At 42.7% G+C, this 70968-nt stretch overlaps 6 protein-coding genes across 8 annotated transcripts in view; 4 read left to right on the forward strand and 2 right to left on the reverse strand.

The window, feature by feature from the left end:
- Window positions 1–6120, reverse strand: part of LOC133446162 (microtubule-associated tumor suppressor 1 homolog) — a 64315-nt gene extending 58195 nt beyond the window's left edge. For 2 of the 3 annotated variants that reach the window (XM_061724082.1, XM_061724043.1), the window contains exon 1: window positions 5963–6106. The gene's annotated coding sequence lies outside the window, so the exon portion shown is untranslated. Of the gene's footprint in view, window positions 1–5962 lie in introns of all 3 variants that reach the window. The other variant, XM_061724065.1, reaches the window with a different exon arrangement.
- Window positions 5983–10954, forward strand: LOC133440673 (E3 ubiquitin-protein ligase SHPRH-like). The gene is made up of 4 exons (XM_061718025.1): window positions 5983–6056; window positions 10320–10423; window positions 10659–10729; window positions 10831–10954. Exons 1-4 carry the CDS (start codon window positions 5983–5985, stop codon window positions 10918–10920), a joined length of 339 nt encoding a protein of 112 aa, XP_061574009.1. The 3' UTR covers window positions 10921–10954.
- A 4654-nt stretch (window positions 10955–15608) lies between these two features.
- mtmr7b (myotubularin related protein 7b) lies at window positions 15609–32383 on the forward strand. Its single transcript, XM_061724027.1, has 14 exons — window positions 15609–15929; window positions 18782–18907; window positions 19801–19963; window positions 21598–21755; window positions 24157–24285; window positions 24368–24502; window positions 24584–24716; window positions 24823–24932; window positions 26082–26207; window positions 26335–26384; window positions 27842–28042; window positions 28115–28249; window positions 29546–29672; window positions 31457–32383. The coding sequence occupies exons 1-14, from the start codon at window positions 15906–15908 to the stop codon at window positions 31790–31792; spliced, it is 1953 nt and encodes a 650-aa protein (XP_061580011.1). The 5' UTR covers window positions 15609–15905; the 3' UTR covers window positions 31793–32383.
- Window positions 32384–40417: 8034 nt separating this feature from the next.
- On the reverse strand, window positions 40418–47281 carry pmm2 (phosphomannomutase 2). The gene is made up of 8 exons (XM_061724095.1): window positions 47138–47281; window positions 45098–45209; window positions 44939–45015; window positions 44774–44865; window positions 44582–44681; window positions 44400–44475; window positions 41195–41310; window positions 40418–40761 (listed from the first exon to the last, which is right to left on the reverse strand). The coding sequence occupies exons 1-8, from the start codon at window positions 47210–47212 to the stop codon at window positions 40657–40659; spliced, it is 753 nt and encodes a 250-aa protein (XP_061580079.1). The 5' UTR covers window positions 47213–47281; the 3' UTR covers window positions 40418–40656.
- A 10831-nt stretch (window positions 47282–58112) lies between these two features.
- On the forward strand, window positions 58113–60678 carry LOC133446182 (high mobility group protein B2-like). Its single transcript, XM_061724104.1, has 5 exons — window positions 58113–58195; window positions 59307–59477; window positions 59578–59726; window positions 59816–59990; window positions 60070–60678. Exons 2-5 carry the CDS (start codon window positions 59331–59333, stop codon window positions 60241–60243), a joined length of 645 nt encoding a protein of 214 aa, XP_061580088.1. The 5' UTR covers window positions 58113–58195; window positions 59307–59330; the 3' UTR covers window positions 60244–60678.
- A 9221-nt stretch (window positions 60679–69899) lies between these two features.
- wdr17 (WD repeat domain 17) overlaps window positions 69900–70968 on the forward strand; it is a 39804-nt gene continuing 38735 nt past the window's right edge. Inside the window, exon 1 of the mRNA XM_061733084.1 lies at window positions 69900–69962. The gene's annotated coding sequence lies outside the window, so the exon portion shown is untranslated. The remainder of the gene's footprint in view (window positions 69963–70968) is intronic.

Consider the following 70968-nt stretch of genomic DNA (forward strand, 5'->3'; position numbering starts at 1 on the left):
AACTCTGATTGGAGCAGATATAATTCACTCCAGCTGCTCGGAAACAGGAAAATGTGTGTTTTTCTGAACAAACGACCAAGACAAGCGCAGCCCTCCAACCACGCCACGGTCCTGGACCTGGATCCAGCATAGGCCTGCCTCAGACCGACCTCCGAAAACAGCTCGTGTTCAGGACGGCTTATGGGGTGTTGCTATGAGAATAAGGCCACAGAGAATAACTTTTGGCTTTTGATAAACTCGGCTGATGGAACTGCGGGCCTGCGGAGGACGCTACTGAGCACGCTCGGAGGAAGCGTTCGGGACATGTGGCTTTCTAACGCAGGAAGCTCCAGAACCTTCCTGGTGTCAACGGTCCAGTTGGGTCAAAGCAGAACGACAACCTCCCCAGTTAGTTCTCAGAGAACCATCAGATCCACCCCCACCCTTCCTGTTGGAGCAACAGGAGGTTGTCTGGCTGAAATGATGACTCCAGCTCCACCTGCAGTAGACTTCACCTGCATAACCTCCACCTGCAGTAGACTTCACCTGCACTTAACTCCACCTGCAGTAGACTTCACGTCCAGTAACATCCACCTGCAGTTATGGAAAAAACCCAAACATTTCCCACATGTCCTTTCTGTATCATCAATTCTTCACCAAATGTTCTGCGAATCAAAACCTGAAATCTGAAAAGTGGAACTGCAGGTCCAGATCTATGCTTCAGATCCAGGATCTGTAGAATCTTAATTAAAATCTCTAACCAGGTCGAACCATCTTTCTCACAGTCCGTTTCAAATCCTCTCCACGTCCAGAACGTCTTTATCGGTTTGCGGTTGCAAATCACAAACCAGCAACAGATCAGTCTGCAGCGGGGAGGCGGGACATAGCTGAGATCCAGCGCTGCGGTGGCTACTGGATGACTTGGTGCATAACGTCGACGTCAGCGCGCCAACACTGAGATCAGGAGTTCATGTCTTAACTTTTGACGGGTCATTTGGGGAAGCACATCTGTAAACCAGGGGACAATGTTTACGGGGCAGAAGGTTTCCCACGAGTCGGAGCTGTTCCAACCTGCCGGGAAACAACTATCATGTCACAATGACTTTCATAAATAATGTTAACGATTCAAACCGCCACCGAGGTTCAGGGTTGGATTGAAGCAGGTGGTTCTGATGAAAAGACCCCAACAAGTCTGGGCGGAGGATCAGCCTCCGTAACTCGTGTCACACAAAAATGCCAATTATGCCGAGTACGAGCGAACGCAGCTGGATTAGACCTGCAGAAACCTGGCACCAGACCGCCTCACCCAAGGAGAGGAAAACCTGCCGTCACGCTGAGTAACACTGGGGGGGGGGGTCTGAACAGGATCTGAACAGAATCTGAAAGCAAAATAGAATAAAAATAGAATATACAGTCATTTTAAACATGTAAAACAAGAAAAAAAAGTCATTTTTTGGGAAAAAAGATGGAGTTGAGTGACATCACTGACTTAAGGAGCTTGAGGCCGGATTGTGGCAAGATTTATGAAAAAAAAAAAATCCGTAAAAAAATCCGTATACGTTTTAAGTTTTCTAGTAATAATGTCAGATGAAACGTTCCAAACCCAAAAGAATGAGCCCTCTAGTGTATCTCTCCTTTGCCTTGAACAGGCTGTGTGCTGCAAAATGTGCTGCAATTCGGGCCCAAATTTCCCGCGCTGTCCTGCGGATGTGACGTCACATGACGCTGCATGTGCGTTCTCCCCGTTCTCCCGTGCCGGCTTCACTGTTGGCTGCAGTACCCCCAACGGCCGTCGTGGTGAAGGGTGGCGCTAGAGAGTCTCATTTCTTAAAAGGAGCCTCATGCTCCTTTAAGAGTTATCCCGCCTACTTGTATTAGGCTCCACCCACTGGATAGAACTGAACCTGTACATTCCTAGTTAACGCATACAACTGTCTGGGACACGGCCACCGTTACCTTACCCTGACCGCCGCTGGAGCTGAAACAAGGACCACGGACTCCAGCTGAAGGCTAAGAGCTGCTAGCTGTTGATCAACTACATCCATGGACTCCAGCTTCAATGAGTAATTGTGCTGTCTTAGCATTTTATCCACTGCTCAAACGTAAAATTCACCAAAAACACCAACACTGTTAACACCATAAAACTATGTCTGGAAGCCATGCCCATAATGATGACATTTTTGGATCAGGAGACAAGTATTTTTGTACCAGACTTTAAATATGTTGTTGATCAAAATACGCATATCTGTTAACACAGAGGTCAAATGAAATTTACTCACTTTTGGATCCGGACTCTAGTGGTCAGAAGAGGAACTGCAGGTCCGGATCCAGACCCTAGTGGTCAGTAAAGGAACTACAGGTCCGGATCTGGGCCCTAGTGGTCAGAAGAGGAACCGCGGGTCGGGATCCAGACCCTAGTGGTCAGTAGAGGAACTGCAGGTCCGGACCCAGACCCTAGTGGTCAGTAGAGGAACTGCAGGTCCGGACCCAGACCCTAGTGGTCAGTAGAGGAACTGCAGGTCCGGATCCAGACCCTAGTGGTCAGTAGAGGAACTGCAGGTCCGGATCCAGACCCTAGTGGTCAGTAGAGGAACTGCAGGTCCGGACCCAGACCCTAGTGGTCAGAATAGGAACTGCAGGTCTGGATCTGGGCCCTAGTGGTCAGTAGAGGAACTGCAGGTCTGGATCTGGGCCCTAGTGGTCAGTAGAGGAACTGCAGGTCCGGATCCAGACCCTAGTGGTCAGTAGAGGAACTGCAGGTCCGGACCCAGACCCTAGTGGTCAGAATAGGAACTGCAGGTCTGGATCTGGGCCCTAGTGGTCAGTAGAGGAACTGCAGGTCTGGATCTGGGCCCTAGTGGTCAGTAGAGGAACTGCAGGTCCGGATCCAGACCCTAGTGGTCAGTAAAGGAACTGCAGGTCCGGATCTGGGCCCTAGTGGTCAGTAGAGGAACTGCAGGTCTGGATCCAGACCCTAGTGGTCAGTAGAGGAACTGCAGGTCTGGATCCAGGCCCTAGTGGTCAGTAGAGGAACTGCAGGTCTGGATCTGGGCCCTAGTGGTCAGTAGAGGAACTGCAGGTCCGGATCCAGACCCTAGTGGTCAGTAGAGGAACTGCAGGTCCGGACCCAGACCCTAGTGGTCAGAATAGGAACTGCAGGTCTGGATCTGGGCCCTAGTGGTCAGTAGAGGAACTGCAGGTCCGGATCCAGACCCTAGTGGTCAGTAAAGGAACTGCAGGTCCGGATCTGGGCCCTAGTGGTCAGTAGAGGAACTGCAGGTCTGGATCCAGACCCTAGTGGTCAGTAGAGGAACTGCAGGTCTGGATCCAGGCCCTAGTGGTCAGTAGAGGAACTGCAGGTCTGGATCTGGGCCCTAGTGGTCAGTAGAGGAACTGCAGGTCTGGATCCAGGCCCTAGTGGTCAGTAGAGGAACTGCAGGTCTGGATCTGGGCCCTAGTGGTCAGTAGAGGAACTGCACATTTTGGCAGTTCCTGGATTCAGTCAGTTTAGCAAACTGGACGTTGGCCCTTCATGTTTGCAGGTGAGGAGGGGGGTGGAGTTGAGTCAACTGTGTGGCTCCACCCCTTTAACCTGTGTCCATATTTTAGACCCAAACATGTCACATACCATTAAGATTTTTCATACAGTAGTACATCTGATAGTGTCTCATGTTCTTAAACACCTGAACACGAAAAATCCATAACGCAGATTCATCCTCAGGTTTCATCCATAGATGTGTTTCTGGAGTACCTCACCAGGTCACATGACCCAGTTTCATGTCAATAAACCTTAAACGCTTCAGGTGAACTAAGTACATATTAATTAACTTTCTGCTGACCTGTGAAAATAGCTAACTCTATTTGTACTTTCTACGGTACAAAATACTCCACATGAGGAGAAACAGAAAAGTCCCAGCATGCAACAGTAAGTAACTTTCTGCAGTGCAGCAGAACAAAGTTCTGCTCCCGTCGCAGAAGCAAGCAGCTGTTTTCCTTCTTCAGCTCGGAGACACAGGTATGTTATCATGATTCGACCGCGGGCAGCAACACAGAGGAGGCGTTAAGTGAAGGTGCATCCTCAGCTCTGTGCGCCGCCCTGACGCAGGAGTCTTTATTTAATCCTGAGCAGCCCTGCAGGATGATGCAGAGGACAACCTGTTATGTAACACTCAGAGTGCTGCAGCAGCACAAATGCCCGTTACACACTGCTACACCCCCCTGCTGCACGGACACACGCTCGTGAACGCTGCAGCAGAACGCTGGACCTCAAAAAGACCGTGCAGCCTCACGTGTTGGGACAGCGCCCACGCGTTCATGCAGCCAGCGTGTTTGCCAAAGAATCAACACACACACACACCTGTAGGCCACCTGTCTGCACGTACAGAGGCGTGCACGGACACGGGACGCTATAAATCATTTCATAGCCCTCCGTTGTGGAGATGTGCAACCAAACGTATGCATTCTGCTTCTGAATGTTTCCTGCACCCCCACCGCCACTAGGGGGCCCTCAAGCCACAAGGTCAACACGGCTGAGGGGTATTTGGGGGAAATACGACCATCTGCAAGCTTCTGGGCTTGTCTTATGGGTTGCACCACCTTGAAGACGGAGGCAGCTGTGTAAGGTGTTTCCAGGACTGTTGAACTCGAGGTTGGTGGAGCTGGACTCACTTTTACAGCCTCTAGCAGCCGGTCGAGGAACTGCAACCTTAAGTTCCCCATGAACCTCAACCTGGAGGTTAGATGGTTGGAGCTTGGTCCTCCGTATTCATGAGGCACCCCAACCCTTCACTGACACTGTCCAGGCAATCGACCAATCAGAAAACCCTTAGCAGCGCCTCGTTTTCAGGAGGTACCATTACTCATGATAGCTTTTCCTTGGTCGTGGAGTAAATACTAACGGCTTGGAGGCATGATGGGTGTAAAAATAAAGTAAAAAATGACTGGTAATGACTATCATATTACTTTAGGCAGGCAGCATGGTGGCTTAGTGGTTAGCACTGTTGCCTCACAGCAAGAAGGTCCGACAGAAGGTTCAACTCCCAGGCCCAGCAGGGTCTTTCTGTGTGGAGTTTGCATCTTCTCCCCGTGCTTGGGTTTTCTCCGGGTACTCCGGTTTCCTCCCACAGTCCAAACACATGCATATTAGGTTAATTGGTGATTCTAAATTGGAGGCAGTTTCAAATCACGATGCTTATTTGAGTACCAACCAGGACAGGAAACGTTATTAATGGTAAAAAGAAGGACATTAGAAACCCCCCACTGCGCATTGCCCCTAAATATGAACCATCTCTGTCTCCACTGTCATGGTTGTCTCTATCAAATTACATAAATAAAGTCAGAAATACTGTGTAATTGTGAGACTGTAAAAATGTTTTACTTTATTTTACTTCACCAGGTTTACATTGCTGTCTGAATTTGAGTTTAAACATACTACATCTAGCCGGTTTTGATTCTTAAAAGTGACAGATTAATTTTTTTAATGATCCTCTTGAAAGGGCTTGAACTGAGTTTTACTGACTAAAGACCCCCCAACAAAATCCCCCAAAGAGGGACTAAAAAACCTTGGAGCCGCCCTGGCGTTAAGGTGAAAACACCTGAGAGGAATAAATATCCACTTATACAGTTTTAAAACACAAACACTGACACATGTACAGTTGGTCCTTGACAAACGTTGATGTTACCGTTTTAACGGACTGCAACCGATATGAGGCTACGTCAAACAGGGTTAGGGCTATAAAATGACATTTTTCTTAAATTCTGTTCGGCTTTTTTGGATCATATCCGATACGAATTTTTTTCCGAGAGCCTCTTACCTTTAAAAGGTGCTAAATCATCTAAAACCGGGTTCCTTTCATCCGCCGTGAACGAGCAAACGTTTAAACCGCAATATTTCTTATGGACTCTGGCGTCTGGATAACACTGCCTGTTCCTGGCTCCGTACGCGCCGTGACAGCAATGATAAAGGAGGTAAACCTGAACTTACCGGCGGTAAGCTTTGCGTAGATGTCTGCAGACCAACCTGTGGACAACAGCATGTACCTGTTCCTGCACGAGCACCAGGCTCCTCAGGGCTTTACGTCAGTTGTTGAAATCCCAGCAGAACCCCGGTCCCGTAGTGAGTGAGTGCTCGGTGTGTGAGATCACTGCAGTCCTCCGGTCTGACCGGCCGACACACGCACACACCTGTGGTAACGCTCCCGCTGACACCAGCGGAATACCCTCTCCTGATAACCGACACCTGGGGAGAAAGTGAAAATACATGTCGTGTTATATGTGTTATTATAATTCAATTCAACTAATATTACTAAATAATTCATATTTATTATTTGAATTGCATTTTACAACTCTATGCCACCTAAAAGTGCCTTAATATAGTTCATTTCAGTGTATAAAATTATGTTGAATCCAAAATTGTGATTTTTAATGAGCAGTGTTGTAGCACCCTATAATGTAATAATTTCCTGAAAATGTAATAACGCTTGAAAAGGTAATAAAATTTGCACTTAACTCAATCGAAAATGTAATAAAACCCAATAATGTAATAACTTCACCAATAATGTAATAAAATATCCTGACTGATATTGTAATAACATTCTTACCAATAATGTAATACTCGAGTTGTAAAAAAAAAATCAGGGGGGATGGTGGATTTTATCATATGGGGACAGATAATTTGTGCTGATTACAAATAATATAATATAATATATTACAAATAATAGCAGTGACCAAAACACCTGCTGAAATACTGCAGGAATGACATAGCAGCAGTTAAATGCAGCCTTCTGTAAGCTTTAAATATCCACTGGGCTTACATCAAATACATCAAAACACAACAATAAAAAACACTTTTCTGAACTTATCAATATGACTCTGTCCTTCACAGGATAAGTAAAATGGATCACTGCAAAAAACTCAAAATCTTAACAAGAATATTTGTCTGATTTCTAGTTAAAATCTCTCATTTTAGTAAAAAAAAATCTCAGTACACTTAAAACAAGACTCATCACTGGAAAAAACAACAATTTTCACCTGTTTCAAGTAGATTTTCACTTGAAATAAGTAGAAAAATCTGCCAGTGGAACAAGATTTTTTTGCTTGTAATGAGAATATAAATCTTGACCCACTGGCAGATTTTCCTACTTATTTCGAGTGAAAACTTACTTGAAACAGGTGAAAATTGTCAAATAAGGTATTTTTCTGGTGATGACTCTAAATGTTGAAATAGCAGTAAAACCACATTCATTGATGAAATGACATAAGGGATGGAAAGGGGGGATGGCAGTTTTACAGGGGGGATGATTTTGACCGTTTTTATTTCAGGGGGGGATGCCATCCCCCCTCATCCCCCCTCAACTCGAGCAATGGTAATACCTTATTACGTTATTGGGGATTTATTACATGGTACTCAAAGTCTGCAATTTAACCCAATAGTCATTCTGGTGTTTCAAATCCAGTGTATATAACATTCTTGGATACTTAAAACACAAAATGTAGAACTCTGGACTGAAAATGAACATATATATTACATTATTTGTCAAGTATTACATTATCAGTTTTGGAGAAAAAAAAAAGACCCACCTGAAAACGTAATAAAGTCGCAACGCCGCCATCTAGAGGCCAACAGAGGAACAACAAGTCAAAGTTCAGTGGAGTAGTGTTGAAAGGAAAGTTACAGCGTTGCTGTTGTGGATAAACCTATAAAACGCTCTTTAATATGTTCTTTCCCGTGATGTAAATATCCGGTCTGAGTGTCCAAGTTACCAGAATAAGACTTCGGCAGATTTAACGAAGCAGTTGCGTGCACGACGCACGTGGGTCAGAACACACATTGGGCATCTAAATGCAGAATAACAATGAAACAAAGAGAAGTATAACTATTTTTATTTTTTTTCACCAAGTCTTTTTTATTGGCATTTTTAATTTATAAAAGAAAGAAGTACAAGGTTACAAACACAAGCTACAGAACATAAACAACAGTAAACACTAGACCAGTGGAGGCAATGCACCACCTTAACCTGAATAACCATGTCGTAAACTGATTGATGAAGACCATGGTCCGGGGATTAAAGTATAATTCGTTTTTCCATTAAAACCAAAAACGAAAAAAGAGAAACAGCGCCCCCATTTTCGTTTTTTCCTTTTAAATTCAAAACGGGAAAACCAGTTCTGAAAAAACCAAACAACCAAACAACCAAATGAAATAACGGCCGAAATTTGGTTTTTGTAAATTCTTTTTTTAATTTTTGTATGAATATGACGGCGGACAGACCGGAAGCGGAAGTACAGTGTAATGCCGTCAAAATAATACAAACTTATTTTCGTACATATTATATTTATAATATCTTAGTATACAGTCTTATGTGGCTTTATAGACTTAACCTGTGAGAATGATACTGTTGCTTAGTTGTTTTATGATGTTTGTATAGTTTTAAATTGTTTAATGGTCGCTGCCACAGTTTGCTCCGTTGCCATGGCGACCACAGCGACCGCCGCCGCCGGTGTTCTGTCAAATTATGCTACCCGGTGAATGCATGGATCTATTAATAAAATCTGATGAATGTCCTACTTTGCGTCAATGCGCATGCGCACCAGTCAACAGCGTCGACTTGACTAAAACAACACGGAATCGTCCTACAGCTGTTTAAGAAGAAAACTGGGAAAACGGTAAGAATTTAGTGTTTCCTGCAACCAAATTGTAGTTTTCCATGTTTGCGTGCTAATTTAATGTTTCCTACAACCAAATTCCAACTTTCTTGTAGTTTTTCATGTTTGCGTGCGTGTCGACCAGCCTTTGCATGACTTTTGTTAGTTGAATATAAACTACCGTGTTGCAACGCCCTATAAGCAGTACTCGAGTTGTAAAAGAAAATCAGGGGGGATGGTGGATTTTTTTATCATATGGGGACAGATAATTTGTGCTGATTACAAATAATATAATATATTACAAATAATAGCACTGACCAAAACACCTGCAGAAATACTGCAGGAATGACATAGCAGCAGTTAAATGCAGCCTTCTGTAAGCTTTAAATATCCACTGGGCTTACATCAAATACATCAAAACACAACAATAAAAAACAGTTTTCTGAACTTATCAATATGACTCTGTCCTTCACAGGATGGATCACTGCAAAAACTAAAAATCTTAACAAGAATATTTGTCTTATTTCTAGTTAAAATGTCTCATTTTAGTAAAAAAATCTCATTACACTTAAAACAAGACTCATCACTGGAAAAAACAACAATTTTCACCTGTTTCAAGTAGATTTTCACTTGAAATAAGTAGAAAAATCTGCCAGTGGAACAAGATTTTTTTGCTTGTAATAAGAAGATAAATCTTGTCCCACTGGCAGATTTTTCTACTTATTTCAAGTGAAAATTTACTTGAAACAGGTGAAAATTGTCAAATAAGTTATTTTTCTGGTGATGACTCTAAATGTTGAAATAGCAGTAAAACCACATTCATTGATGAAATGACAAGGGATGGAAAGGGGGGGGAGATGGCAGTTTTACAGGGGGGATGATTTGGACCGTTTTTATTTCAGGGGGGATGATTTTCACCGTTTTTATTTCAGGGGGGGATGATTTGGACCGTTTTTATTTCGGGGGGGGATGCCATCCCCCCTCATCCCCCCTCAACTCGAGTACTGCCTATAAGAGATGTAAATATGCGTAAATAGTAGGGTGGGGTGTAGTGCAAAAATAATAATAGTAATAACACTGGTAATGATAATAATGATGATAATAATAATGCATGTATTGCTGTCATATGTTATATATAATATGTGCATGATATACAATATGCTATTTTTGGCTGCTTATAGCAGTCTTTCTATTGTATTATATATTTTATGACATTCTTTGTTCACATTTTAGGTAATAGATGCCTATTTGCACATCTTCATTGAAAAGCACAAGGCAAGTAAGAATAACATGTTCCAGGTTAGCTTATAGGGTCCATTATTAGTCCTGTTAGATGGAGACCTAAGGACTCACGCGCAGAGAAATGAGCTCTGATATGCAGGATTTAATGTTATACTATACTATACTACTTTTCTGTGCATTGGATTCTTATGGTATGTCGGTACCTATACAGTTTTTTTGCTAACCTGACTTCAGAAAGTACTGTTTTGCTTACAGAAATTTTAATTGAATTTTTTTAAAGATTGTCAACATCCCCAAGAAGGCCCTCATCCTTATTGATCCCTTTGGGAAAGAGGACTATTATTCAAGAAAAGTTCTCCACAACTGGAGGTAATCTGCACTACTCAAAATTAATGATTTACAATGAGAACTTGTATGGCTAAATGCTTAACTGTTTCTTATTCTGTGTTTCCCAGGAACTACCTTAAAAGGATGGAGGAATCCACAGAGGTCGTCACCACAGTGGAGGCTTTGCATGAATACAGGAAGCAGATTGCCTGTAGCCGGCTACAAAATCCGGGTCAGTGTAAAAATGCTTGGATAATCAGTTGCCACAATGTGGTAATTACAATGACTACTACAACTACTGTTTTTTTCTGTACACATAATAAAGTGTACTTTTAAATACACATTTCATAATGGATGCTTGATATCTGTAGGTGCACATGCTACAAAATGTAGAAATGTAAGAACAACAGAGATGCCTACACTGCTGTCAATACACGCATAAAAAAGGGTTCTTTATTCTTTTCAAGGCGATGCAAAAGATTACTGCATAGTGTGCGCCCTGCTGGAGTGCGATCCACAGCACAGCATGATAGGAATGGTAAATATTTTATAAAAGAATTATAATTGTTTTATGTGAAATGACTTTATGAATGTTACATGTTTTTAAATTGTATTGTTTCTGTTATGTTGTCTCACTAGGTGCAGTGTGGGACATGTCATCAGTGGGCCCATTTGGAATGCGCCAAGTACACCGACGAAGAAAATTACACCTGTCCAAAATGCTTGTGATTGAATAAATGCAGAATAAAAAAGGAATGTTTAACTGCCAGCAGTGTCTTTGTGGGTCTGCCCCAATCACAATTCCAGCTTCCTTTACCAAGGTTGCTGATCTTCTACTGCATCTTCATTTTACCCCCAACTACTACCCCACCCCTCATATCCACTGATATCCACTTTTTATGTACAGGTTGATTTGTCACATGGAGACTACTGCTGCATTCAGATGAATCTGAAAATCTGATGAATATGAAACTTTGTATAAACCTTTTCTTTATGATACTTCCTGGAAATGTGCATTTACTTATTTTCAAAAAGAAATTAGTGATAAAAAATAGATATATGTAGCTTGAAAATGTATTGAAACACAACAAGGTGAGATACAGGCAGTTCTATCCGCATGCGTGTATGTGACAGCATGATTTGACGGGGTATTTTCATCTGCCAAATCGTGCTACATGATATCTATGTGCTTCTACATAGATAAATGCATGTAGGACTATTTGACAGATGAAAATACCCCGTGAGATCACGCTTCCACATAGATAAATGCATGTAGGAGAATTTGACAGATGAAAATACCCTGTGAGATCACGCTTCCACATAGATAAATGCATGTAGGATGATTTGACAGATGAAAATACCCTGTGAGATCACGCTTCCACATAGATAAATGCAGGTAGGATGATTTGACGGATGAAAATACCCTGTGAGATCACGCTTCCACATAGATAAATACATGTAGGATGATTTGACAGATGAAAATACCCTGTGAGATCACGCTTCCACATAGATAAATGCAGGTAGGATGATTTGACAGATGAAAATACCCTGTGAGATCACGCTTCCACATAGATAAATGTTGATGTCTATGTAGAAGCGTGATCTGACGGGGTATTTTCATCTGTCAAATCATCCTACCTGCCAATATCTATGTGGAAGCGTGATTTGACAGGTTTTTTAAAATAGACGATTTTTAAATCGTCTATTTGCATGAAAAATGTTTTTTAAAAAAAGAAACTGAGATATAAGAAACGGGGATCGTATGGTAGTATTTTCTGCCGAGGTAGGACATCTCGGCAGAGAATGTCATTTCATCCTACGGGTAGGACGATTCGCGGAGGTAGGACAACTCGGCAGATCACCGCCGCTGTGGTTGCCAGGACAACGGAGCAAACTGTGGCAGCGACCATTAAACAATTTAAAACTATACAAACATCATAAAACAACTAAGCAACAGTATCATGCTCACAGGTTAAGACTATAAAGCCATATAAGACTGTATACTAAGATATTATAAATATAATATGTACGAAAATAAGTTTGTATTATTTTGACGGTATTACACTGTACTTCCGCTTCCGGTCGGTCCGCCGTCATATTCATACAAAAATTTAAAAAAGGAATTTACAAAAACCAAATTTCGGCCGTTATTTGATTTGGTTGTTTGGTTTTTTGTTTTTTTCAGAAACGGTTTTCCCGTTTTGAATTTAAAAGGAAAAAACGAAAATGGGGGCGCTGTTTCCGTTTTTTCGTTTTTGGTTTTAATGGAAAAACGAATTATACTTTAATCCCCGGACCGACCATATCCTATCCAGAGTGTTCTTCCAAGTCACCTCAAAGACCTCCAAACCTCGATCCTGCTCCCATTGTTTTAGTGGTATTAGGGGTTTATTAGGGGAGAATAGAGTTTCCCAATTGTAAATTTAGGACTTATCTTAAGTTTCAAGATGGAGTCCAGGAGCGATTCAGGCGGGCAGGATGGAAAATGGGTAAATGATGTTGAAATGAAACTTGGGAGCTGTAGGAATCTGAAGAACTGGGAGCGAAGGATGTTGAATTTAAACACAAGCTAGTCAAAAGATGCAACAAGGGTGAATATAAATTCACATCGTAAATAATGTCTGCTTTTATGTGTAGATCAATACAGGGACTCAGGGTAAATAGTGTTTACCACTATGTAACGCCATGTAACTTCCTTTCCAAACAGGTCAAGACTGCTGCTACAAATAAAATAAAACATGTCTCTTGTATTCATGCATACTGCCCATCCATCCGCTTTCTATACCCCGTTTATCCTTTGCAAGGTCATGGGGGGTCTGCTGGAGCCTATCCCAACTCATCACAGGCGAGAGGCCAGTCTATCACAGGGCCACATATAAACAAACAACCAGACATACTCACACTCACACCTAAAGGCAATTTTGAAACATCAATTAACCTACTACGCATGTTTTTGGACTGTGGGAGGAAACCGGAGTACCCGGAGGGAACCCACACAAGCACGGGGAGAACATACAAACTCCACACAGAAAGACCCTGCCGGGCCTGGGAGTCAAACCGGGAACCTTCTTGCTGTGAGACAACAGTGCCAACCACTAAGCCACCATGCTGCCCTGATACCATCATATTAAACGGAAGTATATAACATCCTCCCTGCGATGGACTGGTGACCTGTCCAGGGTGAGCCTCTGCCTCTCACCTGAAAATAGCTGGGATAGGCTCCAGCAGACCCCCGTGACCCTGCAAAGGATAAAGCGGGTATAGATAATGGATGGATGGATGGATGGATGGATGGATGGATGGATGGATGGATGGATGGATGGATTTAACATCCTGATGTTATCAGCTACCCAAATCCTGGAAAATTAAAATAGTAAATAATAATAATAATAATACATTTTATTTATAGGGCGTCTTTCATGGCACTCAAGGTCGCCGTACAACATCAAATAAAATCTCATAAACTCATAAAATTCATAGTCAGTGTGAGAACAGGAGTCAGTGTTCCTGAGGTCAGGGGGGAGGGAGTTCCAGAGATGAGGGGCAGAGTGGTTGAAAGCTCTAGACCCCATGGGGGACAGACGGACTGGGGGGACGGTGAGGGTGATGGAAGAGGCAGACCTGAGAGACCGGGTGGGGACATTGATATGAAGGAGGTCAGAGAGGTTTGGGGGAGCGAGGTTGTGGATGGCCTTAAATGTCTGGAGGAGGATTTTGAAGTTGATCCGGTGTTTGATGGTAAGCCAGTGGAGTTGGTGTAGAACGGGAGTGATGTGGCTGGTGGAAGGTGTTCTGGTGATGTATTATTAATGTATTATTAAATGTATTATATTAGAATCAGAATCAGAATCAGAAAAGGGTTTATTGCCAAGTTTGTTAACACACAAGGAATTTGTTGTGGTGATTGGTGCAATACAATAAAAATATAAAAACAAACAAATATATAAGAGATAAAATAAAATGTATAAACAGAAATGTACAATTTGAGGTTTAAAGCAGCACAATGTAACTTTCAGCTTTTGTTGAGTTTGGCGGCTCCTTTGGACAAAAGCGGTAGTGCTTTACCAGTAGTGTGGCAGGGTTCCTACCATGCTCCTCAAAGTTACATAGTGCCAGTGAAGGCGATACAGACCCCTCAGACCAGGACAGAGGTTCATTAAACCTGTTGTAAGTTGATGTACCATCACAATGACTCTGGAAATATTATATTAAGGTGGAAAAGTTACATTGTGCTGCTTTAAAGTGCCGGATATGAGTCTTTACAAAAAGTGACGTAGGATGACTTAGGACAGATAAAATGTATAAACAGAAATGTACAATATGTGGTTTTTAAAGTGCCGGATATGAGTCTGTACAAAAGTTACAGGATTGGAATATTTACGTTAATGTAACGTAGTGTGGGATGGGGGGGCAGTTTACCGTGGCAGCAGCGTGCCAGACGGTGATGGAGGAGGTGAGGATGGACTCAATGATGGCCGTGTAGAACTGCACCATCATTGTCTTTGGCAGGTGGAAATTTGATATTTGAAATTTGATGGTTGATATTATTAAAGGAGCTTGAGGCCGGATTGTGGCAAGATTTATGAAAAAAATCCGTATACATTTTAAGTTTTCTAGTAATAATGTCAGATGAAGCGTTCCAAACCCAAAAGAATGTTTCCTCTAGTGTATCTCTCCTTTGCCTTGAACAGGCTGTGTGCTGCAAAATGTGCTGCAATTCGGTCCCGAATTTCCCGCGCTGTCCTGCGGATGTGACGTCACATGACGCTGCATGCACGTTCTCCCCGTTCTCCCGTGCCGGCTTCACTGTTGGCTGCAGTACCCCCGACGGCCGTCGTGGTGAAGGGTGGCGCTAGAGAGTCTCATTTCTTAAAAGGAGCCTCAAGCTCCTTTAAAGGAGCCGTCTGTAAGAAATGTCCAAAACTGGTACTGCAGTCACTTTCAAAATATTGTTGAGCGGCGTGTACCCTCCCCCTCCTCCCCCCGACCAGAGGTTGCCAGGTAGGCTGCAGAATGCAGCAGGAACGTAGGCTGCAATGGCTGCGATAATTAGAGCCGAGCTGGCTCTAATGACATAAGTATTTGAAATGAACATGATTTTTAAATGTCTGTTGACATATCGGGGTCATTTTATGATTCGTTTTATTATTGCTCTTACATACAGCTCCATTAATTATTATTATTATTATCATTAAATATACATGAAAATTAAAATACAGCATACAGAACAAACGTGCCTCTCTTGTATTCATGTTTAAGTGCCGATATGTTCAAGTATGTTATAATGCTATTATGTCGAAATAAAGAATTTTGAGTTTAAATTTGAAAAACCGGATGTTGTAATGTTGGCACTTTGATGTTATTACGTGAAAAGTTTTATTTTGAAAGGCTGAAGCGGATGTGTCCTGGTGTCCGTGTGTCGGTGACGTCAGCCGGACCGTGACGGAGGGTGGTTCCGTCTGTCGGAGCGGAGTGACAGACCTGGACCAGCGGGCCGGGACCGGGGACCGCTCTCAGCCAGACCTTTAACCTGAGCGCAGCGAGGCGGGGCTTGGAGCCGAGGAGCATGGGCGGTCCCCCGGGCCAGCGCCGGGGCAGCAGCAGCAGCAGCAGCGGCAGCAGCAGCAGCGCGGCCGGCGGAGAGAATCCCGGAGTCTGACAGCGTCGCTTCTCCATCTCCTCCTCCGTCTCCTCCTCCATCTTGGTCGGCAGTGATGGAGCACATCCGGACGCCCAAGGTGAGGACAAACAAGAAGCCCCCTCGTCCTGCTTCAAACCCGCCTCTGTCTGCAGCCGAGGGCTTGCCAGTGACCGCCGTGTCCGGTAATGGACCCCTCAGGTCCACACCTGGCCGCGGCCTCGGGGATGCTCAGTGCCCGGATGACCGTGACCGTCTGAAGGATGATTTATGGTTCCGCGCTAAGTCGACGCAGAGCCTACGGCGTAGGGTACGGTGCGCGTCGCCGCGTACCCTACGCCGTAGGCTGTGCGTTGGTGAAACGCGGAACCATAAATCAACATTGACCCACCATGATGACGCAGCGCTGTGACAGTATAGAATAGATTAACCAGTACTCGAGATGAGGGGGGATGAGGGGGTATGGCATCCCCCCTCATCCCCCCCTGAAATAAAAACGGTCCAAATCATCCCCCCTGTAAAACTGCCATCCCTCCTTTCCATCCCTTATGTCATTTCATCAATGAATGTGGTTTTACTGCTATTTCAACATTTAGAGTCATCACCAGAAAAATAACACCAGAAAAATAACTTATTTGACAATTTCACCTGTTTCAAGTAAATTTTCACTTGAAATAAGTGGCAGATTTTTCTACTTATTTCAAGTGAAAATCTACTTGAAACAGGTGAAAATTGTTGTTTTTTCCAGTGATGAGTCTTGTTTTAAGTGTAATGAGATTTTTTTTTACTAAAATGAGACATTTTAACTAGAAATAAGACAAATATTCTTGTTAAGATTTTGAGTTTTTGCAGTGATCCATTTTACTTATCCTGTGAAGGACAGAGTCATATTGATAAGTTCAGAAAACTGTTTTTTATTGTTGTGTTTTGATGTATTTGATGTATACCAGTGGATATTTAAAGCTTACAGAAGGCTGCATTTAACTGCTGCTATGTCATTCCTGCAGTATTTCTGCAGGTGTTTTGGTCAGTGCTATTATTTGTAATATATTATATTATTTGTAATCAGCACAAATGATCTTTTCCCATATGATAAAATCTCACCATCCCCCCTGATTTTTTTTTACAACTCGAGTACTGAGAATAATACTTTATTAATCCCACAGAGAATAAATTTGGTTGTGCTGCAGTAAACACACACACTCTCAACAATTTTAGCAAAATACACGTCAAGTATGGAAAGGTATATAAAAAAAGTATATCCTAAAAAGAAAAAAGAAAAATAACCAATAAATAGCTAAATAATTAACAAAAGAGCAATATAAAAAATTAGCAATGTACAAAAGAAATACTAAACAGAAATAATAAACCCGAAAAACGAATAATATATACATGTGCAAAAATACCAGTGAGGTATTTAGAGGGAGAAGATTTTTCCCAGATCCAATATGTAAATATACAAAACATGTTTTAACAAATATGAACTTTTCAATTATTTTAACAATACATGAACAACACAGGGTAACACAGTTACAGGGCAACACACACAGAAATATCAGAAAAATAGGTTATTGCACTCGAGTGGCTAGAGTTAGTTGTTGTTGATGGCTGTGGGGATGAAGGACCTGCGGTAGCGTTCCTTCTTGCAGCGGGTGGAGCAGTCTTTGGTGGAGGATTTCCTAAAGGTTTCCCCCTCTCAGATCCTCTCTGAACCAAAACCACCCCCATCCAGGTCCGCATAGAGCTGCACAGGAACCCTCAGGGGTACCAGATCCCCGAGACCCGTAGTCATGGTTACCTGGTTACATCCGGAGCCGTCCTTGGACTTCAGGGAGGTTTCAAGGTTAAGGGGTCACAGGCTGAGTTTCCCTGCAAAATTTACAAATTGTGGAACTTGACGTGAATTTTTCTGACCAAAACTCTTGAGTTCATAAAGATAAAATCATTAGTTTTCTTGCCGTTTTGCTGTTTTATATAAAATTCGGAAATTAAGGTTTTTCATGCAAATCTGTTAGGTTATAACTTAGTTATACATTCTTTTTTGTGCATCTGTGAGCTTATAAAATCACAAATTCAGAGGTTTTACACACAAATAAACGGGAATAAAAAGTCATAAACTGTGAGGTTTTCTTTCATGTTTTTTTAATTGTTTATCAATTCTTTTTTTGATCTTTTGGGTTTTTTTGCAATGTATTGGTGGACACAAAAACCTGGAATTAGGCAAGTTTGTGGGTTTATAATTTAACTTCTTTTGTCTTACAAATATGTAAGTTTCGGTAAAAGTTTACGTAAAATTCCTGTTTTCTCCCTAATTTTCAAATACATAGTCAGAAAATGAGACTTTTCTCATAAAATTTGAAGCTTATAATAGTTTGAATTTTTTTCATGCAAATTCTTGAGTTTATAAAGTTACCTTTTGCAAACCTGCAAGTTTTTAGAAATGTGGAACCCCGCCCACTTCCCAAGGAACCGTAGTTATTTATCTTCATTAAGTCACAGTAATACAGTTAGTTATGTTGGCCTGAATCAACCTGGACTCACAAATCTAACTATTTTGTAACTCTGCTTTTTATCACAATTTTTAAATCAGAACTTTCCACACTTTCTTAGTTTTATCTCGTTTCTCATGTGAATTTATGACCTTTTAAAAAAGTTGGAAGTCATTTCTATATTTTGTTACGCTGCTAGTTTTTTTTATGAATTTAACCTCACTTGCTTCCTTTTGTGTTTTTCCTCTCAGCGCTAGTACCCTAACGCGCTAGCTAGTGTCGCTTCAGTAAAGTCACGTAAGCTTGGAGGTTTATTTTTGAATTTTATTCTTCAGTTTCAGTGTTAGATCCACAAATGCAGCGTGTTTTTAGTTGACTGATGCGTCGCCAGCGGCCATCTTTAAGCCCTGACTCTGCCTGTTGTTGAATTTGCTGCTTGTTGTGACACGTGTGTGTTTGCCAGGTGGAAAACGTGCGTCTGCTGGATCGGTCGTCGGGCCAGAGGAAGGCCAGCGTCGGGACGCTCTACCTGTCCGCCACACACACCATCTTTGTGGAAAACAACCCAGAGACTCGCAAGGAGACATGGGTAAGCTGGCAGTGCATGTTGTCCCAGAGGAGTGGCGTCCAAATCAGAATCAGAATCATGTTTATTTGGCCAAGTCAGATCAAACAAGACAGGGAATTGGACTCTGTTATTTTCGCTCACTGTACAGTAAATAGGCAATAGATAAGATTCCCTGTGGCTGACGGGGCAGCTCACGCCGGACCCTCAGATTTCCAGGGGCGGTTCCAGCAGAAGAGCCGGCCTCGTCCTCAGTGTGGTCTCATCAGACCGGAGGACAGGATGACCAGCTGACAGACCTGCAGAGGAAGTGGCGCTCTCGCGCCTGTCCTCACATGAGTGACAGATGGGGTTCCTCCTGACGTGATGTCAGGACGCTGTGTCTCGATCACGGGAGGGAAACGGAGAGATTCAGGGAGATCACCTGACATTTTACCGTCGTTGGAGAAGAAATGTCTGTGGAAGGTTAAAGAAGCAGGAAACGTCAGCAAGGAGTTTTGATGTGAGGACACAGTTAGAGCTGGACATTTCTTCCTTCGCCTCTCCTCGCCTCTTCGTCTCCTCGTCTCCTCCACTCGCATCCAAAGCTCCTAAACCTCCGGCAGGATGACTCATCCTCCTCCTCCCTCTGGGCTCCACCGGACTCTGAACCCGTCCAGAGGCATCAGATTTCTGTCAATTCATCATGACGGTTTCATCTACTTCTTCTTTTTCCCTCCTCCAACGTGAGAAGAAAGGAATAGTTGTCTTCTTGTGACACAAAGCTGACTTCCTGTCAGGACGCATGACGCAGAGGGGATAGGAGGAACTTGCGGTGGTTTTGTTTTTGTCTCTGGGGACATGTCTCTGTGAGGGGGGTGGAGAAACGGAGGCGTGTGCACGTGAATAAGAGTCTGCTTCATGTGTGTGTGTCACAGGTGCTGCACAGCATGGTGAGCGGCGTGGAGCGGCCGCCCGCCACGCCCTCAGGAAGTCAGCTGATCCTGCGGTGTAAGGACTTCAGGGTCCTCCACATCCTCGTCCCTCAGGAGAGAGACTGTGTGGACGTCCACACCTCGCTGGTCCGGCTGTCCCGACCAGGTGCGTGTAGGGCTGGGTGATATGGACCAAAAGTCACATCTCGATATTTTCTAGCTGAATGGCGACACTCGATATATATTGATATTTTTACTGTGCCATACTTTGGGTTTCCCCCAAAGCATTATAGCATAGCATCTCTGTTAGCTTCATTTTTTTCTGAGGCAAACCCTTAAAAAAACAGTCAGTTTTAACACAAAGCCTCGTGCCAAATGTCACACAGGTTCATTTATTAACAGAGGTCTGCACAATATCAAAATGTATAAAACAAATGAAATAAAAATAACTGCCTGCATATATAGAATAAAAATGCTTCTTGAATAAAATAAAACAAATATCCCTTTCCTGCATAACAATTAAATTAAAATACACTGCAATTAATACAATGTAGACAGTAACAGGCAGACTTTTCCACTGAGGTTGACAGTTACAGTAACAAAACATTTGTGCAAATCTCAAATAAAACATTCAAGCCAATTTGTCACAAAATAAGCTATATCAAAATCATAAAAAAATTAAAAAAATGTCTCGATATAAACGATATTGTCTCGTACCATATCGCGTTTGAAAATATATCGATATATATTAAAATCTCGATATATCGCCCAGCCCTAGGTGCGTGCGTGTGTATGTCGCTGTTTTATGAACGTAAAATGACACATCATTTGTGAATGTTTGAGAATCACGACCCACAAAAATCATCGTTTTCTGGCTATGTAAGAAGAACTGGACAAACGCCTGTGATGTCCCCCAGAGATTTTACCAGGAGTCAGCTTGAAGCTGGGGGGTGTCATGGTGGCGAGGAGGCAGGCTGGAACACGCCCACTTAGCTCGGTTAGCCTGGTTAGCAGCCGGCAGAGGAAGCTGCTACTGAACTGACTTCCCCCTCGGACCGGTCCGGGCCAGCGGGCAGCGGGTCTGTTAGTACAATACGCTACTGACACGTTAATGATCCCGCTCCGTTAGATCAAAGCTGCTAAAGCGAAGACGGCGAGCTGTCACTAAATCTGCTGCTTTAATTTTTATATAATTTTATAAAAATATAATTTTATATAATTTAACGTGCGTCTGCCGACCTCAGGTTTGGATCCAGAACCTGAACTGCATTCTTTCAATTCAATTCAATTTTATTCATATAGCATCTATTACAACCAAAGTTGTCTCTAGGATCTTTCCAGAGACCCAGAACTTGACCCCCGAGCAATTATTACATAAACATAACATAAACAGTGGCAGGTAAAAACTCCCCTTCAGGAGGGAAGAAACCTTGAGCAGGACTTGGATCATTAGGGGGGACCCTCCTGCCAGAGGCCAGCTGGGTAGAGCAGGAAAAGAGAAAACAGGAAACAGAAAGAGAGAATGAAGAACAGAGGAAGGAGAGACGGACACAATGGCTAAGGTGGTTGGGGGGGGGGGGTTAAGCCAGGATGTCAATAAACATCATCAATAAACCTGTTTGGCGGTTCCAGCATCCTCTCCTCCTCCGCCCTCTTGCCTCTCCTCTGTTGCTCCTTTGTGCTGCTTTAACATCCTTGCAGCGCTCTGGTTTCTGGTGTTTTTGCTGCTGGACATGCTTGTGTGGTGAAGGTGTGGCTGGATCAGGTCCTGGTGAAATGAAGTGTGGTCTCTGTCCCCAGAGAAGTATGGCGAGCTCTACTGCCTGTCCTTCAACCCCAACGTCAACAAGGAGGAGCGCGAGGAGTCCTGGAGCTTCATCGACCTCAGTGCGGACTACAAGAGGATGGGGGTTCCTAACAACCTGTGGGTCACTACAGCAGGCAACAGCGAGTACCGGGTGAGTGTGGCTGTGCACATTTTCATGTATAACACACCTGGGTGCACGTTACGGTTCGGGCCGCATTAACGGCTGAAGAAATGGCATAAATTCAAAATGGCCGACTTCCTGTTCGGTTTCGGCCATGGCGCCAAGAGACTTTTCTTTAAGTTGCGACATGATACAGGTGTGTAGCGATTTTCGTGCATGTACGTCAAACCGTGTTGTGGGGCTTGAGGCACAAAGTTTTCTAGGGGGCGCTGTTGAGCCATTAGGCCACGCCCATTAATGCAAACCATGAAATATCAAATTTTTCGCCAGGCCTGGCTTGTGTGCAAAATGTGGTGACTTTTGGGGCACGTTTAGGGGGGCAAAAAGGACCTCATTTCGTCGGAAGAAGGAAAAAAATAAAATAATGACGAGGAAAAAATAAATTCCTACAGATACAATAGGGCCTTCACACTGTCAGTGCTCAGGCCCTAATTATGGCCTGTCAGCTTGCTCTTCCTACCGTTTCTGTGAGCGTTGCTCTGCCTGACTCTAGACCTGAACGCTCCAGACCAGCACCATCGGGCTTTTATAGAACTGAACTTGAACCAAATTCTGACCAGTTTCCGGAGCATCTGCTGAGTGAAGCGTGTTTCTCTGCTCCACCGACTGGGAAGGATGTGAATTCACCAGCAGCAGCTCCTCTCAGCGCCCTGCAGACGCTCCAGACAGAGCAGCACGTGTGCACGAGCATGTATTGATCCTCGGCTAAAAATAGTCCCTAACTACAGAGTCCTAGGCTGCTCAGAGGCATTTGTTGGTGCCGAGGTCTGGATCAGGGTTACAGGTTAGAGAGAGGCTGAGCGGTATTATAACTGAGCTGTTATTATTATCCACTGAGCTGTGTCTGTCAGGCACAGTACTGACGGGCGGTCCGAGGCTGCAGCGGTAAAGACAACTCATGAAACGCGATGACGCGGCCATGCTTCGGCCGTCCTGATGATTACATGCAGCTGTTGGGGGTTTGCACTTCCTCCAATGCTGCCAGAGATGAAACGGTGATAAATACGTCACTGGGTTAGACACAGAATCACATCTTTGTTCCTCCGCTTTCCTCCTCCAAGCAGCAGAGCACGCGCCAGCCCATCCACCGCGTTAGCTCTTCTTACAGAGTAAAATCAGTTCATGCACAACTCAAAAGTTCTGGTTCTGAGGTGAAGAATAACAGAGAAAAACTGAATATATGTGAATGGAGGTTTCCTCCAGAACCCAAACCAGCGAGACTGGGCTGAAGTGAGAGCCGGGACACCTTTCACCATGAATAGGTCAAGATGTTCTAGCGTCTGTCTTCCTACGCTGTTAATAAATCAAGTTTCAGACAGGTTGGGAGTCCACTAAGACTTGGGCTTAATTAATATTGTTAGTGTTCATTTCATATTATGTAAACAATATGAAAAGAATATCCAAATATGTTGTAACTTTAGCTTGTATAGTTACAATATTATATTATTTTTCACATGCAGTCAAATTTGTGAGTTTTCATAGAACAATTTGATTGACTGGTTAAGCAGCACTGATATGTGTCCATGTTTACATGTTGATAATACGAGCACTGAAACGTGTATTTTCTGCACTCATTTAGTTTTTTACAATTTTCTGTTAATTTGCACGGACAGAAAAATATTTTTGCTAAGTGGATTCAGTGCAGTCAAATTCTGAATTTCTTCAGTGACACAGATATCGTAATGTGTCATGGATGAAATGTCTTGCAACATAACGATTATCACTCTATCGTGATATTATCATTATCGTTGGCAAAATGTCGTGATCGTACCGTGAGGTACCTGGTGATACCAGCCCTATAAGACAGGTGCATTTTAAGTTAATCGTTTAAATGTTCTTCTTAGTGACTTGAATTATTGGATGTTTTGGAGAAGGCATGGTACTATGTTTACTTAACTGCTGACTAGACGAGCTACCTCACATGTTCAGTGACGAGCTAATAAAGCTGTCAAAGAACCTGTTCAGAACAGGCCTCTTTCCGCACTTTTTAACTCTTTTGTTACAGTAATTGTAATACTGCACTTTAATTACTGCAAAGGCTTGTTAACTACAGTTTGCACTGTTTATATAGATGGAACTAACTTTCTCAATACATCTGATTCATTTTGTCTGTATTTGCAAGCTGTAGACTGTCCAATCAGAGACATATATATTGATGTTTTGGGATAATTAATTCAATCCAAGTAAATAGAACACTCACAAGATGTCACCAAAACCACTGTCCCTTTTGAATCTTTCAGAAAATTATGTAAAAGTATCAGATTATATCGAATCGTATCGTTGGCTGAATATCGTGTATCGTATTGTATCGTGAGATCGGTGTATCTTTACACCCTTAGCTGAAACATGAGTTTGTGTTTTGGCCTGGCAGATTTGTGACACCTACCCCTCTGAGCTGTTCGTCCCAAAGTCGGCCACGCCCACCGTCATCGTGGGCAGCTCCAAGTTCAGGAGTCGAGGGCGATTTCCTGTTCTGTCCTACTTCCACCAGGACACGCTGGTCAGTGTCAAACACGCAGAGCGCGATGATGATGGTGAGGATGATGATGGTGATGGTGACGAGTGTCTGCCGCCTCCTACAGGCTGCCGTGTGTCGCTGCAGTCAGCCGCTGTCTGGCTTCAGCGGCCGCTGTCAGGAGGACGAGGTGATGCTGCAGACCGTGATGAAGTCCAACCCCGGCAGTGACTTCATCTACGTGGTGGACACCCGGCCTAAGGTATGGTCCTCGCACACACGTCCACGCACACGCACACATGCTGAGGTTCAACCGCAGTAATCCAGACGTCCGTGTGTCCAGCTGAATGCCATGGCGAACAGAGCGGCGGGGAAAGGCTACGAGAACGAAGACCACTACACCAACATCAAGCTGCAGTTCATCGGCATCGAGAACATTCACGTGATGAGGAGCAGCCAGCAGAAGATCGTCGACGGTTGGTGCTCCGGAGAGAGAGAGTGTGTGTGTGTGTGTGTGTGTGTGTGTGTGTGTGTGTGTCGGGATCGGTGCTCGTATTCTGACGTTTCTCTCTCTCCGTGCAGTGGGTGACATGCGTTCCCCGTCCATGACGGACTTCCTGTGGGGTCTGGAGAACTCTGGGTGGCTCAAACACATCAAAGCCATTTTGGACGCTGGAGTCTTCATAGCCAGGGTGTGTCCACGTGCACACACACACACACACACACACACACACACACACACACACACACACACGCTCCAAGGTGGCGTCCCTCTGAGAGGGTTTGGGCTTCATAAAACCGTAGCTGTTTCAGAGCTCAGAGGCCGCCTGTGTCATGGAGCCAGGCTGGGACCAGGGGCCTCATGTACTAAGAGTGCGGTGCACAAAAACGTGCGTACGCCACTTTCTACGCTCACGGTCGGATGTACAAAGAATGATTTGAACGTAGAAAGTTGCGGTCTTTCACGCACACACCAAGGCTGGCGTACGCACTTTTCTGAGGTTTTGCTCTTTATTTCTCACGTTTGCACCTCGATAATCCTGTTGTCACAAATTGTCTTTATTTCTGCAGCAGAGGAATCAGATCGTGATGCTTCATGTTTTAAATATAAATTCATGTTGTTCACATTGTTATACTTATGAGAGAGGTGAGCGTGGACATCCACAATGTGTAAGACTCAATAAACGTGTACATTGGTCTTAATCCATCACTATATTACGCGTGACAATAAATCGGAACGAGGAGCCGTTTTTCATCCACCAATTTAAATTCTGGTGTCGGTTCTTAAAATACAAACAAGAGTGTAATGATGCACTAACGCTGCCCATAAACATTCACAAACCCGTACGATCATAATAAAACCAAAACTCTTCACGGAACGCAACACAAAGCAAAGAACAGCATTACCCATAATGCAAATCGAAAGAAATGCCCCCAAATAAATAATTTTTTCCAGGCCTCAACTTCTGACAGGACTATCTCCAGCTCACAGCTGATGTTTTTTTAATTTGTTTTTGCAATTTCTTTGTTAGGATGAGCGTTTTTTAATGGATAATTATCTTCATTATCATATTCAAACATATGTATTTGAGGGAGGAGACAGGGTGGAGTGTTGTACTCCCGCATGTGCGCTCAAATCCACGCTGATTGAAAAAACCTGCGTGGATCTGGGCGTACGCACAGTTTTGAACATCTGAATTTTTTTTTTGCGTACGCAAAAATTCCACGCACGGATTCACGTTGAAATCCACGCACTCTTTGTACATGAGGCCCCTGGTCTGGGAACCGTCCTCCATCACCGCGGGTTTGATGCTGAGCTGCTGTGACCTCTGTGTGTGCAGGCGGTGGCTGATGAAGGCGTCAGCGTTGTGGTCCACTGCTCGGATGGCTGGGACCGGACCGCCCAGGCCTGCTCGGTGGCCAGTATCCTGCTGGACCCGTTCTACAGGACCATCAAAGGACTCATGGTAGCTCACGCACTCCGGTGGTTCATGATGGAATTAAATACATTCTGGTGTCGTTACTTCCTTTGCCTCCTATTAAGTCACCGTCTTTCCCCTCCATCCACTCTTCCTCCCTTCTGCTGTCTTCCAGGTGCTGATAGAGAGGGACTGGGTTTCCTTTGGACACAAGTTCTCACACAGGTCAGAAAGTCTTGTCCTTTGATGTACGGCTGGGCGATATGGCCTTTTATTAATATCTCAATATTTTTAGGCAATGTCACGATACACGATATATATCTCGATATTTTGCCTTAGCCTTGAATTAACACTTTGATGCATACAACCACACTATATGTCTACATTAAAACATTCTTGTTCATACTGCATTAATATATGCTCATTTTAAACTTTCATGCAAAAAGGGGGAAATCACAACTAAGTCAAATTTACCAAAACTGTATTTATTAAACAGTTACTAAGCAGTGAGTGGCACAAACATAAAAAGTGTCATTTCAAAACAGAACGTGCATGTTGCATCTCTCTGACTCCCCGTCTGAAGATCATCTGCTAAGAACATGTTCTGGTCCCGGTTTTACCAGGATGAGCTGCTCTGAGCAGGAGGGCCTTTAGAGCATCTTTATATTAAAACTATTGTAGGTGTAGGAACTGCAATGTTTCATCCTCTCCTCCTTTACTTTGTATCACGTTCACTTACTTATATATACTTATATATATATATCATATAGTCTTTTTTGACTTTGTTTCGATGATAGTGATTGATTTCATGTGGCCACATTGAAGCAACACTAGGTGACGTTTCTCAGCTCTGGAAGAGAAAGGCTCGGCAGCGCGCGGACGCGTGTCGCGCTGAGCGGCTCCTCGGCTCTCCAGAGAGCCGTGCGCGTCGTGCGAGGACGACTTTACTAAACCGTCCCAGTTTGCTTTGAAAAGAGTCCGTCACGCGTAGCAACCGCGCGGATGAGCTCACGGCGCAAACAGGCCGAGTTTGGGAAACTAAGGTAGAACTCACCGGCGGACCGGACAGCAGCTGCCGCTACCTTTCTGCTGGTCGTATGACAATGCACGCACGTGACTGACGTATGTAACTGGGTGCGCTTGTTTTATGTCTCTGAGAAGGAGAGACGAGATGAGAGAGTGAGAAAAGCCTGTAATTTAATGCCTAAAAGCAAATGCGTGACAATGTATACTCGAATATTCATGATTGTCATTTTGTACATCGCACAGAGTAGAAGCCGCAATACATCGAGTATACTCGATATATTGCCCAGCCCTACCTACAACGATCTTATATATATATATGTATATATATATGTATATATATATATATATATATATATATATATATATATATATATATATATATATATATATATATATATATATATAACGTGGTGATTGTGGAATCTATGTTCCGATTAGTTGATGGGTTCAGTAATCGATAGGGCTGGGGTCTCTGGCCCTGGTCCTCAGGGCTGCTGTCCTTCAGGTTTTAGGTCAGGGGTCTCTGGTCCTGGTTCTCAGGTAAACCCGGGTCTGAGGTGACCGTGGTCCAGGTTGAAGTATAAGCATCTTAGCCAGAACCAGCAGAAAGTGGACTAGTCAGAACCTGCTGTAAACTCCTAGCTCTGCCCCTGCAGGTACGCCCACCTGGACGGAGATCCCAAAGAGGTGTCCCCCGTCATAGACCAGTTCCTGGAGTGCGTGTGGCAGCTGTCCGAGCAGTTCCCGTGCGCCTTCGAGTTCAACGAGCGCTTCCTCATCGCCGTGCACGCACACGTGTACTCCTGTCAGTACGGGACCTTCCTGGGGAACAGCCAGAAGGAGCGCCGGGACATGAGGTAAGGACACCCGAGCTGGACTGACTCGGGGAGGCCGAGCGGACCACAGGTGACGTTTGTGTTTGGCTGCAGGCTCCGCGAGCGCAGCCACTCGGCGTGGCCTCAGCTGTGGAGGGACAGAGCCGAGTTCGCCAACCCCCTGTACAAGGCGGAGCTGAGCCAGAGTCAGGGCGTCCTGAGGCCCAACACCTCCCCCTACTGCTTCAAGTGAGTCCCTGCAGCACACCCCCGCTCCACCACCAGATGGATGGATGGATGGATGGATGGATGGATGGATGAATGAATGAATGAATGAATGAATGAATGAATGAATGAATGAAGCTTTATTCCGAACATGAGAAAACATAAAAACAACACAAAAGTCAAAATCAAAATAGTCAAAACAGCAAAAAAAAAATGAAAAAAAATAAAACAATGTTACCATGTCTGAAAAGTAGTAGAAAGAAGCATGTGCTTATTTAATCCTACCCCTTCTCCCTTCTCAGTCATTAGCAATCCTCAGTTGATTTCAATATCTTGTTTTAACACATATTCACAAACTACTGCATATATTGTCTACCAACACCTCATGAATATACATAGTTACATATGTACATATTTACATGTACATATTTACATTACATATGTAATGAAAGTTGTTGTTATTACATTTCATGTTAAATGGTTAACTGACTACTTTATTGGCACTTTTACACTAGTACCTACTCAACCCGACTTGACTCACCTAGCCCTCGTTTATTTTCGATACCCAGATCAGAAGTAGGAGGTTGCAGTGAAGCTGCTGTGACGTATTAGATTGTGTGATCTAAACGAAGAAAACAACACTAAAGATGTAGAACCTGCAGGAGATGATAGATGAGCTGCTGGGTCTGTGACTTGTGTTCCATATCAAGTTAAAAAATGAAAGTGAGAGAAGCTTCAAGCGGCAATGTCTTTTTTTTTTTTTTTTGTTTGTTTGTCTCTGCGCTGCTGAAGAGTCAGCTGGAGCCGTGAGCAGCTATGAAGTGACAGAGCTCCTGGTGGATCTTGTTCCTTATTGCCCGTCTAGATCCCTTTTTAATTCTCTCCTCAGCCACCAGGTTTATGAACATCTGCACCTCAGAGTTGGACCATGAAACAGACTTTTGCGCAGCCATTGCTGGTCAAATAAAATGAACAAGAAGCCGCGAGTCGCTCTTTCACTGATTTACGCTTCCTGACTCAGACGTCTGACGACCCCGCCCCCCGACCAATCGGTGGCCTGTAGTGTGATGATGTCAGATGCAGCTGACTCAGCCGCTTAGAACCTCGGCAGAGTAGATACAGAAAAAGTATCAACTCGACCCGCCTTGACCCCTGGTGAAAAAGCCCAAAGGCGAGGCGAGTCGGGCTGAGTAGGTACTAGTGTAAAAGCGCCATATGTTAGTATGAACAAATGACTCAGGTGGGCGTGTCTGACTCCCACAAAGACGTGGTCGTAACCACAGCTGTGGGTCTGAATCTGTGTATCGTGTCTTTCTCCAGAATGTGGAAGGGTCTCTACAACCACGTTGAGAAGTCGGCGCCCCCTCGCCAGTCGCCCGCAGACTTCCTGTCTGCTGTGAGGGAGGAGTCCCAGCAGCTGGAGGAGGAGCTGACCAACCACCAGGAGGTACCAGCCGGAGGATCCGCCCACCACCACCACTCCCCCGGCTGCAGACAAGGCATCCAACACACAAACACACGCCTTATTACCACCCCTAAACCCAACCACGCCCAGAACACCCGCTCACACTTCCTGAAATATACACCCTCTCATTCTACAACCTGGCCATCGCGGCTCACTTCTGGTTTCAGTCCTCCAACGTTCTCTGTAGAAGTCGGGTAGGGACGTAATAACTGATCGAGGGTCATGATCTGGGGCCTCATTTATAAAAGAGTTTGTAGGATTCATACTAAAAGTGCACGTAAACCCAAAAGCCTGAAAATGGTGGGCGCAAAAAAAAATCTGTCTGCACGCACACTTGCACGCAATGTTCGCATTATAAATCACAGTCCAGCTGGAAGGTTGTGCAGGTGAATTTGCCTCATATCCCGCCCTCTACACACCCACTTTTGACCATAAATGGGCAATGCAAAGTAGTTCATGACTATTTGCATATGAATGAGCCTGCTGAGCATGCGCAGCGGCTTCCTGCAGTCTGTTTCTGCTGCACGTCAGGATGAATGAGACTGTCGAGCCACCGTGCCACTAAATTTCACTGAGATTGAGATCGAGATGTTGTGGATGAGGTGGAGGCCAGGAAAACGACATTATTTGGTGGTCACAGTAAAAGTAAAAAAGTATATATTTGATTTGATTTGGTTTATTTTATTTTTGTACATGTAAAAAAAAAAGAATCAACACTTCATGAGAAGTTTAAGAAAACAACAACAAAACAAAGAATTTCATCCTTTAAAACTTGCTAACTTGATTTACATGTGCCAAAAAAGGAGTAGGAAGAAGTGTAAACTTATTTAGTCCTACTCCCATTCACTGATCATTACAAATATATAAATAGTATAAAATAAAGCAAGTGAATGGCAGCACGCCGTTGCTGCGCTAAACGCTGTGAGTGCCACGGACAGATGGTGCAGAAAAAAAAGAAGTGGTGTGATTTGAAGGTAGAGGCCAAGAGGTACGGAGCCCTTAAAGGGACACGGATTTTATTTATATATCTATATAGTGAGTTTTACGTGCGCGCGTGAAACCTAACATAACCCTTTAGCTACAAATCAGCTGTTGACTTGTTTGAAACAACGTTTAAGTCTTTCACCTCCGTTTTAGCACTGAACTGCACCATTCTGGGCTTCCTTGAATGTGTTGCAGGTGTTAAATATCAGAATTGAACTATATTAATAAATAAAATAATGTGATGAGAAAAACACATGGAATCTGTTGGATTCTTATCTGCAAAGAAATAAAAGTTACAATAAATGTAGGAATAAAGGGATTTAATAAAGTGATTTAACATCTGGATGATGCAGCAGAAGACGAGTGAAAATCCACGGACGGGCCCTTTGTCCCGTTTCAGACCGTCAGCTTAAAGACCCGGTTGGTTCTGTAACATTTTCCTATCTTCTTGGAGTCCATGTTTGGAGACAGCAGAGTCAGAGGAGGTTCTGTTGGTCCTGAAGTAGCAGAGAGAATGATTCTGGTGGCTCCAAGTATGGTCTGGTCATGTGACCAGATATTCCACCTTCAGAACCACCAATCAGTTTCTAAAACACACCGGGTCACGTTTTCACAACGTTTTCACACTCACTGTTTTACATGAATGAAGACATGGTGGACTTGGAGAGTTGGCTCTGACGTCCTGGTAGGAGTTTACCCGCTGGTCATGAGGGTGGGGATGATGGTGCTGATGATGATGATGATGATGATGACATGTCAGCTCATTGGCGTTGTCTTTGCAGAAGATCGCCGCTCTGACGGGGAAGCCAATCACGTGGGAGAAGATCACTGTTCCGAGGAGGAGGTCTAACCAGCAGCGGCAGAGACCTGGCGGGCCGGACCCGCCCACCACCTACACAGAACCAATCAAGAGAGCCGTTAGAGCGGCGTCTCGCGGACCCGCCGGCCCCAACGCTCCGAGCCAGGACTCCGCCCTCCTCTCGCCGCTGGCGCTGCAGCTCCAGAGTCTGGACCCTGAGGAGCTCTCCGCCTGCAGCGACCTGGAGTCGGGCGTCGCCGACCTCAGCAGCCGCTCGTCTAGCGGCGGCGACGACGGCAAAGACCCGGACCTGGAATGAGGCGGCCTGTGGCGCTGCCTGACCGGAAGAAAGGGAACCCGGACGTTTTGAACCGACTCTGAGAGGCAAAGACGGGCTGCTTTTTATACGTGGACCTTGTTTTTAGACTTTTTAATTTATCACCGCTGTGAGATGTTCAAATGTGACCCGGCAGGCGGCGCGGCCCAGCGACTCACGTGCAGCCGGAGAAACAGGAAACCCGTAGGTCTTAAGTTCTTCCCATGACTGATCAGACTGCACAATGCTCCCTTCGTTTCCATAGTAACAGCAGCGTCAGAACGTAATCAGAATAAAATCTGGAGGCAGGAATAAAAATACGCCGCCGCCAGGACGACGTCCACGAATAAGAACTGCAGAACACCTGAGAAAAAGTAGGCGCGTCTCTAAAAACCCCTTCTGACGACGTAAATGATGAGCCCCGCGCCGGCGGCTCCCTCGCTCTATACTCACGCCACCAGCCGCCAGGTGGCGCTGCAGGTTCTGTTCTGCAGCTGCAGTGCTGCAGAGAAGAGCCACACTGCCCCCGGTGGTCGGTGGTGTCATTACAGGGCGACGTTCATGCAGAAGCCCTGTGGGCGCTGGGCGTAGCCGCTGGGCGTAGCCGCGGGGCGTAGCTGCTGTGCAGAAGTACAAAACCGGGCTTCAGATCCAGCACATAAATGTCCTTCCAAACCCGATCTGAACCGTCTCAAGGCTGGGATTTTGTCTGAAGCCGGCTCTAATCTGTCAGGAGCTGGCTGGTCTGACCTGACCTGCAGCTGGTACTGTAGACAGAGAAGAACGGCGTTATCAAAAGACGAATCCTCTGACGCCATCGCGGCCTGCAGTAGTCTCGTTGGGGAGCCAAACCTTTTGAGGAGGTCCTTCACTAAAACGTGTGCCAGATCTTTGATATTTTCGTCGGCTATGGCGTTGTCTAAGACATATTAGACGCTCAGTAATGGCCCTTATTTTCGAGATCTGCACTTTTTTCCTTGGAGTATTTCTTAAGAAGCCTTAGTAGAAACGCTATCACCCAAACTCTCAGCTTTGGACGGCGGGCTATCGTCCGACTTCTCTCCTACGAGTACATCCGGTGATGACTCTTCAATAAATTGGAAGGAAGAAGATGACAATTCCTCTGAGGACGGCGTCTCTTCTAATTTTGGAGCCACCGCGTCAGTAGTCAGCTTCTGAATTTCCCCTTCAGTATCCTTATGTTCCTCATTTGTGTCGGTGACTTCAGGAGCTTCATGGGGACGTGTCAACAGTTACGTAACATCAAACCACTTGTTTTGGTGGGTTTAACATGTCTGTAAAGTAGCTCTCTATGTCCATTCGGGCTCCAGCTAGATTCTCACTATCCGTTGTCTGACCCAACGCCGTCATCAACCACAGCACGACTTGCTGGAGGAACTGGCGCGCTGCAGCTTCTGTGATGGCGTACACCACCTCAGGAGAGACGTCAGCGTCAGCCAGCGTGCTTCTGACTTTACAGACCACTGAGTCTGACAGGGTTTTCCTCAGCCCACCGAGGGCCAGCGTGTACTTGCAGTCAGGGATCCAGTGTTTGCAAAGTTTGAGAGTCAGCTCCTTGTGTGGTCCTCTTCATGTGGTCGGAGGACGTAATGTTCTTAAGGCAGAAAGCTAAAGTTCTGAACAAATCCAGGACGTCAAGTTCAGATGAGAGCGTGGATGAGTCGGGTCGTTCCATCAGAACACCCAGGCGGACGGGTCTGAGCTGTTATTGTGCTGATTACTTACTGTGAACTTTGTTGTTGGTGTTAAATTATTGTCTGTGGTCCAATAAAACTGATGATCTGATGTCTACATGTCCGGTCCTGTCCAGCCTGTCTTAGTTTAGTTTGCTTAAGTTGTATTTATTACTTTTAAACTGTGATGTGAGAGGACAGAGAGACGCCTGCCCCAACATCAGCCAACAGAATCCTGCTGTCACTCGTCCCGCCGCCCTCAGGCTACGGAGAAAACTACTCTACTACTCTACTGGAGAAAACCAAAGAGGTGGACCGTGTAGCTTTGGCGCCACCTGGTGGCCGCAGAGGTCCCCCACACCTGAATACTTTTAACAGCAACGTTTGGATCAGGGTTATAATAGTTTTGAATTTTTCATTTTAGTTTAGTTTGATTTCGTTTTGACTTTTTCTCCTTCAATTCAGTTAGTTTTAATTCGTTTTTAGTGTGGGTTTGCTACTTTTTATTAGTTTTTATATTTTATAAAAATTCTTAGTTTTAGTTTAGTTTTAGTTTTAGTTTTGACGTCACAGACCGTGAGGCATTAAGGTGCCGTAACTGCCAGTTGGAAATAAACGGCCAGAGCGGAATAAATTGATCATACCAAGAGGCTTATATTGACAGGGACGAAAACGGAGGAAATTATATCTATAATTTCAGTTCGTTTTAGTTAGTTTTCTAAACACGCAATATAGTTTCAGTTAGTTATCGTTTTTGTCTTTTAATTTTCGTTTTTATTTAGTTCAGTTAACGAAATTGTTTTTTCAATTTTAGTTTTTGTTATTTCGTTCGTTTTCGTGAACGATAATAACTCTGGTTTGGATCCGAGGGCAGGTACCCACGCCTACGTCCACGGTCCAGTCAGAAGCAGCCAAAGGGGATTTTTTTTTCACTGAGGCGGAAAACCGGAGCTCCCGGAGAAAACCTGAGAGACTCGGCACCATGGGGGACTGAGTTTTCAAATTGCTCTATAAATCAAATCTATTAATATTAAATTCCCATCGCTGAGAGACACTTGGAGAGGATATTTTTCTTCTTCTTCTTGACGTTGAGCTTCAACCTCAGAAAGTTGGCAACCGCCTTGTCGAAAGCTGGGTTGTGTTTGGCCATGGCGGTCCTTAGCAGGATTTCTGAGGACCCAAACGTCTTCAGGAGATTCCTGACCAAGTCCTTGGTGACGTCTCGGATATTGGCGTCCGTCCACAGGAGGTCACAGTCGCAGGCGTCCAGCTCGGCAGCCACCAGGCCCGTCAGACGGGTCCAGATGGCATCCAGGTCGTTCTCCTGGACCAGTCTCCTGTTCCTGCGGGGCACTTTGGTCACGAGCCGCAGAAGCAGAGCCATGGAGACCTGGTTGGTCAGACTCACGAACGCAGAGCTGGTGCTGTCCATGGAGTCCGGTCGCTTGCCCTTCCTCGTTTTCCCCCCGACACATTCAGGGGTACTGGCGCAACGTGGAGCACTTCTACACGCGGGCCTGTGGTTATTAAGGAGGTTGAGCGAATGCCCCAGCTTCTTACACACCTGCTGGACGTAGAAGTTGTCCTCTGAGGGAAATCTCTGGTTCAGCTGGAGCGCCAGCTGCTGCAGCTTTGCTACGGCCACCGTCAGGTCGTCCTCCTGGGCTTTGTGCATCTTGGGCTGAGCCCACGCCAGCCATTCACCTGTCTGGACACCCGTCGCCCTGGTTTCTCCACCTCTACAAGGTGGCACTCCGGCTCTGGAGGATTCTAGGACACACGTTCCTGGGGGGCAGTGACTGCCACGTCCACGCGGTTCATAGCACGGCTCAGGTTCATCGTCGGAGGTGCTAGACTCATGAGCGGCAATTAACCTGTCGATGCATGTCTGGGGAGACTGGGCGAATCTAACCCGCTGAAGCTTTTCAGTGTGTTCCGGTGGTGCCGCTGATACTTTTGACTGTTTTAATCCCATGATATTTATGATATTTCTAATTATATGATTTCTAATAATCCTACTGCCACGAAGCTTCTGAATTAAATGGAATGAATTAAGTAATCCGTTATTTATAAACTCCGGCTGACGTCTTGATTTAATTGTAATTGTTAATTTAATTGTTCAAATGAACATTTAAAAACAACCTTTCCGACTCAACAACTTCATAAATTATCTTAAAAAAGATAAATAAAAATGTACAAAATACATGTAATAACTAATTAAATAAATTATAATAAAAAATTGGGTTTACTATAAATGAAGCTAAATAAACAAAATAAAAATAGGTCAGAAATATAATAATAAAATAAGAAGCTTAATAAACGAATAAATAAGTCATACAAATAAGAATTTAACAATATCAGACAAATAAATAAACGTGGAGCATTTGTTTTTCCAAACTAGAGGACACGCCTGTCAATCAATGACAGCTCAGGTTGATGTAGAGATAACTGACCCAGGGCCAGTTTTACATTTCTAAGTATTATAGTAATGGCAGGACTGAGACTTTGTGAGCTGATCTGGGGTCAGCAGTGTCGGTACTGATAGCGAGGCGGACGGGCAGAATGCTTCTACAAGGTGCTAGTCGAGCAGACGGTGACAACCAGCCGACGTGAATTCAATCATCAAAAAACGGAGAGGTATGTTTATCTAACGCTGTTGATAGTGTGTATATTGTTTTGTTATATTTGTTATACAAAGGACGAAGCACTGAATGAAATGGAATGAATTAAGTAATCCGTTATTTATAAACTCCGGCTGACGTCATGAATGACGTTTCAACCTCTATGACGTCATTCACGGACTGGCTCTTCCCTTGTGAATCAAATTCCAAAGTACTGACTTTAACAGTAAAATACGTAGTATTCTAGTATTATACATCTAAATATGGAATATCAAATCCTGCTCACGGTTTGTCCTGTTTTTCATAATTCCTGCATGCTTGCCCCCATAGACATATATACATGTATATGTATATATGTCTATGCTTGCCCCCCCCACTATCCGTGATCTGTTGTGTGATTGGTCAACTCTACACGCGTGACGTTACATGCCGTCAGTGATTGGTCGGATTGACCGCCACCGAATTTTCTTGATTTAATTGTAATTGTTAATTTAATTGTTCAAATGAACATTTAAAAACAACCTTTCCGACTCAACAACTTCATAAATCATCTTAATAAAGATAAATAAAAATGTACAAAATACATGTAATAACTAATTAAATAAATTATTATAAAAAATTGGGTTTACTATAAATGAAGCTAAATAAACAAAATAAAAATAGGTCAGAAATATAATAATAATAAAGGAGTTTAAAAGCCTGGTGAAATTGGATCAAGAGAGAGGTTGATACTGTATTTTGAGTTCATAAGCGTGATATATTAAGTGTTGTGGGATGAGAACAGTCATCTATCAGTCATTTAAATGACAAAAGAGTAGTTTAAAGCGCAAGCCTGTTAATGTACTGTACATTACCCAGTGAGTTTATTGAACACAAAGGAGGTAATTTATGTTACATATTTTATTTTATTCTATTCATACTATGTGATGGTCACTATTTAACAGTCCATAAGTTAATATGAGGATCTTAAACAAGTAATGTTCATTTGATATAAAGTGTTTTGGGGATTGACAACATTTGTGAAAGAGAGTTGGAGAGCAAGAGAAACCATATTAATGCACATTTAAAGAAAACAATGGACATTGAAACAAAGAGACACTGTTGCATAGGAAAAGTTCAGAAATGAATATTTAATATTGTTGACTAAGTTTAAATAAATGCAAGAGAGAGAAATCCTGGGAAGAAAACGTGTTGTTCATGTCTTAATTTCTCCGGACATTTAATCTGTTTTTCAGGCAGCTGGAAGACACCGAACCCAAAAAAATCATTTGTTACCGTGGTATCTTTAGTCTTGAGACCCATAACAATAATGACATGAAAAATGAAACGCCATGTTTTGTTAATTAATTACGGAGGTGTCTAAAGCTTTTTACAGATGTGTGTGTTCAATAGATAAAGTTATATACCTTGTATACCTTGTGGGCGAGGGGAGGGGGTTATTGTCGTTAATTATGAGACTGTTACATTACCTTCAAAACAGCCTTCAGGTAGGCTGACTGTTATTGTGTTGTTTTAATGGTCAGAGTGAACAATAAGAAATGTGCATTCTTGAAAATGAAACGATTCAGCAGCTTATTCAGTCTGGAATGTGGATAGGATAACTTAAAAAAAAAAAAATCTTTTTTTTTTTTTTTAATTAATCGATTCCAAATCGTCACGTGACGCATCGCGATGCATCGACACATCGATGAATTGCACCCACCTCTAACCTGGACCTCACAGTACGTTGTGACATTTAATCTTTCAGTCTACACAACATTATGAGTGCCTTCAGTGTAAATATCACGCAACAAGTTGTTATACTGTCTACTACTTAACCTTATAACTAATCCGTTTCAATGTTATTTGAATGTTACATTCTTTCTCATATGTTTATAAAATTATTCAACAATGCATTGATACATTGTAACAGTTAGCCTCACACTGATGGACTTATTTTGATGATTATTTGCAGATCTCTCACAGTCCACAGCAGCAGGTCCAACAGCCTCATCTGAAGGTATTTCCTGGGACCCAAGGTAACAGGAACAGCTGCTTCCAGAGAGACTGGTACCAACAGGATCCATGGCTTGAATATTCCCAAAGCCAAGACACATCAACTGTGCAGTGCAATACAAAAGCAAGTGCTTATTGGGGGAGTGGCGGCGGCGGCGGCAGCGGCAGCAGCAGCAGCAGCAGAGCAGCAGCAGCAGAGCAGCAGCAGCAGCAGAGCAGCAGCAGCAGCAGCAGCAGCAGCAGAGCAGCAGCAGCAGAGCAGCAGCAGCAGCAGAGCAGCAGCAGCAGCAGCAGCAGCAGCAGAGCAGCAGCAGCAGAGCAGCAGCAGCAGAGCAGCAGCAGCAGCAGCAGCAGCAGCAGCAGCAGCAGCAGCAGCAGCAGCAGCAGCAGCAGCAGCAGCAGCAGAGCAGCAGCAGCACACGGCCGGGGGGACAGACCTGATCGCTGGGTCAACCTGCGCCGTCTTCCTAGGGAGAAACCTGCAGCTCTGTGGAGAATCACTGCTGGCTTAAATAAATCATTTAGGAAGATAAATGTTGGTTGGAAGCTTCATGTTTTTATTAGATAGAAAACATGAAGCTTCACTTTATATTCAGACAAAACTACAAACAAAACAAAGCTACAACTGTTAGATAATTATATATATATATATATATATATATATATATATATATCACTGGAAAAAACAAAAATTTTCTCCTGTTTCAAGTAGATTTTCACTTCAAATAAGTAGAAAAATCTGCATGTGGAACAAGATTTTATTGCTTGTAATGAGAAGATAAATCTTGTCCCATTGGCAGATTTTTCCTATTTATTTCAAGTGAAAATTTACTTGAAACAGGTGAAAATTGTCAAATAAGTGATTTTTCTCGTGATGACTCTAAATGTTGAAATAGCAGTAAAAACACATTCATTGATGAAATGACATAAGGGATGGAAAGGGATTTTAATAAATGTATTAAAATGAACATATCAGTCTATTGAATTTCATTTTATTTTATTATTAACAAAGTTCTTCTCCTCTCTGTCGAGTCGCTCTCTCTGCATCTCCTATTTATTTCAGCTCCCGGACAAATTCTCTGTCAAAACACAGCAATGAAAAGTAGTTATTTCATGAAAATACCACGAACTACCGATATATAACGTTGTCATAACACTTAAATAACTTTAAATTTACCCAGCAAGCATGCTAAGATAACTAACAAAAACCTAACATACTATTAAAGACCTAACTTAAATCCTTTTTGGGCAGCATTTGGCCGCCCTCTGAAGAGGCTTCGTTGGCGGATCACCAGATTATCAGCGCGTCGGTGTCTGCTCTGTCTCTAATAACAACAAATAGATTTTTAAATTATATGTTGTTTTCTTCTTGACAGCTTTCTATTGTTAACAGTAACGTTACTTTAGCCGACTTAACGTTACGTTATCGCTTTGTATTAACGTTATTAGGACAAATATGCCAAGTTCTACATTTATTACAAATAGGCAACTTAGCTTTGTCACAATTTTTAATCGTTGTCCTTACATTAAATTTAATAAAAAAAGTTATATAATAACGTTACTTACATTTGTATTCCTCCTCCCTCTCCACGGTGCACCCTGTACATTCCGCCATCGCCATCACTAAATTGTGCTGTGGTCGCCGCTGTTTTGTACTGCACTTGTGTTTTCTCAATAAAGCTTTGAGAGAAAAAAAAAAAAAAAAAAAAAAGAAGCGCTGCCCAGCCAAGTGCAATTCTGGGATATAGTAGGCGAGCTAGACTGGTCTGAAGCATGCTGCAGATTTTTTTCCAAATCAGTAAAACATCCGGGTATTTTTCGGATACTGCAGATTTCCTTCTGTTCACATACAGCATACCACTTACTACATTTTGGCCAAATCAGTGTATACTTGTAGTACAGTATGCAAATTTGGATACAGTCATCATGTAGCCAACATTTCTATTCAGTTCCAAGGTTCCACAGGGGGCGCTGACGGAGACATCTATAAGAACCTGCCTTCATGAGAGCAACGAGCTCATTTGGACCTTGAAAAGTTAAATGAAAGCAGGTTTAAAAGAACGCTGTGATGTCACATTAAACACATAAACCCAGAAATACGGACATTAGTGTTTGCTAGGTTATTACTTTGTTGTAATAAAGCCTATAGCGTTGGAGTAATGCTACAGAAGGTGCCTTTAAAGGCTCTGCAATGGATGGGTTCTGTCCCCGTCCGCATCCGGCTGCTCTGCCTGGTTCGGTTCTCCCAGAAATGGCCCAAGAATGTCTCCAGAGCAGCGCTTGACTCTTGGAGGCATGAAGACGAGGTCAACAGGAGCCACAGAAGAACGTTTTTATTTCCCCGACTTTACATCCCTTACAGGAGCAATTTCAAAGTGCCTCGGACCGGGACGGTCACACGACCACACCCGAATCACAGTCAGTGATCTCCTGCTACGGCAGAACCACCGCAACACTTTCCACAACCACCAAAGTCCCCGCCGCCAGCGGGGACGCCGCCCCGCCTCCTCCAGCATCACCGCGCGATGACCCTTCAGTAACTTCATCAGCTGCTCTCTCAGGAGAAGAAGAGCTGCTCGCAGAGCCGGCGGGTTCCCTCCGGACTCGACACCTCGTGGCCGACGGTCCGCGGGTCGCTGTAGATCTCGTAGTCGTTTCCTCCCTGAAACACCAACAAGGACCAGGCGACAGAGAGGTCAGCGGGTGGAGGTAATCGTGCGCTGTGTGCCGGCGGTGTTTGTAGTTTGTTTTCAATCAATACAAATGTGCAAGATTCAACAATGTTTTGATTTTTTTTACTGTATCAACTATTTCGGGTTGATCCCTCCGAGCAGAGCACCAGAAAAGGTGTGGGAACCACTGACCTAAATGTTGCCATGACGACGGGGGCAGCTCAGTGTGATGGCGTTTCATTTGTTTAACTGTGAAATGAGTCTCAAGAGTCTGGAAACTCCCTCACGTGGGGTGGTGACTGAAACCTTAGGTTTAACGGCTCGTTACTCAGAAATCCTGCCCCTGAAGGGCGGTTCCTCTGCCGCCCCCTACGTGGCAGATCGGTGGATCCGTGTTCATCGGCCTGACGGCACCACACTCACCGGTTTGGTCTTGTCTCCAAAGAAGTGGATGGTTGAGTAGTTGTCCTTCGCTACGATGTCCAGGCAGTACCTCTTGTCCCAGCCGTCAGGGAACACATCGAAGCTGATCTCGCCTCCTGCGGAGACACCACGAGCACCGGTTCCATCACAGATGAACTAGTACCTCACAGCTTCTGGGTCCTGCTTAACCCTCCGAACCTCCAGCAGGTCCTGAACATTTCTCATCCCCGCAAGTTGATTTTCTCTTCAAAATAAACTCTTTGGGCCCGATTTACTAAGATCCTAAATAAAGAGTACTAAATTGCGTGTGCACTGAAAAAGTTTGCGTGTGCTGTTTGCGTGTGGTTTGCGGGTGATCAACTAAGATTGCGTGCGCAATTGATAACAGGTGCAACAGCTGCGTGTCTTACGGTTTGCGAGCGCAAACTTGCGCCATGCGAGTGGATGGAAAGCAGGATAGTCGCAAGCGCAAAATGAAATTTGACGAGTTGGAGTAAGAGACAGGGTCGGCGCCAGAGCAAATATTCAGAGGGGGCACGCGGCTTATTAGGGCGGGCACAAAATCAGTTCTGTAGGACAGCATTTTAAGGAAAAAAGGGCATTCTCACTGCTTTCCTATTAATAATCTGTCTAAAACATGTGGAGAAATAAAATCACTTGTAAATGTAAATAATGCAAGGAAGCGCACATTTTACTTTGACTGAAAACGTTTTACTCGTAAGACACAACGAGGTCACATACATGTTTTCAATATATCAAGTTGAGCCGTTCATGCCCCGACAGAGCGGGGGAACGGCAGGCAGCAGAGCCGGCTGTCAGAGCTGACAGCCGGCTCTGCTGCGCCGGGCGGGGCGCCGGGCGAAGCGCAAAGTGGGGCGCAGGTTTTTGTGCAGAGCGAAGCGACCGGTGTACAGAGCTAGATGGCAGAGTCTGGGAGTCAGGCTCTGTTGAAGGGGCTGACTGGACAGACTGCCACCGGGATGGCTGAGTCTGTGTTGGATGGAGAGGAGGATAGTGTAATGGAGGAGGATTTGTTTAAACTTGCTGCAAAGAGGAAAACACCAGAATCCGCAGTTGACAGTGAAAATGTGAACAAAATGTCTAAAAAAAGACTCAGTGTTCCCCCTCTGAGTTAGGCCTTTTTCACATAGAACGGGGTGGCGCAGACTCGGCGCAGAGTCCGCGCAGGTGGAGCAGAGTCGGAGCAAAGCAGGGCGGGCAAATATAACTAAAAAATTGTTTTTTTTGTAAATGTATTTTTTAAATGTAATTTACGAAGGATGATTTCACGTTCAATAAGATAAGTAATCAATAAAATACAAATTTTGGCACAAAGGCTTGGCCTGCTTGTGGGCGAGTGGAGGGGGGCACAATAAGAGAAGAACTAAAAAAAAAGTGGCCTTTAATAAAACTTGTGCAACCATTTTTAAAATAGCATGCAGCAGAATAAAGACTCTCTCTCTGCATATTCTTTGATTTTGGATGTCGCCTCCTTGCCACAATAACGGCAGCAGCAGATTAGCACCTTCCTTTCGAACGTATTAAATACAGACGCAATCACAATACGCACAATTACTTTCAGGCTTGGTAAATCTCATTGCGCGTGGTAAATTAACCTATTTGCATTTTCCCCTCCCAGTATTTAGCGCTCTCTGGCGGTTACGCCCCATATTGATTATTCATCAGGGCAAAAGTACTAAATGGATTGCGTGCGCTATTCTGCGGATTTCAGAGACGCAGTCGTCTTTGCACGCTGTTAGTAGATCAGCTCGCACTTTGGTTTGCGGGTGCTGTCAAGTTTGCACACGTTTTAACACACGCAAACCTTTAGTAAATCAGGCCCTTTATGTCTAAGAAAATAAAACAAAAGTTTCATTACTTCGTTCTCTGCTCAGTTATGGCACTTTTCCCCTAGTACCTACTCGGCTCTACTCATTTCAACTCGGCATGGTTTCTTTTCCATAACAATTCAGCACCTGGAACAGAAGTAGGAGGTTGGAGAGAAGCTGCTTTGATGTATTTGATTATGTGATCTAAACGAAGAAGAAAACAACACTAAAGATGTAGAACCTGGAGGAGATGATAGATGTGCTGCTGGGTCTGTGGCTTGTGTTTGATATTAAGTTAAAAAATGAGAGTGAGAGAAACTTCAAGTGGCGACACTATTACATTTTTTTTTTTTAGTTTGTGTTGGCGCTGCTGAAAAGTCCATTGGTAACCATGAGCAGCTATGAAGAGACAGAGCTCCTGGTAGATCTTGTCGTTCCTTAATCGCCCGTCTAGATCCCTTTTTAATTCTCTCCTCAGCCACCAGGTTTATGAACATCTGACCCTCAGAGTTGGATCATGAAACAGACTTTTGTGCTGCCATTGCCTGTCAAATAAAATAAACAAGAAGCCGTCAGAGTCGCTCTTTCACTGATGTCACATCCTGACTCAGACGTCTGACTCCAACCCCCCGACCAATCGGTGGCGTGTAGTGTGATTATGTCAGATGCAGCCGACTCAGCCCTTACCCTTACTTAGACCTAGAAAATGGTTGGTAATCAGGTTAAACTGGAGGTTTTACTGTCGCCATGGTTACAGATGACAACATCCAGGATCAACACTGCTCCTGCCGCGCAGGTGAGACGAGATTACCCTTACACTTTTAATTCATTTAACTTGGACGAGCATAACATGACACCTACATGTGCAGTAGTAGTACGCAGCGGCTCCTCCAGGTGTGGCAGCGTGGTGGCAGCGCTCCCCCAGTTGCTGGTGGCCCAAGCCGGGAGACAGACCCCCCAGTACCCCCCATCCAGCCGGGAGTTGTAGGAGGCCTCTACCGTAAGATTAGCCAGACCCCCAGAGCCGCAGACCCCCAAACAAAGCGAGGCGTCACTCGTTTTAGCCAAACTCCGATAGTCTGATGGATCTCATATCAAACTGACGGTTTAGATGATTTCATGTTGGGTTCTTCTCAGAGCTGCAGAACGTGAAAAACGCTGACATGTTGCTCAGGAAAAGAAGAAGAAGATGAGTGACAGGACATCCGAAGGTTAAGTTTGAACCTAGCAGGCCCCACTCCCTCAGGCTTTGACGGCAAACACCAGACTATGTTTGAGCTCCGATTAAACTCAGCGCATTTACAGAGCATGAGGTTCATGAGGTTTCTGGTGGTTTTTCCTTCAGCCCGGGGCTAGGGGGACGGCAGCAGGCTCACCGATTGAAAACGAGAGGCCTTTTCCTTTGAATTCTTCTCTCAGAACAGAAACAAACTTCTCTCTGATCTTCTCTTTCTGTAAGAAACAACAGAAGACTCAGTTGGCAGTATCATCTCATCTCAAGCAGACACTCGGTGAGCTTTAAACTCCCGGCTCGGCGGCGTGAACGACGGCGCGTCACCTGATCCAGATGGTAGAACTCCTTCCTCTCTTCCTGCGTGCAGCTGCGTCCGATTGGAGAGACGTTCAACATGCCGTTACGAAACTCGATGAAGGTTCCCCTGAGAAAGGAAACACATGAGAAGGAAATTAATGGAGCGTTTCCTTAGAGATGATGGACGGTAGAGCTGGGGGGCGGGTGGGGGGGGTGCACCTCTTCTTGGGCAGCTTGATGCCGGCCAGGTAGTTGAGGCAGAAGTTGATGAAGTCCTGCAGCAGCTCCTCCCCCATGTGGGCCTGGATGGACTGACAACAGCAGGCAGACAAGGTGAACTTCCTGTGGACCTCCACGTATCTCTCGGATGTTGCCGCGGGTTACCTGGATGGAGAGCAGCTCCCCGTTTTTGTAGGCCACGAGACCGTTTTCAGCGAACAGGTAGTCCACCTTCTGGATCACTGCACATGTGGAGAACAGAAGAGCCCAGAATCACGCCGGCGGCTCGTTACCGGCTGCAGACAGCTCCACGCGACATCTCACCGTCATCTCCCAGCTGCTCCTGGATCTTGCTGAGGTCCGACCCTCCCACCACTCCGACCCGAACCCGAGTCCTCAACTTCTCCAGGAACTCTGCCATGTCCGGAGTCACCGCCTGGAAAAGCAGACACCCATACCACCTTAAATACGTCAGCGGACATGAAATAGGCGATGACGTTCCAGCACGCATGCTTGAGCCGGACCTGGACCACGTCGGTCCAGAATAAACCCCCGGAGTGAAATCAACAGGGAAATAAACTGCAGTTCTTAACTGCTGCTGCTGCTATTATTATTATTATTATTATTATTATTATTATTATTATTATTATTATTATTATTATTATGCTCATCAACAGTAACAGTGGGCTTGATTTTGTGACGTCACTGTAAGACAGCGAGGTGCAGGTTTTTGGACCTGTTCTTCGGGGCTGACAGCTGGTTAAACATTGGGATTGACATCCCATCTTTTGACTCCAGCCAAATCTTAAAGGGGACCTATTATGGCATCTAATACCTATTTTAAACAGGCCTTGAATGTCTTAAAAACAAGCTTTTGATTGTTTTTGCTAAATAAATTAGAAATTCAGCCTCTGAGCCATGTCTTTATCTTCCCAGTCTCTAACCTCCATCTCTATGAGGGATTCTGAGTGGGCGGGAGGCTATGATAATGAGGCTCTGTGCTGATTGGCTGCCTGAATGACGCGATACACTGCTATGAAATAATGGCGAAAGCTCCGGTCGGTGGAGTTAGTTTGGGCGTGGTTTCACGCATCGCTCCTGTTGTGACGTCACGACAGGAGCAGAATCTGAACGGCGGCTGTACAGACACTGCAGAATTTGGTTGGTTTCCTCCTTCTCTTAGTTGGCAGGCTGAGGGGAGACCACTTTATATATGTTAAAGCAAGAAAAAACCTGTTTTTCATAATAGGTCCCCTTTAAACTATATGGATAATGTTCCAAGAAATATATCAAACATGGTCAACATAGTTATTTTACTAGGTAAATGCAAATGGAATAACAGGAAACCCTCTTGTACATCTGAAAAATGAATGTAAACTGTACTTTGCGTCTCCAGATGGGTAAAAAAAAAAATCATACTGCCAAAAGCTTATATGAAACAATGTCTTTGTTTCTTAATTTTTATACACTTTTCATAGCTTGTCAGTAAATGTATCTTTTTTTTTTGCTCTCAACCCCCCCAAATGTTGAATATTGTATACCCTAAAGAATTTTGTTCAATACAGTTTGAAAAAAAAGTTCTTCTGGGCTGAGGCTTGTTCTTGACATATATGTCATTTTCCCTGGATACAGTCTCCATGTGGCTCTAAATGCAGCTCTAAAAAAAGGTTTAGGAGCAGGGAGATGAAATGAGAAGCAAACGTGTGCAGCTATTTTTAGCCGGAACTGTTCCCGGTCCGACAGGATTTTCCGGTATGGATGGTTCCGCTGGTTAGTTTAAACAAACAAAACACGTCTAACAAAAAATCCGTCTGAGTTTGTTCATAAACTGCACTTATATTAATATGATGTGCGACAAGTGCCACCACTTATCACCGATATATAGAGACTATCTTCACATTAAATTGTTCTAACAAAAGAGCCTACAAAAAAAGCCAAATAAACTACGAAGGTGTTTCCGAATAATCGTTCCGTCAGACACTTCCTGGTTTAATCGCAGGATAACGAAGCTCGTCTTCCTGTAACTATTAACCAAAGCCGGTGACTCTTTTATGAAGATATTGTAATAACGCGTGCCCTCCATTAGCCGGTAACGTGACATATTAAGAGTTTCTGGAGATCGTGATGGTTCCGCTGGACTGCAGCAGCGACGTGGAGCCGGAAGTCGCGCTGACACTCATGTGTTTCTGTTCGTAAAGGCTGATTTATGGTTCCGCGTTACACCGACGCAGAGCCTACTGCGGAGGGTACGCGGCGACGCGTACCCTCCGCCGTAGCTACGCGTAGGCTCTGCGTCGATTTAACGCGGAACCATAATTCAGGCTTGTGATAGTTTAATAAAAACACATAAAAAGCGTGCAGTACCTGTCTGGCGGCCGTGAGCGTCCCGTCCACATCAAAGAGGCAGAGCGTGGTGGTGTCCACGGTGTTCCCGCTCATGTTTCTCGGTTCTAAAGCTGCGGTTACGCACCAGTCCTCAGCGCTGACGACGCTGACGTCACTGTTGAGTGACCCGTATGCGAAAAAAACTATCATAATCATCATAATAATCTTTCCTTATTGTTTTCTATGAATCTGATTTTATTCCTCATACCTGTTTTATTCTCCTGTTTAATTATTTATGTATTTATTTTATTCTCTATTTACTTACTCATCTTTATTATTATTATTGTTATTATTATTATTATTATTATTATTATTATTATTATTATTATTATTATTATTATTATTATTATTATTATTATTATTATGACTGTTCATTCATTTTCATTTTCATTTTATTCTTTATTTCATTCAAAAAAACAAAACAATTTAATACAAACACAAATACAAATGTTCCTAACTTATGAATGAAAAGGGAGCAGAAAGAAGAAGAATCTTATCTGATCTGCCCCTTTCACAAATAACATAAATTAATAATAATAAAAAAAAAAACTAAGTGAATAAAAACAACTAAAATAAAATTAAAATAAAATTAAATAAAATTACCACCGCCTACGGGTATGTCAATCAAACTCAACATTTTTCGTTATATTTCCTTAACATACAGGTTTTAATTGTTCTTTTGAATGTAATGTTTGATTTGGATTCTTTGTTTTCTTTGTTCAGATTGTTCCATAAATTGATTCCTTTCACAGACACACAACGTTCCATCAATTTTGTCCTGCATCTTGGTTTTATAAAAACCGCTGTTCCTTTTAAGTTATACTTGCTTTTTCTTTTTTCAAATCTTTTCTGAATGTTGATTGGTAAAGTTTTTTTATGAGCTTTAAACATAATTTGCAGAATACTATGGTCTACTAGTTCATGAAATTTCAACAAATTTAACTGAAGGAATAATGGATTTGTTGGATCTCTATATCGTTTTCTACTAATTATCCTTATGGCTCTTTTTTGCAGAATGACAATTGATTGAATATATGTTTTACAGGCATTTCCCCAAACTTCAACACAGTAGGTCAGATATGGAACAATCAGAGTGTTATATAAAATGTACAATGCTTTGTTGTCCAATAAATCCTTAACTCTGTGTAACAGAGCAATTGTTTTTGATATTTTTATCTTTGTATAATTGATATGTGATTTCCAATTCAAATTCTCATCCAGCATGACACCCAAAAACTTGGTTTCTCTTACTCTATTAATTTCAATACCATCTATATTAATTGAAGTGTCCGTTTCTCTTTTTCTGTTACTAAATATCATGAAGTTTGTTTTTTCAAGATTCACTGATAATTTATTTACCTCAAACCATGTTTTTATTTTTTTAAATTCCTTTTTAACCACATTCAACACATATGTTAAATCTTCCCCAGAATAACATAAAGTAGTGTCGTCCGCAAACAAAATACATTTGAGCAGTTTGGAAACATAAACAAAATCATTAATATACAAAATAAACAGTTTTGGCCCAAGAACCGACCCCTGAGGTACGCCACACTTAATAAATTGTGATTCAGATTTGACTTTATTTATCTGCACATACTGCTTTCTATTCTCTAAGTAGCTTGAGACCCATTGATGTGCCACCCCTCTGATACTGTATTTGCTCAATTTTTTTTAGAAGTATGGTATGATTTATGGTATCAAAGGCTTTTTTGAGGTCAACAAAAATACTTACAAAAAAATGTCTCTTATCAACTGCAGTGCAAATTTCTTCAGTTAATTCCATAAGTGCCATTGATGTGGAGTGATTGGTTCTAAATCCATACTGACCATTGTTTAAAATATTGTATCTGTCTATAAATTTGTCTAACCTAACTACAAATAATTTCTCTAATATTTTTGAAAATTGTGGAAGCAAGGATACTGGTCTGTAGTTGGAAAAAAACATGTTTATCTCCATTTTTATAGAGTGGAATTACTTTTGCTGTTTTCATATTATCAGGAAATATCCCCGTTGAAAATGATAGATTGCATATATATGTAAATGGTTCAATAACCAATTCAATTATATTCTTTACTAATATCATGTCCATATCTGCACAGTCAGTAGATCCTTTACTTGCACAACTTTTTACAATATTCAGTATTTCTTCTTTTTCTACCTTACCAAGAAAAATGCTATTCACATTATCCATTATTTGGTTTTCATCTGTATTGTCTTTTATTGTTGGTATGTTTGCTGCAAGACTAGGGCCTATGTTTACATAGGCCCTAGTGTTACCTTCATAGATAATGAAGGTAACACTGTTACCTTCATTATCTATATTATGACTTCTTATTCATATCATATTTTTATAATTTACTCCATCATTGTATGTGCTGTTCCACACCTTCCACACCTTGTTGGTGTTTGTATAGCAAGATTTGCTAATAAAGTTTTTTTTTTTTAATTAAATTTTTTAATCTTATTTTTTTAATATAAGGCTGATTACTACGCTCACACAGAGCCACTTTTTCTAAATTCTCCTGTTATTAAATGTTATGATTTTTTTTTTATTATAAAATCCTGCAAATTATGTTCAGAGCAAAATCAAAAATGCTCCCTGACTCAATACAGAGGTTTTTTTCAATTCAGGAGACTCCGTATAATCTTCGTTCCATTTACCTCGGAAGTCGGAACTCGGAACTGGGAATGTTACAAACAGTTACAGTTACAAAGTAGGTAAACAAGTTTGTAGTTCGCATATACCACATGAAAAATGTAAGCTACACCATAGCAACATATATATGCCGAACAATACTTGTATACGACTGATTTAGTGTGACCAAAACTAGAATGAAGTGCTACGAATTTTTACAGAGCTCTCTTCTACTGTTTACAACCGGGGCAGCCATCTTGGAATGTGAACTCGGGGGTGGTGAAGACTCTCCCACTTTCCCAGTGAGAAACCCCACTTCGAGGGGCGTTCCAGTTGAAAATTCCGACTGGGAACTGGGAAATCCACACTTCCGAGGACAAATGGAACGCGGGCTGTTCGGCTCTTCCACACCTTCCACACTGTTGGTGTTTGTATAGCAAGATTTGCTAATAAAGTTTTTTTTAAATCATTGCAATAAGGCTGATTACTACGCTCACACAGAGCCACTTTTTCTAAATTATCATGTTATTAAATTTTATGATTTTTTTTTATTATAAAATCCTGCAAATTATGTTCAGAGCAAAATCAAAAATGCTCCCTGACTCAATACAGAGGGTTTTTTCAATTCAGGAGACTCCGTATAATCTTAGAGGTGTCTGCAATTTTACTGTACAAAAAAGCTAAAAAAAAAGAAAAAGGTATGAAAAGGAGATGTGTCTCCATTACTGGAGTTCAATTTTGGAATGATGCCAACATAAATTTAAAAACATGTCATTCTCTTTTGGTTTTTAAGAAAATGGTTTGTAAAGCTATTTTTGAAGCTTATAAGTGCGATTGACTGTTAATGTTTCTTTGCTTTTCTGTTTCTTTGCCCTTTTTTGTTTCTTTGCTTTTTCTATTGTCTCTCTAGTTTTCTGGAGGTTGGTAGCCAAAAAAAGAAAGTTGGTAATATAGGACAGGCTTTTATAAGCAGATTGCTTCTGCCTCTGCCTTTTCAGTCAGGAGTTTTTTTTTAATTGGCTGCAGGTTTCCTCCTCCGACGCACCTTTCTGCATACCCGGTGTGCTAAAAGTTTTCTACTTCGGATTGTCAACAACTTAAAAATATAATTACTTAGGGCGCTTTTTCTACAATAGTGTTTTGTAAAGTTAAGTCAGCTTATCGAGATAAAACAACAAAGAAAAAGAGGCACATCCTGAGGGTCTCAGTCTACACTTTAATATAAATCAATTAAAGAAAGTTTCTGGGCATTTTTTTCTTATTTTATTCATTCATATTTTGTCATGCAGAAGAGTAATTTGTTGAACAACTTAAGTTTGTCCTTCCATCCATTAAAGTGCTTCATCTGTGGATAAAGTGTTTTAATCCGATTATTCACCAGGAAGTCCAAGTTCTTTTCTTTCAGCTGGCCTCCAGTTTTAATTGAAATCCATTCAAAAGGCTGGAGATTGCGAGCTGTGTGTTGGAGAGCCAGTCATAAAGCGATAAAACAGTTGCACAGGTTCACAATCGTAGAAGGTATGTTCCACAGTCTCGATTGCACCTTGACAAATTCCACATAAATTATTGCCATTAAATCTAATACACAATAAGTAGTTTGATGCTTATACAGGACTGTCTAAGAAAATTAGAATATTGTGATTAAATAAAAGAAAAAAAGTCATACATTCTGGATTCATTACAAATCAAATGAAACATTGCAAGCCTTTTATTATTTTAATATTGCTGATTATGGCTTACAGCTTGAGAAAACTCAAATATCCTATCTCAAAATATTAGAATATTTCCTCAGACCAAGTAAAAAAAAAAAAGATTTATAACAGCAAAACAAAATCAAACATTTGAAAATGTCCATTAATGCACTCAGTACTTGGTTGGGAATCCTTTTGCACGGATTACTGCATCAATGCGGCGTGGCCTGGAGGCAATCAGCCTGTGGCATTGCTGAGGTGTTATGGATGCGCAGGATGCTTCAATAGCGGCCTTCAGCTCATTTGCATTGTTGGGTCTGGTGTCTTTCAGCTTCTTCTTCACAATACCCCACAAATTCTCTATGGGGTTCAGATCAGGGGGATTGGCAGGTCAGTCAGTAATGCCATGGTCAGTACAACATTTACTGGTGGTTTTGGCACTGTGGGCAGGTGCCCGATCATGCTGGAAAATGAAATCATCATCTCCATAGAGCTTTTCAGCAGACGGAAGCATGTAATGCTCTAAAATCTCTTGGTACACAGCTGCATTTACTCTGGACTTGATGAAACACACTGGACCAACACCAGCAGCTGACACGGCTCCCCAAACCATCGCTGACTGTGGGAACTTCACACTGGATGTCAAGCAACTAGGATTTTGCTCCTCTCCAGCCTTTCTCCAGACTCTGGCGCCTTGACTTCCAAATGAAATACAAAACTTGCTTTCGTCTGAAAAGAGGACTTTGTCCAGTGCTTCTTTTCTATAGCCCAAGTCAGACACTTCTTCTGTTGTCTTGAGTTCAGAAGTGGCTTGACCATGGGAATACGGCTCTTGTAGCCCATTTCCTGGACACGTCTGTGAACAGTGGCTTTTGATACCTGGAGTCCAGCTTCAGCCCACTGTCTTTGAAGCTCCCCCAAATTCTGGAAGAGACTCTTCTTCACAATGCTGTTAAGGCTGCGGTCATCTCTCTTGGCTGTGCAGCGTTTCCTGCCACATTTGCCCCTTCCAACAGACTTTTTGTGGATGTGCTTTGAAACTGCACTCTGTGAACAGCTTGCTCTTTGAGAAATGTCTTTTTGTGTCTTCCCCTCCTGATGGAGGGTGTCAGTGATGGTCCTCTGGACAGCAGTCAGATCAGCAGTCTTCCCCTTACTTGTGATTTAGTTTACTTGTTTTCTGCAGTTTCAACGCATCCAGGCGTATTACTGCCCTCCTCTGGTAGTTTGGGGATGAATTAGTTCACGATGGTCACTTATATTCTCGAGTAAAGCCCAGGGGCATGCAGAAAATGTATGACTGCCCTTGCTATCAGTTGGTGGTCCTCATGTTGGCCGAGTAATATTCTAACAGAAAAACAGATTTAGTTTACTGAACCAAGCTGAGTGTTTTTCAAGCCTCAGGAAACCCTTGCAGGTGTTTCGAGTTAATTAGACGATTCAAGTGATTAGTTGAATACCCTACTAGTATACTTTTTCATGATATTCTAATATTTTGAGATGGGATATTTTAGTTTTCTTAAGCTGTAAGCCATAATCAGCAATATTAAAATAATAAAAGGCTTGCAATATTTCAGTTGATTTGTAATGAATCCAGGATGTATGACATTTTTGTTTTTGTAATTGCATTACAGAAAGTAAAGAGCTTTATCACAATATTCTAATTTTCTGAGACAGTCCTGTGTATATATATATATATATATATATATATATATATATATATATATATATGTATATATATATATATATATATATATATAATCTATATTTAACTCTTACTTATTTGGCTTTATGTGCAATTAGAAAAACAAATGCAATGATATCCCTTTTTATTTACGCATAGGCTACTTGACGGTGGGTCTGAGGTGTCTCTGTACTCAGGCTTGTCATATTCATTTTAAAATGCGATAGTAACTTTTGCACATGACTGTAGTTGAAGAGGACATGTTCTGCAATTTGTTCCTAATAAAACATCTGTGACGTGCTTTGGTCCAGCACGGCCATGACTACACCTCTGTTCATCGGTTTGCCTGTTTACTGAAGGAGACTCCCTCTGTAACCCAACGTTAGCTGAGAATTCCCCACTGATCTGGTCACTGATAATCTAATTTTACTGATCATGTGTCTTTAGAGTCCCGTTTCATTCCCTCATGACCTTCATTTGTTTGCTGCAATCAATCTCTCCAAATCATGGGGAAGGTGGTTGTCATGCTAATTTAATTGTTTTTAGATGCACACAGCAGTATATACGTATGCATGCATATATATATATATATATATATATACAGTAGTACAGACAAAAAGTTTGAACACACCTTCTCCTTCAAACAAATGGGGTGTGTCCAAACTGTTCTGTACTGTATATGCATGCATGTACAGTATGTATATACTGGATATTCATTGTCTATTTCTGTCATTGTTTATTCCTTTGTTGTTATTTTATATTATGTATTTATTTTTTAATTTAGTAAAATAAAGCAACAAATCTATTTCTTACACGAGTGATTGACAGCCGGCTCAACCAATGGCTAGCTGCTATCACTTCCTCGTCCGTAAGTGTCATGCATGGTCAGTGAAGCAACCAGTCATGTGTAAGAACCCACCGATGGCTGAACGTGACGCTCATTTCTGATTTTGCAGCCAAGTCAACGTGTTAAACGGTATATATGTAAATGTCTGCATGCACGTCTGAAGATATTTGGGTGGGGTTTCCCTGAAGGAGCTGGGTGCCACTACTAACTTTGATTGACATACTAAGAGGGCTGAATTTGAGTTTTAATTTAGTGCATGACTCAAGCACATCCCATCGTGCTGGCCTGAAAAAAAATCACAGAGACAATTTATGACCTTTGCTTTGACCAATAATAAATCTGCTGTATATTGGCTACATACATTTGCTGACCATGAGCTTTTCACCTGTACTTACATCCATCCCTCCATCCCTCCATCCATCCATCCATCCATCCATCCATCCATCCAACCTTGCGTCCATCCATCCATGGAGTGTGTCCAGTTGTGGTTTGGTTAAAAGCAGCACCCTGGACAGATCACCAGAGCGTCAATTAATAAAAATAATGATGCTAAATCAATACAATGGTTCTTATTGGTCACCTTTGTAGCTTCATGACACTGAGCATGCTCAGACTGTCAGGTTGTTAAAGGGGACCTATAATGGCATCTAATATCTATTTTAAACAGGCCTTGAATGTCGTAAAAACAAGAAGAGAGAAGTTTAGGCCCCGTTTACACATAGCTGGGTATTTACAAAAACGGATATTTCCCCCTTTACGTTTTGAAAAATTCCATCGTTTACACGAGATCGTTTTCAAAATCTCTTCGTTTACACGGATCCGCAAAATACGCTGTTAACGTCATGCCAGCCAATCAGAATCCTGGAAAAAACATCAACAAATGACACGTGTAACTTTCAGTTAAGGCTGATTTATGGTTCCGCGTTACACCAACGCAGAGCCTACGGCGTAGGGTACGCGGCGACGCACACCGTACGGCGCGTGTACCGCGTACCCTACGCCGTAGGCTCTGCGTCGATTTAACGCAGGACCATAATTCAGGCTTTACTTCCAAGACGGAACGAGAGTCTTTTGTTTGGAGTGACAGAGAAGTGGAGTTACTTTTAAGTGTGACTTTAGAATATAAAACAGGTAAAATACAAGAAAATATTGACGGTGGCCAAACTAATTGTAAACACAGGTCGCACACATGACGCTGGTGACGTTTCTGTTGCAGAATGTGACGTTCTGAAGCCTAAATCTCCGTTTTCCTCTGTTTAGACGCAAACGTGAAAACTGAGTTTTTGAAAATCTCCACTTTGGCCGGAGTTTTCAGAAATGATCGTTTTTGGTGACTTTGAGCTCCGTTTTCGTGTAAACGAACGGCTAAAACGCATGAAAACGCCTCTGTTTTTGCTCCGTGTAAACGGGGCCTCAGCCTCTGAGCCATGTCTTTATCTTCGCATTCTCTAACCTCCTTCTCTATGCAGGATTCTGAGTGGGCGGGGCTATGATAATGAGGCTCTGTGCTGATTGGCTGCCTGAATGACGCGATACACCGCTACGAAAAAATGGCAGATGCTCCGGCCGACAGAGTTAGTTGTGGGTGTGGTTTCACACATCGGAGGCCAACCTATGTAAATCGCTCCCGTCGTTACGTAACGATGGGCGCTGAACGGCTCGTACAAGCCACATCACACTGGACGGCTCATCCAGGCGGCTGTACAGACACTGCAGAATTTGGTTGCTTTCTTCCTTCTCTGAGTTAGCAGGCTGAGGGGAGACCACTTTATATGTTAAAGCAAGAGAAAACATGTTTTTCATCATAGGTCCCCTTTAAGTGATAATAAAGAAGTTCTGTTTGTTGGAAAGAAGAGACCTCAGGCCTTAATTTGAAGTATAATTTTTTTTTATTTATAGAAGGAAAACCAGAAGTATATCAGGTTCAAAACCACCCATCATCATCAAGTGATCGTGTGACCGAATGATCCACCCATATTTTTTTAAAGTCTGTGGCTACTAACCTATGATGCTAACTGACTCTACCTTACATTCTTATGATCGGATCTGTCCATCCATCCTCACGCCAGTTGTCGCCACCAAAACAACATCCGAAAAGAGGGCTAGTAGCTCCACCTGGACCAATGGGATTTGTAGCCGTAAAAACCACAAAGAAAAAATTGCAGCAGAAGAACAAACCTTTGAATCCTGTTTATTGGGGTCCGATGCATGGTTACATTTGGAGAGCAGTGCATGTCATTTGCATACAACTAGCTGTATGTGTAGAAATGTAAATCCACCAGCCCTACCACCAGCATTCAAGCAGGGACAAACCCAGACCCTAGTGGTCCGTGGAGGAGCAGTTTGTCCTACTTCTGGGTTGGTTTCAGTGGCGGGGCCTGGTCAGCCTTACGGGACCAGGCAGCGTATCAGTGTTGGCTGGGTAATTGGGGTGGAAGGAGCGTGACTGTGTCTGAGATGCAGATCCGACAGCTGAAGTGATGTCAGGAGGGCCATGAAGAGTTGGGGGTTCCAGTGTGGCCAGCAAACCCTCCATGCAGCATCATCCTTTTGTTGAGGCAAAGTATGTCATGCAAATGTAGTCGTTCCCGATGAAGTACCCGGCTGAAGTACATCGTCCAACACCACTGGGAGCCGGAGCCGGAGCCACGGCCGAGCCGTTGACCTCCGTCTACAAACGTGAAACTTTACAGCAGAAACAAACACACTTTAACATTCTGGTACAAACAAAGAACAGTGTTCTTCATAGCTGCGTCATAGCATCTATGGCAACATGAGATTTTTTATGACCCACATCAGGTGAAATATAAAGCAACAAATGTTATGCGTTTTAAGATAAGATAATCCTTTATTCTTCCCTCAATGGGGAAACTCACTTGTTAGCAGCAGTACACTTAACACTAGGGTTGCCACCCGTCCCGTAAAATACGGAATTGTCCTTTATTTGAGAAAAAAATGTTGCGTCCCGTATTGAACTAATACGGGACGCGATTTGTCCTGTATTTTCATTAACATACACACGTCTGTCACACACACATCAACACTAAATTTAACAATACTGAACAAAATAAAAACACAGGAAACATTAAGGCCAGCAAAATCTTTGTGGCGGGACAACAGGACCTGCTGCGCTCTGTATATTATAGTTGAATTATTGAAATAAATTAACTTTTACACCATATTCTAGTTGAATTATTGAAATAAATTAACTTTTACACCATATTCTTCACCTGTAGGCTATATTACATCTTGGCTGATGTGGACATACATAGCATAGGAGGATATTTCAGTTGCTAGTACGGTTGTCTGTCTGTACAGTCATGCAAATTCAATGCTATTAAAGCACTTTAAACTTTAAATCAAAGCATTTTGTTTTTTCATATAAAATAAACACTTTTTTATGCAATTTAGAAGTTTTGGGGCTTTTTTTTGGCTCCTGCGCTGCTGAAATCGGGTGTCCCTTATTTCTATTTCTGAAAGGTGGCAACCCTACTTAACACACACATGCAGGGGAGGGGTAAAAAAAAACGTAAAAAAGGAGAAAATATATATATGTTACGAGATATAAACAATATATACAGTACAATACAGTTTATAAGGGTTTGGTGTTTTGATTTTCCTTTGGGGACGGATAAAGCATTTTTTAATTTAAATTGGTATGTTTGTTTGCTACTGAACAGACAGCTGTGTTCATCTGTCCATCAGTCCACACATAAGTGAGTAGCAATGTTTGTCAGTTAAAGATTAAGAGCGTGTTTTCGTGTCTGTGAAAGACTGACTGAGGGGAAGTTTGTCTTTTTCTGCAGTTGTTTGTTCGTCTTAAAAAACAAACGGTCGGGGTTGAAGACGGTGGAACCCGCCCCCTCCTTTCCGGCTCCTCCAAACAAAAGACTGGCCTTTTTTCGCGCCGTGCGTTTAAAAGTCCAACGCAGCCAATCGGCGTCCGAGACAACGCACAAAAAACTTGACGGGCGCTTTCCAGCCAATCACGTGCGAGAACCCGCCCCTTCCCCCTGCAGTTCAAACGAGAATGCTGCCTGTGAGCCAATCAGCGCGGGGCGGGGGCGGGGCCACGGGGAACTATTTTTAGTCAGGTTAGTCGAGCTCCTGAGCAGCGACGGTGACACAACAACCGCGTCCTTCCTCGTTCAGTCGCAGTTTCTCCGGAGAACCAAGGTACGATTTCGCCCTATTTAAAAGCTTTTTATTCCAGGTGAAATGTTATTATCTTGTGCAAAAGGGGGTTGGAATTTAGTTTCGTGTGTTAATCCTTCGGGGTTGTGGCGCTTTTATCCGCTAAAGCGGGTTATCGGCGAGGTCGAGTAAATGCGCAACAGGCCGCGTTTACAGCAGCGCCATTTCGTAGCGAGGGAAGCCGCGTGTTGGGCCGTGTGAGCGGGGCGGCGAGGGCCGCAGGGACCCGCGGCCCTCGCCGCCCCGCTCACACGGCTCAACACGGTCCCCCTCGACCCGGGGGGACCGCGCTCCCCCGCCGGGGCTTGCAGGGGCGGCTGCCGGGGCCGGGTTTTTTTTGGCGGAGTCATCTTTAGGCGGGAAGATACAAAATGGAGTCTGGTCTTTTTGTCTCGGGAGGAGCAGAAATCCGATTAGCGGCGGAGCCAGAAACCCCGACCTGCACCAAGATTATGCTCAACTTTGACCGATCCTATTAACGCCCTGCAACCGTTCCTTAACAAAATCCCGGTACTGGGGAAAGATTTGTTACTAATAAAATGAAGGACGTATCTTTTAAAATAATTCAGTCCTACCCATGTAAAGTTTTTTTTTTTAAAGATGGATTTAATTTAGAGTTTTTCTTTAACTACAAAATGAATGGAACTATATCTGTAATTTGATTCGTGTTTTGTGTTGAACCACATTTCTCCCTTTTGCTTTGAATATTGTATTGTTTGGCTTCATTGACTATCCATCTGTTAAAAAAATAACAATTTTATATCATTAATCTTAGTTTATTGGCAAAATGGTTTAGTCACAAATCCCTTTATTAACCAAAAGCCTTTTATTTTTTTTTTGTATTTTTGAAAATGAGGTCAAATCAGACAATATATTAGAACCATTAGTCTCTCCACCAATGCAAAGGCCATCAAGGCCTTAAGTTTGTGCTTTTTTAATGCATTACTTTAGTTCATTGTGTCCTGATTTTCCGCCGCTGAGTTTGTCTCCCCCTGGTGGTTATATTGTGCTGTTTGCATTTCGTCTTTCAATTTAAAAAAAAAAATAATTGCTTCCTGTAGACTAATCGTCCCCCCCCCCCCCCCCCCTTCAGTTTTTTCAGAGAGCAGTTGCAGCCATGACAAAGGACCCGAACAAGCCCAGAGGGAAGACCTCTTCCTATGCCTACTTCGTGGCCACCTGCCGGGAGGAGCACAAGAAGAAGCACCCAGGGACCAGCGTGAACTTCTCCGAGTTCTCCAAGAAGTGCTCCGAGAGATGGAAGGTGGGTCCTCTTCACCCTCATCATGTAGCTGCAACTAAAGAGGGGAATTAATAAACCAGTGTTTTTATTTAACAAACTTTTCCTCTTCCCACACACACAGACCATGTCAGCCAAGGAGAAGGTGAAGTTTGAGGACTTGGCCAAGACCGACAAGGTCAGATATGACAGAGAGATGAAGACCTACGTCCCACCTAAAGGGACCGCCAAGGGCAAGAAGAAGAAGGACCCGAATGCCCCAAAGAGGCCACCGTAAGTTCCTTCAGGCAGGGTTTTAATGAAGCTCAGCAACCCGTTTCGGGGTTTTTCGGCCACTAACGGATCCTCTCTGTGCCCCTCAGCTCCGCTTTCTTCGTCTTCTGCTCCGACCACCGCCCTCGCATCAAGGAGGAGCATCCCGGCATCTCCATCGGCGACATCGCCAAGAAGCTCGGCGAGCTGTGGTCCACGCAGACCTCCAAAGACAAGGCCCCGTACGAGGCCAAGGCCGGCAAGCTGAAGGAGAAATACGAGAAGGTATGGGGGGTTTTACCGGTGGGGGTTTGGCCTCTCACCCGGGGTCAGAGTGGACTGTTAACCGTGTTCTCCTCCGCAGGACGTCGCCGCCTACAAGGCCAAGTCTGGCTCAGGAAAGAGCGATGCCGGCAAGAAGAGCGGCCCCGGCAGGCCCCCGGCCAAGAAGGTGGTGCCAGCCGACGACGATGATGATGATGACGAGGACGAAGATGATGAGGATGACGACGATGAAGACGACGATGATGACGAGTAAATGTTTAAAGGAGTGCAGTTTGCATCGTTCCGCTCAGTTTGTTTTGGTGTGTGGGTGAATGAACCATCCTGCTGTCCCGGCGGCTCGGTCGGACCTGAACGCCTCATCCACTTCAGGGATTTAGTTTTAAACTCTTAGTCCACGTGTGTTTCTGCCGAACTCGTTCGTTACATCTCGTCCTCGTTGATATTTAAACGCTGATTAAATGGACTGAAGCTCCTGAGGGCAGCAGGAAGTCAGATTTCGTTCCTTTTTTTTTTTTTTATGATTCTGCAGCGCCGCCGTTCTGCCGCGGCGCATCTCTAAAACTCGTCTTACTACCAGGAGATTTTCTGTAGCTTGATTTAAAATGTTGGCAGCCGTTTTAAATGTGGAACTTTAAGCTTGTAGAACCAATTTTGTTTTTGTAATAAAAATTTTGTATATTGATTAAAACTGTGTGGACTTTCTTACAGTGAACTGTTGAAGTGTTTGACCCGCTACGGTTCTGATGGGGGGTTTCTGAGGTCCAAAACCAGGTTCCTCCAACTCTGGTTTTAGAGGTCAATAATCTGAACCGGTTCCAGAGTGTATCAAGACCAGGGTCCAGATGCAGCTCAGCACTGAATCAATCTGATTCTGTGAACCTCACACTAAGATCAACGCTTGTTTTTGCTTAAACTATTTAACCAGGAGACTTCATTTATCGGCCCAAAGTATCAATACTGAAAACATTAAACCAGACTCCTAACTGAGTCTCCTAGCTGACTAGAACCGGGATGTTTCATGGAGGTTATGCTTAATGCCGCTCTGTCCAAACTAAAAATAAATACAATATATAGATGGTGTGGATTCAGAACTAAATTTGATCAAGTTTACAATCTGATTTCACGTGAGGATTTCTAATTCCACAGCAAGGGAAGACCTGTGGCGCTAGAGGCCCCAGGGTCCTGCCGGAGACCACTGCAGAAACTGAATCTTACCAGGAATACTGGTCTTTCCAGTTAAAATGTCTAATTTTTAGTCAAATCTCATAACAATTTTCACCTCAAGTAAATTCTTGAATTTACCTCAAGTAAATTCAAGAATTCTTATTACAAGCAAAAATCTTCCACTGACTGGTAGATTTTTCTACTTATTTTAAGTGAAAATCTAATTGAAACAGGTGAATTGTTTTTTCCATCGAGTATTGTGTAATGAGATTTTTGTTTTTGTTTGGGACTAAAAATGAGATATTTTAACTAGAAATAAGACAAATGTTCTTAAGATTTTGAGTTTTTGCAGTGCAGAGCCTCGCACCGGAGACCAGAGCAACACCATCCAGTACAGCGGGGCAGACGCTGAATGACCCTGGGCTCCTCGGGAAGTAGAGGGTTCTGGCCTCCTGAATCAGAAGCTTATTGCCAAGTTTAACACACAAGGAATGTGTTGTGATTGGTGCAATACAAATGTACAACATGTTGGTTTTTAAAGTGCCGGAGTAATGAGTACAGAGGTGACCTAGGATGTGCGTTAAATTTATCACTGAATATTGAAAAAACAAAATTCATATTTACAGGAGGAGACACTGACACTTCAGTTAATATAGATGGTATTGAAATAGAGTAAGGGAAACGTCATGCTGGATGAGTTTAAATTTATCACATATACATTATACAAAGATATCAAAAACAATTGCTGTTACACAAAGTAAAGGATTCATTGGACAACAAAGCGTTGTACATTTTATATAACACTGATTGTTCCATATCTGACCACCTGTGTTGAAGTTTGGGGAAATGCCTGTAAAACATATTCAGTCAATTTTCATTTAGCAAAAAAGAGCCATAAGAATAATCAGTAGAAAACAATATAGAGATCCAACAAATCCATTATTCCTTCAGTTACAATTCTTGAAATTTCATGAATTAGTAATTATAGTATACTGCAAATTATGTTTAAAGCTCATAAAACTTTACCAGTCAACATTCAGAAAAGATTTGAAAAAAGAGAAAGCAAGTATAACTTAAAAGAAACAGAGATCTTTAAAAAAAAAAACATACAGGACTAAATTGATGGAACGTTGTGTTTCTATGAAAGGAATCAGTTTATGGAACAATCTGAACAAAGAATCCAAATCAAACAAATTCAAAAGAACAATTAAAGCCAGTATGTTAAGGAAATATGAAATATGTTAGTTACGTTTGATTGACATCCCATTGTCATGAAAGGTATAAACATTGTTGTTAAATGGTATTAACTGAATTGTAACTTGGGAACTAAAAAGGAATGTGACCGGCTGTGTCTATTTTATTTTAGTTTTTTATTTACTTTGTTTTTTTGCAGATTAAATAAGATTCTTCTTCTTTCTGCTCCCTTTCATTCACAATTTAGGAATGTTTGTGTTTATATTAAATTGTTTGTTTTATTTGATTAATGAATGAAATAAAGAATAAATAAATAAATTTAAAAAAAATGTGACGTATAAGCTCAGAAGTGGGGTCTTTGCGTTAATGTGGGTTAGGGGGCTAGTCTGTGGTAGACGGGGGAGAGGGGGTCCGGGGCCTTGTTGACGAGGACAGCTGCAGGCGGGAAGAAAAGGGGCATCAGGGTTGGGTCCAGTTTATCAATGTAGACTCCCAGATAGCTGTAGTCCTCCACTGTCTCCACATTGACCACCCCGGATGGAAACGCAATAAAACCTAAAGCATTAGACGTTAATAGGTTTTATTCTCTTGATGGATGGAGAATCAAACCTGACGTGATTAATAATAAAAGCATAAATATATTTTGTTTCTCCTTTTCCTTAAACACGCGTTCCTTGTTTTTACATTCCCTCCTCTACTCTTTACCTTATACATTTCTTCCTCATTATGCGGTCCTTCCTGGTCCAGCTCCTCTACGATTGGTCAAACAGTAAGGAGCAAGATTGAACCAAAATTAAATGTATTATCGCCTGATGGTGTGGGGGGGTGGTTGTACTTGATAAAACCCTCCATGACCACACCTACACGTGTTTTCATTTAGTTATATTAAAGATGGTTGTTGGTGTAAATATATTTGAGCTCGTCGTCATGTGTCAAAGTCCTGCCTTCAGATCACGCTTGTCAGCGACGCACGCCTGTGTTCTTTCTTTTCTGGGTCTGATTGGTTTGCGTGAGGTGGGGGTGAAGTATAAAACCCTGGAAGGCCTGGAACGTATTTATTTTTATTTAATCTTTATTTATCTACTCAGCTCTGAGATTGCAGAACGGCAATGAACTTGGTGCAAATGTATGCAATCTTCCCAGAATGGCTTCGTACGTAAAAATATACCAGTGTTCAGTAGCGGAACATATCAGAGCCGGGCCGGGGCGCGGGGGCATATGACCGGGCCCTTTGCAGCCCGGAGCCTCTCGTCTCATGCCGGGCTACTATATCAACAATTTACCACAAACTCCCATTTCCTTGCTGCCAGTGTGTGTCTGTGATTGTTGTAACTGGAGCTACCTGTAAACCTGCTCCCTGACCATGATGCAGCTTTTGGCGGCCCGGGCCCAGGGATGAATCTCTGCTAACAACGTCAGGTTCATCTCCCACAGGAGGAGGATTAGGGCCAACAAAATATGCGTCTAGCTTGGGCAATTTGGCTTTTTCTTGCTCCCTTTCTTTTTATTTGCGTTTTATCGCTCCACTTTTGTGTTTATAACTCCCGCTCATGTTTAGGCTGTATGGATTACTGTGCTCTGTTGACAAGTGATGGATGATGACGTATGATGTTGATAGACGGCTGTTGATGACCAACCATTTTACCCAAAATACATTTGGAGATTCACTTGCAATTTTTGTTTCAATGTTAACTGTGAGTGTGAAAATCTCAGCACAACATACAGTATTATACAATGCTTTATACCTAATATGAACCAAGTAGTGCCCCCCCCAGCCCCCCCTGAAGCCCCGCCCCTGCCAGTGGTACAACCTGCGATTATTAAGTGAAGTAAATCCAGCAAGGACGAGTCCTGAAATGTGATCCTGTTATGTTCTTCAGGACAACATGGTCCATGGGATCCAATTTACCTACAGTAATTTAGCTAAGATAGATGGTATCTCCATGGTCCAACCGTGATAAATACCAAAGTGTAAGGTAAATGTGAGCTTTTTTTTTTTATCAAGTATGAAATATAAAGTTTAAAGTCAGGATTCTTATCAAGCCAAACACCAAGATATTTATGAGTGTACAACCTCACTTGTGTCACCGTGCAGAGTTTTGATGTCAGGAACTGCAGACAGGTTTATGGGAGAACTTTGGTTTTGGTAGCATTCATGTAACCTTGAGGATGATCTGATAAACAGGGGCTTCGATTAAGAGGCCAAGACGGTCAGCGTGGGTCAAACTGCCATTTATTTAACATGTCTAAAACTCTAAAATACCACAGTTGATGAAGAAAAAGAAGATAGACAGACACATCACGGCTGGGGAGCCAACCACTCACTGCCTAGGACACTGGGAGTAACGTAAATCAGAAATATTAAAGAAAAGAAGTATAAACCCAACACACATCAAATCAAACCACCACACGATAAGTGAACTCCCAGCGCCTCGACCACACGGTGAATGGAGGACACCACCAGCCGCAACACTAGAAAAGGAGAAGACAGAATGTTAAAACTAAACCTTAAAATCCTAAAAGACAATAAAACCAATACAACTAAAACATAAAATACTAAACTAAAATAAACAGCAGTCAGTGCTATGCCTAAAAGTAAAAGTAAAAGAAAGCACTGTTAAAATGTTTGTAGGACCTGTTGTGAGGTTTAAAAATCATCTTTTACATACCTCTACAAAAACAGTGAAAGTTTCAGTCATACAAACAAAGAGACCCACAATTAAAATCATTAAAATACAGATACCTCAGGGTGCATATACATGCACCCCTACGTTACCCTAACAATAAAACCACTATAAAACAATGCTAAAAAACACAAAATGTTCCTTACCGGGGGGGCAGAGAGTAAGGAACACAGCCAACTCACACGAGGGACACAGGGAGTGACACCCTTTGCCACACCTGCTTATAAAGAGTCCCTGTGTCCCTCTTACAGTTTTTCTCAGTCGCTTTGGTACATTTCTCAGATCAGAATTGAAATTCTCAAAACTACCTGTTCAATCTTCACATCATTGTGTCACTTGTGCACATCAAAAAAGCAGTTTCTCATTTCTTTGAACAAGTTGCAAATGCATTTGTCATCCATGCAAATGATAATGTACAATTTTCTGCTGTTTCCTACATTATCAGTTGTTTATGTCATGTTGATCAAAATGTATTATCTCTGTCTCTGTTGAATAGTCTCACCCCCCACAACATTTAGGCATTAGTTCATCGCATAAGTCTTTACATGCAAAATGGTTGAACAAGTTGTCATAATATGTCAGCATATTTCTATACATTTCCATTAGACTTTGTTTCTAAATCTGGCCTGAATTGGTAAATTGATCCCAGGTGAATCTTGACTTTCTGTAATGAAGAGAAATGTGTCAAGCATTAGATCAACCAATGATCAACCAGTTTTCTGAAATAGCTCAAAGGTGCATCTCATGAACTATCAGCTGGCAAGTATACATATAGCCGGAGCACAACACAATGTTACAATGTCTGACAATGGAAGGACAAGGAATTGGACGGGGTCAACAGCCAGAGAGAAGAAGAAGAGGAAGAGGAGTGAGGCTGCGTGGCGCAGGAGTTGGGAGGCAAAACAGAGGAAGAGGCAGAAGAGGCCGAGGACATATGCGTGTTCCTGATGAGATAAGAGCTACACTTGTAGACCATGTCTCAATCATGGGCTTACAATGGCCGAGGCTGGTCGAAGGGTGCAGCCAAATGTTGGGAGAACAACTGTGTCCTCAATCGTCAAGACTTTTCGTCGACAGAACAGGTATGTAATCTAACAATACAGTAAGCACTGTACTGTAATACTGTATACTTTCTGTAATGCTTCATACAATATGACAGTATTCTACTTTCATTTTACCATATACAGTAAGTATACTATATACAGTGACATTTTATCTTACTCAATTTTGTGTTTTGCATTACAATATTTTTTCCACATAGGACTGCAAGACAACTTCACAGGGAACATGAGTAAGCAATTTGACTGTCTTATCCGTACACAATGACACAAGCACTTGTGATTCTGATGCACTGACACGTTCATTGACACAGATATTTAATTTTGAGAGATGAACTAAGGATTTTGAGCAAGAGACTGGCTTTTGCAGGTAATCCATGGTGTTTTGCTATTTGTACGAACTGTTTTGAGAAATGCACTTACTGTTTTGCAAATGTCGAGGATGATCTGAGAAATGTACCAAAGCGACTGAGAAAAACTGTAATTGGTCCCAGCTGCTGGCCTACTGCTACATTCAGGACTAGTTTTGCAACATGAAGCGCAGTCTGTGAGGTCGCAAAGTCAGCCTGAAGGTTTGTGGAAACCTCCCTCAGAGAAGGTGCTGATGTGTATAGAACTGTGTCGTCTGCATACATGTGATGAGAAGAGAATTTAAGCTGGTCACAGAGGTGATTAATATAAAGTAAAAACGAGCAAGGGTCCTAAAATAGAGCCCTGAGGATCCCCCTCATTCAGTACGACCAGATCAGACAACACAGAATCAAACTGAACAACCTGAGTGTGATTTGTTAAATAGCTTTTAAACCAAAGAGTCATATCTACACTGAAACCAAGTTAGCTGCTGCTAGCTGAGGTTTCCACTAAACCGAGCAGCGTCTAAAAAACCACATCCACCGTGCCCGAACCAGGTTTGGGCTGCAGCCGGCCTGGATGAGCTCCAGCCCCTGGTCCTCGCTCCCATCATCAGCACGTCCCCAGAGAGACTCCTCCTGCCACCCTGGACCCGCTTCAGTTTGCCTATAAGGCAAACGGGTCGGCTGAAGGTGCCACCTCCAACCTCCTGGACTGCACACTGACTCATCTGGACAACATTGATACCTGGATGCTGATCGTGGACCTTTCACCTACATTCAACAATCACACGCTCCAAGCTGACAGCAGGTTGAGCGCAGGAGATATTACATATACATATTAAAATATGATGAAATGAAGCGAATTACTGACACGTCAACCAGAAACTCTTCAGAATCAGAATCGTGTTTATTTATTATAGTCAGTATATAGTGTATATATATATATATATATATAGTATAGGGATTTTGACTCGGTTATTTTCGCTCACTGTACAGTAAATAGGCAAATGAAAGCTCTTATTAACATATATACCTTTTTATTTAAAGTGAAAGATGCAGCAGTGTGAGGTAGACATGGTTAATGAAAGCTGCATTGTTACAGCATTTGATTGTGGTTATTTATTATTATTATTATTATTATTATTATTATTATTATTATTGCACAGTGGTTGATTACTCTTTTTTTATTAAACTTTATTAGCAAATCTTGGTATACAAACACCAACAAGGTATACAATAGTGTGGAACAGCACATACAATGATGGAGTAAATTATAAAAATATCTAGTATGAATAAGAATTCATAATATAGATAATGAAGGTAACAGTCATAATAATAATAATAATAATAATAATAAAGATGAGTAAGTAAATAAATAGATAATAAAACAGGAGAATAAAACAGCTATGAGGAATAGAATCTGATGCATAGAAAACAATAAGGAAAGGTCAAGACAGTTATAAATAAAAGGTTAGTCAGAGGATACAGGGAAAAACTTTTCATAGTTGAATAAAAATATATTACTTTTTTTGTTGTTTATCAAATAAAGAGATTTAATGAGAGAATTTAATTCTAGTAGAAAGTGGTTGATTACTCTCAGACTCTGAGCGAGGAGAGTTAATCAGCTTGGGGGAAGAAACTGTCTCTGGCTGGAGGTTTTGGCTACAGAGCTCTGTAGCTCCGTCAAGAGCATAGACATATATACATGTATACATGTATATACCGGTATACATGTATACTATGTATACATGTATATACCGGTATACATGTATACATGTATACATATGTATACATGTATGTATACATGTATATGTCTATGGTCCAGAGGGGAGGAGTTGGAACAGACTGGGTCCTGTTTGTGTTATTGGCTGGAAGCTCCAGTTTTTTTGTTTTTTTTTAATTTAAATCTTGAAATACAATGAAAAATTAAGATAAAAGGCAACATACAAATACAGAGATTCCAGCACTAAATTGAAAAGAAATAAACAAAAGAATATATATAAAGGACAAGACAGTTGAATGTATATTAAAAAGATAAATAAAAACAGCATAATGTGCGAGAGTAGGTTTCATGTAAACAAATTCAGCGATTTGCAGATGCCGATGGTCTTTTGTGCCTTTGTGTTTTTTGATGAGTAGATCGTCCTCATATATTGTTCATGTTCTTTTTTAAGTACAAGGAGTTCAGGCTTTCTGTGGATGAATTTGCACTTGCGTCCCTATCTTTGTGATTAAAATTATGAAAACCAAAAATAACATTCTTAAAATAAAGATGAAAATCAGAAAAGACAGAATCAGCAATATACTTGTGGAAGTCCCTCCAGAATTTGCAAGTGAATTCACATGACCAGAATAAGTGAGAATGTTTCAGGAAGCCTTTGGCAAAAAGAACAATTAACATCTGTATCATTCTTAAATTTGGATGAATATTGTTTTGCAGGGTAGAATTTGTGTATCAATTTAAAAAAGATGTCTTTGACTTTATTTGTTAGAAACAGTACTCGAGTTGTAAATAAAAATCAGGGGGATGGTGGATTTTATGATATGGGGACAGATAATTTGTGCTGATTACAAATAATATAATATATTACAAATAATAGCACTGACCAAAACACCTGCAGAAATACTGCAGGAATGACATAGCAGCAGTTAAATGCAGCCTTCTGTAAGCTTTAAATATCCACTGGGCTTACATCAAATACATCAAAACACAACAATAAAAAACAGTTTTCTGAACTTATCAATATGTCTGTCCTTCACAGGATAAGTAAAATGGATCACTGCAAAAACTCAAAATCTTAACAAGAATATTTGTCTTATTTCTAGTTAAAATGTCTCATTTTAGTAAAAAAAAATCTTATTACACTTAAAACAAGACTCATCACTGGAAAAAACAACAATTTTCACCTGTTTCAAGTAAATTTTCACTTGAAATAAGTAGAAAAATCTGCCAGTGGAACAAGATTTTTTTGCTTGTAATAAGAAGATAAATCTTGTCCCACTGGCAGATTTTTCTACTTATTTCAAGTGAAAATTTACTTGAAACAGGTGAAAATTGTCAAATAAGTTATTTTCCTGGTGATGACTAAATGTTGAAATAGCAGTAAAACCACATTCATTGATGAAATGACATAAGGGATGGAAAGGGGGGATGATTTTGACCGTTTTTATTTCAGGGGGGGATGATTTGGACCGTTTTTATTTCAGGGGGGGGTGCTATCCCCCCTCATCCCCCCTCAACTCCGGTACTGGTTAGAAAGGTCTGGAAGCTCCAGTTCCACGGTGGTTCGTGTTAATTAGGACGCAGGGCCGCTGAGTTCTACCTGCACGTTGACCACTTGTGGAGCCTTGAGTGGCGTGACGTCACGGTGATTGACGGGCCCGGCAGCCAATAGCCGTTGAGCTCCGTCCCCGCGCCGGGCCAATCCCGCGGCCGCCCACCCCCGCTTGGACGTCGGCAGCAGCAGCAGTTCAGCACCGGGAGCTGTCCACCGTGCACGAGCCGGCCGAGCCCCGACGGTAAGAACCGAGACATTACCAACCTGTTGATGCATCCACGCCTTCCTGCGCGCGCATCCGCGTTGTTACCTGCTCGAGACGGCAGGTAACAACACGGGCGCGCCCGCGAAGGCTTCATTTGTTGGTTTCTCCGCGTGCTCGCTCCTGATCCTGATGCTGCACGTCAGTCACGTGTGGGCGGGGCTACAGCACAAAGCTGCAGGACTGGTCCCAGCAGGCTCCAGTCTCACTGAGAACTGAGTGGGCAAGCCTAAGTACCCCGACAGTCCTGTATCCTTCATACAGGTGTCCCCACAGCCGTCTCTGGAGGACCGCTGTCGTGCCAAAAAGTGATTGCCTGCCAGAATCTGATTTCTTCTGATTTCTGGCCGCGGGAGCGCGCACAGCAGCCCGTTGAGCAAGAGCACTAAAACGTCAGATTTTCAGATTATGAAGCTCAATAATGAGATCAAGTCATATTTAGGCAGAAACAACTTTTCATTAACTGTATTTGGCCTTCAATCAATTTTTGGCAGGTGAAAATGCCTATTTTGTGTTGTAATGGTCCTTTAAAAGAGTTAAAAGCAATCCTGTGAGCTCTAGTGTTTATATTATGAAGCTCAACAATGAGATCAAATCATATTTAGGTAGAAACAACCTTTCATTAAATGTATTTGGCCTTCAATCCATTTTTGGCAGGTAAAAAGACCAATTTTCAGGGGGGGAAATCAGATCCTGGCAGGCAATCACTTTTTGGCAGAACACCGGCCTACGGAGGAGTTCATGGTCCACTCCATCGGCAGGTGTCCCGTCCGGACCAGCATCCCTCCACCGCCGTGCTTCACACTGACTACGTTTACAGCAGGGGTGTCCAAAGTCGGTCCTCGAGGGCCGCAGTCCTGCATGTTTTAGTTGTTTCCCTGCATCAACACACCTGATTCTAATTAACGGTCGTCACCACCTTCATCAAAGTCTGGATAGTTCTGTTGATGACCAAGCTCCTTGTATCGTGGTTTGATAAAAAAAG

Source organism: Cololabis saira, chromosome 1 (assembly GCF_033807715.1).
Source record: "Cololabis saira isolate AMF1-May2022 chromosome 1, fColSai1.1, whole genome shotgun sequence".
NCBI lineage: Eukaryota > Metazoa > Chordata > Actinopteri > Beloniformes > Belonidae > Cololabis > Cololabis saira.

Bases quoted from the DNA above. Each gene is read 5' to 3' on its own strand.
- LOC133446182 (XM_061724104.1), top strand. From the start codon at position 59,331: ATGACAAAGGACCCGAACAAGCCCAGAGGGAAGACCTCTTCCTATGCC. The intron at 59,478-59,577 runs GTGGGTCCTCTT...CCACACACACAG, and splicing joins AGTGCTCCGAGAGATGGAAG to ACCATGTCAGCCAAGGAGAA. The intron at 59,727-59,815 runs GTAAGTTCCTTC...TGTGCCCCTCAG, and splicing joins AATGCCCCAAAGAGGCCACC to CTCCGCTTTCTTCGTCTTCT.
- LOC133440673 (XM_061718025.1), top strand. From the start codon at position 5,983: ATGTCTGCAGACCAACCTGTGGACAACAGCATGTACCTGTTCCTGCAC. The intron at 6,057-10,319 runs GTCAGTTGTTGA...TGTGTTTCCCAG, and splicing joins CAGGCTCCTCAGGGCTTTAC to GAACTACCTTAAAAGGATGG. The intron at 10,730-10,830 runs GTAAATATTTTA...TTGTCTCACTAG, and splicing joins AGCACAGCATGATAGGAATG to GTGCAGTGTGGGACATGTCA.
- mtmr7b (XM_061724027.1), top strand. From the start codon at position 15,906: ATGGAGCACATCCGGACGCCCAAG. The intron at 26,385-27,841 runs GTCAGAAAGTCT...CTGCCCCTGCAG, and splicing joins GGACACAAGTTCTCACACAG to GTACGCCCACCTGGACGGAG. The intron at 28,250-29,545 runs GTGAGTCCCTGC...GTCTTTCTCCAG, and splicing joins ACCTCCCCCTACTGCTTCAA to AATGTGGAAGGGTCTCTACA.
- pmm2 (XM_061724095.1), bottom strand. From the start codon at position 47,212: ATGAGCGGGAACACCGTGGACACCACCACGCTCTGCCTCTTTGATGTG. The intron at 44,866-44,938 runs GTAACCCGCGGC...TGCTGTTGTCAG, and splicing joins GGGAGCTGCTCTCCATCCAG to TCCATCCAGGCCCACATGGG. The intron at 44,476-44,581 runs GTGACGCGCCGT...TGTTTCTTACAG, and splicing joins AGTTCTACCATCTGGATCAG to AAAGAGAAGATCAGAGAGAA.